The following is a 72,089-nucleotide window of genomic DNA, read 5'->3' as shown; positions in this document are numbered from 1 at the left end:
ATTTATGTTTAATATTTTTGAGACCTATGTATATGTTGTCATCAACTACCAAAAAGGGGGAGATTGAAAGTGCATGCTATGCCCCTAATCGTCTTTTGGTGTTAATGACAACACATACATAGGAAACTAATCCTATTTGTTGAGTGTATCTCACGACGGCAAGTACTTTAGTAGATTGATATTTATGTGCCAAAGGTTGCCTGAAAAGATTGGTGATTTATATTTCGAGAAGACTCGGGATTAAGAAGAGATGATGTAGAGTAGTCTTTTGAGTTTACTGATATTGAGTATAGGGATCCCGCACTATTAAGAGGGGATCACAGGCTTTGCGATAAACTTGCTCATACCACATCTCTACAATCATACCAAACACCACATATTATCCACTCTGTCTTCAATTCAATACATGTCCAATTACCTCGGACATCCGGCTCCCTCCGGACGTCCGGCTGGCTTTCGGAAATCCGCGGCCAGGCACCAGTAGTTTGTAAGACTTATATCTCGGAAATCCGGCTCCCTCCGGACGTCCGAGGGCCGGACGTCCGGCCAAGCTCCGGAAATCCGGAAGTCTACACCAGTAGAATGTGTGCCCTATATCTCGGAAATCCGGCTCCCTCCAGACGTCCGAGCGCGGGATGTCCGACCCCCCATCGGAAATCCGGAAGCCACCACCAGTAGAAATTGTGTTGTATAACACGGACTTCCGGGCCACTCCGGACGTCCGTATGCTGATGAATTCAAATATGTTCAGGCACATCTACAGGCCTCGGACGACCGACCCCTGTCGGACGTCCGACCGCTGATGAATTCAGAAGAGTTCCAGTCGTGCCTACAGGTCTCGGACGACCGACCCCTGTCGAACGTCCGGCCCCTCACGAACGTCCGGACTTCCGACAAGTGTCGGACGTCCGGACCCTGTGTGACTTATTGCACCTCCAACGGCTGGATTTCACTCCACACTATAAATACTCTTCTCCCACCTCGTGAAAGGGTGTTCAACACAGCTAAGATACATCCAAGAACACCTTTCCTCTCACTCACTCTTGTCTACACCAAATCCTAGATCCCAAGAGCATTTGTGAGTCCTTTTGAGTGTTGTTCCAATCAAAAGATAGATCGTCTCCCTCTCCTCCTTCCCACCAAAGTGATTTGTGATTTGAGCAAGTTTTGAGCAATTCCCGTGATCTTGTTACTCTTGGAGGTTGGAGACTCCTAGGCGGTAGGAGTCTTCGGAGAGGCATCAAACCATTGTGATATCCCCCGGAAAGTTTGTGAAGGTTTGGAGGCCACCTCAAGGCTTACCACTAGTGGTTGAGAAACGCCTTCGTGGAGTTATCTCAAAGGGAGAATAGGGTGAGCCTTCGTGGCGTTGGTGTGCCTTCGTGGTAACACCCGCCCCTCTAATGGTGACGTAGCTTCCCTCCAAGGAAGTGAACATCGGGATACATCCTTGTCTCTCTCGGAGTTTCGGTTATTCCTAACCCTAACTCTCTACTTGTGTTAATCCTCATTACATACTTGTATTTGATTATTGTTTACCGCTTGCCTTGCTTCACTCCTAATAGCTTACTCTTTGTCATAGCAATTATTAGGCTTACACTCATATTCCGCACTTTAGCCTAAAATTGCTAAGTAATTATTAAAATTTGGATTTGTACCTATTCACCCCCCTCTAGGTCCATCTCGATCCTTTTCACAGCCCTATAAACCGGAAAGAAGGGAGTATGCATTATGGATGTGATATCATACACTAGTATTGCCATTCCCTCGTCGGAGCTGGGCAAACCATGTTATAGTAGGCAGTTGAGAAGTCGTCGTGCTAAGAACCCATAGGACCACCACACTAGAGCAACAACCATCGTCGATGAAGAGAAACGTAGATCGAAAGCATCCAACCTGTAGACACATTGATAGTGTCCATGCTCAGCCCTGTAGGGCAGGCTGAGGACCCCTAAGTTTGTTTCATCCTGGGCCATGTTGGGTGCCTGTTACGCACTATATAGAGACTCTGAAATATTTGATATACAAATTAAAGATACCAGAGTCATAGATGAGCTTGGATCTGTGACCCTAGAAACCCTGGTAAGTTAAATAAGGATGGGCACAGGCTTGTCAAAAGACAACATAACAATCTTTGGTATTCGCTTATACTTTGTACGCACTCAATCACAATGTACATGAGATGGACTAGGGTATTATCTCCACCATGGAGTAAATTGCAAAAAACCACCACATGATATGGAGTAGGGTATTATCTCTGTTTGTAATGGTATTTTTTAAAAACCACCAACATTGTGCTGACAGTTTACAAAAAACCTTGATCGCTAGATTAAAACCATTTAATTGAATACCTGACAAGTGGGTCCCGATGACAGGTCCACGTGGTGGATGAGAAACGACGGAACTGGTCAACCCCGTCTCCTCGCAACTTTTCTCCATCCGCTCTCGCACCCCTGCACACACATGGGCCCCGCGGCTCCGGACAGGCAGGCCGCCGACTGACGAGCCTCCGAGCACCTTCGGCTTCTGCGCCACACTACACCATGCACGGTTTCCTGCAATGGCTCCCGACCATAAACCAAACATGGATGGAGGATATGCCTAGGATGTTGGGTCCTATGTCGGCCTCTCAATGGCGAAGCGGCTGTCGTCGGATTGCACGGGGGTGTCAGGAGCAGACCACGGCGGATGGTGCCGAACTGCAAGGGGTCGCCGAGAGAAGACCATAACGGGGAGTCGCCGCTTGCTACTGGACAACTATGCAGGGGGCAGGGGAGCATAGACTGCTTGATTTCGTCGGCCATGGCGGCGGTCATGCTCATAGCTCGTGGGGATGGCGCTACGGCGTGAAATAGAGCAGAGAAGATGGGGGTCTAGGGGAGTTCAATTCGATGCAACATGGGAGCTCAATGGTCTCGGGGCAGACTTGGAGGTGGCGAATCGGGGGCGACAAGCGGCATGTGAAATCGGCAGTGAAAGGCTTGATTCCACCGTCTCTGGGCGTCCATGCTCGAACCTGTCGACGAGGGATACCAGCGTGAAAAGGCGGAGCTCAGGGACATAGTCTCGCAACGATTCGTCGACGGTGGCTAATTTGGTACGATCGGCGGCGAGGTAATGCTTTCAGGCGGCTCAGAGGAGACCCGTGGCAGCGCGCTTGACGCGTCTTAAAATAGGTGGCAAGGTACCAAGGAAGATGGAGGACAAATAAGGGAGGGGCGGCGGCGGCTTGGCTTGCCGGCGGTGACCTCCGGTCCGGCGTGGGCTCCTTCCTCGTTGCGGCGGCGATGCCTATGCACACTGCATGCACGGTGGATCGAGAGGTGGACACATATATGTGTTTTTTAGTACTAGCAAAAGAGCCCGTGCGTTGCAACGGAAGAGAAAATAACACACGCTCTGAACGTAATATATTTTCACATGACATCACATTTGTGTTGCCGACGATGACCTTAGTGCTCATACAACGAAAACGCGTTTGAATGTACAATCACTCGGAATAAGATAAGAAATATGTTGTTTCTCCCCATGAGGTTTTCCAAAGGTGTGCATGTGTGGTTAACGATGGTTTTCTTTCCTCTCAATTTGGTTTTAATTTAATGGATGTTTATTGCAATTCGGATCGTAGCCGGAAAGAGAGAGAAAAAAGGATTGTGCACTATAGATTAAGTTTGCACAAAAAATATATTTAAGAAGTATTCAACAGCTAAAAATAACATCCTATTTAGATTCTACATATTTTTTTAATCAAATTTCATATATAACATGTTAAAATCGGAGTTACGGTTTAAAAGATATGAATATTTTTGTTTTAGATAAAATGTGGATTGTTTAATTAAAAAGTCAGGGTTTTTTTCGTTAAACAAAAAAAACGTTTCGACTGATTTAAAAACGGAGGGCAGGTTAATTACCTGAAACATCACGGGGTTTTCTGAGAAAAGCAAAAAACGATTCGTTTTCTGACTTAAATCCGGACTGCGGGTTGATTACCTGAAACATCAGGAGGTTTTCTGAAACATTCAAAAAAAACGTTTCATTTTTCTGACTTAAAACAGGACTGCGGGTTGACCTCAGCAAACATCAGGGGCTTTTCTGCAAAATAGTCACGACGGACGACAGAAGCCTTAGACGCTTTATTATTAGGGAGAGATAGAGAAGAAATATCACACTGCCATTTGGGTCCAACGACTATTTTGACGGTCAGACAAACGCCGTTGGTTTTGGTTGCCACATCATCACTAATGGTGGGACCTATATGTCAGTTTTAGAATTAGCAAGTGCTTATTTGAGCGATCAGAGTTTTTTTGAAAACGGTCAGTACAATGTTAATGGTCTTTTGAAAATAAAATGAACGGTGACGGGTTTTTTTTGTTTTCGCATCCCCAGTTGTGGTTTTTTTTGGCAATTTACTCTCCACCGTGAGAGCACGAATTTAATAAAAACATTGCTTCTTGTTACCATCCAGAGCCCAATAACCTAGCTAGTATACGCATCAAGGGATCTACCGGATTTAGCTCCGCCACACATGAACGCATAATAGAGCATCATCTAGCTTGAAGAGCGCATGCATGGCGCCAAGCACGTCGTTATAGGCGATTCGTGAAACGCTTGGCAAACTGTCCAAAGTAAGCTCTATGATGTCCATCTTACACGATGCCAAGGTTGCAGGACACCATTGCCTCTGCCTTCTTCAGCACTAGAGGCTGTCGGGCATGCCCGCTCGCGTGAATACATGCACTGGTGTGCCAAAGGGATATACCACCCCTGTTGTGGATGGCCACACCAGCTAGAGTCTCCAGTGTGCCGTGGGAGGGATGAGCGAGCGGCGGGGGTGATCTTGGAGATGGCAGGAGTGTAGGGTTACTTGGGTCGTGCAAGACCTTAGAAGTAGGGTTAGCCTCGCTCATGCTTTCTTCCTTTCTGTTCTTCGTCAGGTGTCTGACAGGTTAGATAAGTTTAGAGTCCGTAAGTTTTCTTTTCATAATATAGGGCCGAGTCGTGCTGCGTTCACGGCGGGCCACCAACAGCTCGATCGTGGCCGTGATCCGCTCGACATGGGATGGCGCGTCGAGGGCGGGGCGTAGCGTAGGAATCGGTCGAGCTGTTGGAGTAGAAGGAGGAAATAACAGAAGGAATACAGAAAAGCCGTCAGGGCAGTTAGACGGCGCAAAACAATCATCTCCCTCGCGTGATCTGGACGACGACGGTGTGTGTGTGTTCCCCTTCGATCGCGAGCTGAGAGAGTTGCCCAGTGGCAACGACAAGTGGCATCAGAGCCGTTGTGAGATCCTGCGGACATGGCCGGCGGGAAGACGTCGACGGACGAGGCGACTGGCTCAGGCGCGAAGTCGCCTGCACGCTCTCGGTCACCACTGAGGAGGCGTGGGCGGAGCCGCACGGTGCGCGGTCGCGAACTTGCGGCGCCCGTCGTGAGAAGGTGATTCGTGAGTCGGGATCGGCCAGCTGGCCGATGCTCACGAAGACGAACTACAACGACTGGTCACTTCTCATGAAGGTGAAGCTGGAAGCGCGCGGCTACTGGGACGTCGTCGAGCGAGGTGACGTCGACTACCACGAGGACAGGATGGCGCTCGAGGCCATCCTTGGGGCAGTGCCGCCAGAGATGCTGAGCACGCTGGCCGTAAAACCCTCGGCAAAGGCGGCATGGGATGCAACGACGAGACCGTGGACGACTTCGCGATACGACTCGGGTCCATGGTCACCAATCTGAATATTCTCGGCGACAAGGTCACGGAGGAGAAGGCGGTCAGGAAGTTTCTTCGCGTCGTTCCTCCAAGGTATTCGCAGATGGCCCTGTCCATCGAGACACTAGTTGATCTCGACTCCCTGAGCATTGAGGACCTAAGCGGTCGCCTAAAAGCCGCCGAGGAGCGGTTCGATCAAGGCGGCTCAGGGCATGCCGGAGGCAGTCTGATGCTCACAGAGGAGCAGTGGAACGCACGCGCCAAGCAGCAAGAGCACGGTGATACTCATCTGAGGGCGCAGGGCGTGGCGGTGGCCGCGGAGGCGGTCGAGGCCATGTCCGCGGCAGAGGCCGAGGCGGAAGAGGCAGGGATGGCACGTCGGGCGACGGCAGAGGTCACGTCGGGGGCGGATACCGCATAAAGGGAAACTGTCACAACTGTGGAATCCAGGGGCATATGGCTCGGGATTTCCGCAGGCCGAAGCAAGAATACAAGGAGGAAGCAAACCTCAACCAGGCACAGGAAGATCAGCCTGCACTCCTCATGGCTCTGAGCTGCGGGCTGTCACAAGTCGACGAGCAACCAACCCTCGAGCGTGTCTTCCTCAACGAGAAGAATGTGATCCCTATGGAGACTCCGCGGGAGGCCTGGTACCTGGACACAGGCGCGAGCAACCACATGACTAGCGATCGCTCGGCCTTTGCCACCCTAGATGAGACCGTGACTCGGACTGTCAGGTTCGGTGACGGATCTAGTGTCGATATCCGCGGGCGAGGCACGGTGTTGTTCAACTGCAGAAACAAGACGCACGGGGCACTGACAGAGGTGTACTTCATTCCCCGCCTGCGAAGTAACATCGTCAGTATTGGGCATCCCGACGAAGCTGGGTGCAAGACAGTGGTTGCACGCGGAGAGTTGTGCGTCCACGACCATGAAGGGCTACTACTGGTGCGCGTAAGGCGCACCGCGAGCAGGCTGTACATGCTACAGCTCGACATCACTGGACCAGTGTGTCTTCTGGCCAAGGCGAACGACATGGCCTGGCGCTGGCACGCGCGATACGGGCACCTACACTTCAGGGCGCTCCATGATCTCACTAGCAAGGGCATGGTCACTGGTGTGCCACCGATCGCGCGCGTGGATCAGCTCTGTGATGGGTGCGCGCTCGCCAAGATGCATCGCACACCGTTCCCACAGGTGTCGTCGTATCAAGCGGAGCGTGCACTTGAGCTCTTCCACGGTGATCTCTGCGGGCCAGTGAGACCGGCTACCCTGAGCGGAAACAGCTACTTCCTCCTCATCGTCGATGACTACAGCCGGTACATGTGGATAGAGGTCCTCCGAACGAAGGATGAAGCGTTCAAATTTTTCAAGAAGGTCAAGACACTTGCAGAGAGCGAGCGCGGCACAAAGCTGCTTGCATTCAGAATAGACAAAGGTGGAGAATTCAACTCCATCACCTTCAAGACCTACTGCGAAGAGAGCGGTGTCAAGAGATACACAATGACACCGTACTCTCCACAGCAGAACGGTGTAGTGGAGCGCAGGAACCAGACGGTAGTTGAAACCGCACGCAGCCTTCTGAAAAGCATGAAGGTCCCTCGTGAGTTCTGGGGAGAAGCTGTCAAAACTGCAGTGCACATCCTGAACAGAGCGCCCACACGCGCTCTGGACGGCATCACCCCATATGAGGCATGGCATGGAAGACGCCCAAACGTTTCCTACCTGCGCACTTTTGGTTGCACTAGGACCAGGCATCACCAAGTTGTCAGATCGAGCAACACCCATAGTATTCGTGGGCTATGAAGATGGCAGCAAGGCATACCGAGTCTACGACCCGGCGGCACGCAAACTCCACATTACCCGTGATGTGATATTCGACGAAGATCGTCCCTGGAATTGGGAAGAGACACAAGACCCAGCAGTCCCCATTGGAGCTCCGACTTCCTTCACCATCGAGTACACCAACAACAACGCCAAGCACGTCGACGGCGATGACGACGCTCTGGATGTGCCTCCAGCGACGCCACCAGCGCCATCAACCCCCCGCAAGCCATGCACACCGGAGCCCCCTTCGGCGCCGTTGGTGACGCCTCCCACTAGAGAGTCACACGACTTGGAGGGAGTGGCACTCCGGTACCGCGTGATGAAGGAGGTGATGGATCATACAGAGCCGGTCGAAATCGAGTACAGTGGGCTATGCCTGCTGGCCAGCGAAGAACCAAGCAACGTCGGCGAGGCACTAGCAGAGGGGTGTTGGAGAAGGGCGATGGAGGAGGAGATGCAGGCCATTCGCAGGAATGACACCTGGGAACTGACAGAGCTTCCTGACGGACACCGAGCAATTGGGCTGAAGTGGGTGTTCAAGATGAAGAAAGATCCCCAAGGTAACGTGATAAAACACAAAGCTCGACTGGTTGCCAAGGGATACGCACAGAGAGAAGGGATCGATTTTGAGGAGGTATTTGCACCAGTAGCACGGATGGAGAGAGTGTGCATCCTCATCGCTCTCGCCGCACACCATGGATGGCAAGTACATCACATGGATGTGAAATCAGCATTTCTCAACGGAGAGCTAGAAGAGGAGGTATACGTGCGGCAACCGGAAGGATTCATCGATGACAACAATGCTCATGCTGTCCTGAAGCTGCGCAAGGCACTATATGGACTCCGTCATGCTCCGCGAGCATGGAATATAAAGCTTGACAACGAGCTTGTAGCGCTTGGGTTCGAGAGAAGCCCGCTGGAGCACTCTGTGTACAAGCGGGGTAGTGGCGATACCCTCCTTGTGGGGGTGTACGTGGATGACCTTGTCATCACAGGAGCCAACACTAACGAGATTGCAGAGTTCAAGGCAGAAATGCAGCGCACGTTCAGCATGAGCGACCTTGGACTCCTGAGCTATTATCTCGGGATTGAGGTTGAACAGAAGGACAACTCCATTTCCCTATGCCAGAGCAGCTATGCCCGCAAGATCGTTGAACAGATGGGAATGACAGGCTGCAAGCCATGCTCTACTCCCATGGAAAATCGACTGAAACTGTCGAAGAGCGACGGGAGCCCGGCGGTGGATGCTACTCACTATAGAAGTGTGGTGGGAAGTTTGAGGTACCTAGCAAACACTCGAGCAGACATAGCCTATGCAGTAGGCATCGTCAACCGCTATATGGAGGCACCCACGGCACAGCATATGGCCGCGATACGGCATCCGCTCCGTTACATCAGTGGCACCATGTCACATGGCTGCAACTACCAGCGAGGAGGAGGACACGAAGTAGAGCTCGTGGGATACAGTGACAGTGACCATGGGGGGGACATAGACGATCGAAAGAGCACCAGCGGATCAGTTTTCTTCGTCGGCAGAAACCTAATCACCTGGGTGTCGCAGAAGCAGAAGATAATCGCCATGTCCTCTTGTGAAGCCGAGTATGTGGCGGGAGCAGGAGCAGCGATGCAGGCAGTGTGGCTGACCAGGTTGATCGCGGATATCCAGGGCACCAAGCCAAGAACCGTGAAGCTGCTAATGGACAACAAGTCGGTGATCGCGTTGAGCAAGAACCCAATGCATCACGATCGCAGCAAGCACATTGACCTGAGATACCATTTCATACGAGACTGTGTTGAGACAGGGAAGGTGGATATCGATTACGTGGGCACTGAAGATCAGCTCGCAGATGCCCTTACCAAGTCCCTGGGCAGGGTCCAGTTCATCGAGATGAAGAAGAGGATCGGCATCGAGGAGGTGCGGCCTGGACGACGCAAGTAAGGGGGTGATCTGTAGGGTTACTTGGGTCGTGCAAGACCTTAGAAGTAGGGTTAGCCTAGCTCATGCTTTCTTCATTTCTGTTGTTCATCAGGTGTCCGACAGGTTAGATAAGTTCAGAGTCTGTAAGTTTTTCTTTCCATAATGTAGGGCCGAGTCGTGCTGCGTTCGCGGCGGGCCACCAACAGCTCGATCGTGGCCGTGATCCGCTCGACGTGGGATGGCGCGTCGAGGGTGGGGCGTGGCGTAGGAATCGGTCGAGCTGTTGGAGTAGAAGGAGGAAATAACATAAGGAATACATAAAAGCCGTCAGGGCAGTTAGACGGTGCAAAACAATCCTCTCCCTTGCATGATCTCGACGACGACGGTGTGTGTGTGTGTTCCCCTTCGATCGCGAGCTGAGAGAGTTGCCCAGTGGCAACGACAAGGAGCATCGGTTGGGCCGACACGAACAGGCCCTCGAGCCTATGGAGATCTTCGGTCTGTCGACAAAATAGAGGAGCGCTCATGATTGACAGTTCCTCACCGACGTCGTTCTTGTTCTTAGGCTCGCTTTGTCCTGATAAGAACGAGAGAAGCTAGTGGGCGGTGTGACTGATATTTTTTTAGACAAACTCCGAATTTTTTATTGCACGGTCACAATGTTTACAAGGATGAACAAAAGAGCATTAGGGACCTAACCAAACATGACAGACATCATCTAGCTAGAGATAAAGATTGTTTCACGAGTTTGTCAGCTTCGACATTCGAGCTTCTAAATTCATGATTAATAATACAACTAATAAAGGTAGCCTTTTGGTGTATGATTTCATGTGTGATTGATGCATAAGTAGCTGCATTCTTCTATTGTATGTCTTCGACTACCATCTTGCAGCCCGAAGCGACATGTATCTTCCTCTCATAAAGATAATCGTAGTTTCCGTCGGGTACACATGGGCTTGAGCGGGCCGACGGATCTGGTGTGCGGCGATATGTAAGCACGGTGGTCCTGGGCGTCGGCTGCTTAGGCACCATGGTGGTGTCGTGGCCGGTCACGCAGCGACGGCCTGGATCCGTCTCATCCAGTCTTCGCCAAAGATGGCGGCGGCCCATGCACGAGATGCGTGATGAAGGCTCTTTCAACAGATTTGGGTGAAAACCTGCTCTCGACTAGCTGCCAAAGCCGGCAATGGAGACGTTGTTGTATGTTGTGCCCTTTTTGAAGGCATCGGCGTGGAGAAGTTTCCTGCCATTATTTGCTACCCCGGAGGAAACAATATATCCTTAGATTGAATGAAGGCGGCACTTTTGTGTCGTTTCTCTCATGGAGGCGTCATTCTTGAAGGTGTATATGGGCCCGAGGGACCAGTTGACGACATCTTTGGTGGAGCGGTGCTTCATCTTACACATTGATGGTGACAGATCTCAGCGGCATGGTGATCTGGAGACTCGACGTCCGATGCGCGGAGATGGCTCGTGCAGGAGGAGGATGTTGTGTGACATCGTGGTGATGTTGATGGCAAAGAGGAATGAAAAAGTCGATGCGTCAGTATATCTTTGAAGATGGATCGGTGGAAGACAACGGCGACGACACATGACAGTGCGTAGGACCGGTTTGTGCCCGGATCCAGTATGTGGCTTGGTTGGGGCCTTCAACTTTAGATGTTTGACTTAGATAAAAGGTCTGGGTATTCGGCTTAACATTTCTGCACCTCTTCCTCAAGTGGATAGGACAAGCGATGGATGTTGCCAAGATTTGTTGTACTACTTTGTACTACTTTCGTGAAGTTCTACCTTTCCTGCTGCCGCATCGACGTTGAGCTTCACCACACCATGCCGAGGAGTGATCCGTTAGTTTGGCTTATTCACGGGTGCCTGTCTAGTCATGTTCCTGGGCTTCTGGAGAGAGCTCCTATTGAATGCCCGCGTGCGTTGTATAGTTGAGCTTTCGTTGGAGAGAGCGCAAATGGGCTGGCCCATTCGAAGTTGTCCGAAGTAAAATTTCATCAAAAAATAAATATGGGTGCGTGGACTCGAAGTACAGACCTCACGATACAATTCACAAACGGCGGCCAGTCTACCTGGTAATTATGGCTCTAAAACTCGGCGCCAACTTGACAGTAATAGATACAACGGCATATGCGTCTCAAAAAAAAAAGATACAACGGCATATTCACTTTTGTTTGGAGAAATTTCGACATTTCTAGAAAAATTGTGACAATTTTTTTATAATTTGAATAATGTTTGAAAATGTGAAACAAATTCAAAATTCTAAGAAAACCTTTCAAATATGAATAATTTTTAAAATGTGAACAAAAATAGAAATGCGAACAATTTTTAATATACACTGATTGCTTTAAAAATGCAGTGAACCTTTTTGTAATCTAAGATAAATAAATATTTAAATACACATTGAACAATTTTGGTGATATATGTTGAACAATTTGTAAATACACGTTGAACATTTTGTGATCTATACTGAACGGTTTTTTTTAATTTCACATTGTACATTTTAAAAAAATCAAAAAAAAATCTAGATTTTTACATTTAGCATTTTTGGAATTTTTTGAACATTTTTTAATGTAGGGTGAAAATTTCCTTAACATTTTTTATACAAACAAGAAATGAACTTTGTATCATACACACGAGAAAAGATAGAAAAATAAAAGGGAAAGGAAAAATAAAAAAGAAATGGAAACAGGAACAAGTGAAAAAGAAGAAGAAGAAGAAGCTGAGCAGCCGTGGGCCTGTCCAAATTGAGGCCTTGCCGAGCTTCAGCGAAGGCTTGTTTTTTCGGAGTCTAATTAGCGAGCACGTTGTTGAAAATCTTTTAGCGAGCAGTTCCACGCACCGTTATTTGGTCGCATTTTTAGCCACCACTACGTGTCGAGTTTCGAGCGCTTCTTTTGGAATTTATTTTATTTTTTCACACGTGTTTTTGGCTTTTTACATTTGGTTTTTTCTGATTTTTTTGATGTTCTGGTTTTTCATCAGTCTTTCTTACCATTTTGACGAAAATAGAAAAATGCCAAAAATATATATATTTCATGAAAAGACGCGTTTTGTATTTTTATCCGTAAGATGCATGGTTTTGATTTCACGAGAGACACGATTTTGTCTTCGCGAAAGGCACTGCCGTGCCTTTTGGAAATGAAAAAAAACGTGTTTTCTGTTTTTTTGAGAGTCACATTTTGCTTCTTGGAGAGGCACGGTTTTGTTCTCACGAGAGACACGGTTTTGCGTTCGCGAGCCGTGCCTTTCGGAAAGGAAAAAAACGTGTTTTCTGTTTTTTTTCTGTGAGAAGCATGATTTTGTTTTCGTGAGAGGCATGATTTTGCGTTTGTGAGAGGCACGCCGTGCCTCTCGGAAAGGAGTTCTTTTTCGTGAGAGGTACGATTTTTCCTTTGTGAGAGGCACGCCCGTGCCTTTTGGAAAGGAGTTTTTTTTGTGAGAGGCACGATTTTGCTTTCGTGAGAGACACGATTTTGTCTTAGTAAGAGGCACGGTCGTGCCTCTATGAAAGAAAAAACGTGGAACAACTTGTTTTCTGTTGTGTTTTTTTCTATAGGGAGAGGGACAGTTTTTTGGTTTGGTTTTTTCATGGAAAAAAGGGTTCGTCAAAATCTAACAACATGAGATCTAGTTTTAAAGATCTCGACGCAAAAATCCAACGATAAACATGGTTCGAGATTTGGACGCGCGGTTTAGAAAATAAAACGTTTTAAAAATACGAATCTATGAAAAAAGGGAAAACTCTCAGATTGTGACAAATGACACGCATGCAGTACGTCACTTGTCGCAACCTGAGGAGGTGAGAGTATCTTTGAAAGGAGTAGTCTTTAATTAGTGATTTTGTTGTTCTTTTGATGCTTTCGGCAGTTAACAGGATTTATCGTTTCTGAATGGCTTTCAACTCGCTCAAATAACTTTGCACAAAACCCTCCATCATGAAGGAAGCAACAATTTGAGAAATGCTCCTTCATGAACCTTTCAAGGTTTACTCTCACGCGTTGTTACTTGACGCGTTCTCAACTTAGTCATATGTTGCGTTTTGGATGGTCGTTTCAGTCTTTTTTTACACGTGTATTCGGCTTTTTAGATGGTTTGTTTTTAGGGTTTTTTGGGTTTTCGGTTTTCCACCAGTCTACCTTAGCTTTTGGACAATTAAAAAAACTGCATGAAAAAACATGTTTTTTCCTTTTTCGAGAGACACGGTTTTACTTCCATTGAGAGTCACTCTCGTGCCTCTGGGAAACAAATAAAAATGGATTTTTTTTTCTTTCTTGAAAGGCATGAATTTTATTTTGTGATAGGACTCTCGAAAACCCAAAAAAATATTTTTCCCTTCCTTGAGATGCACGATTTTGGTTCGGCGAGAGTCATGGATTTGCTTCCGCAAAATCCACGGCCGTGTCTCTCAAAAAAAAATCCTTTTTGCGTGAGGCACGGTCGTGCCTTGTGCCTCTCGTAAACAGAAAAAACGTGTTTTTTTCTGAGAGGCGCGATTTTTGTGTTTGATTTTTTAGTGAAAAAATCATCAAAATCGATCAATACAGTATCTAGTTTTGAGTATCTCGACGCAAGGAATCCAAAGATAAAAAGGGTTCAAATTTTGAATGTAGGGTTTAAGAAATAAAAATAATGAATAAACGAATCTATTAGAAAAGAAAAAAGTTCCTAAGTTACGATAAATAACACACATACGATGAGTCGTTTATTACAACCTCAGGAGGTGGAAGTAACATTTGAAAAGAATAATTTTGAATGACATGAGCCCAATGAAAGGAAAGATGTGAGCCCATGCTTATAGAAGTCTTTCCACATGCATAGCTCACCAAAGTGTCTTTGAACCGCCAAGCCCATGGGGAGAACTCGGAGAACATGGCTAGTCATTCTTGCACAAGGAGTTATCCGGAGGATTGGAGATGGGGCAAGAAGGGGCATTTGGATCCACAACTGGATTCCGCGAGACAATTTCAAAAGACCGATCACCTCTCTCGTGCCTAACCCATCGGTTTTCGTTGCTCAACTAGTAGACACTACAAATGCTTCCTAGAACGAAAACCTGGTTAGACAAGTGTTCACACATTTTGATGCACAGGAGATTCTCAAGATTCCATTGTGGACTCGATTCGTATCAGATTTCTGGGCTTGGCATGCTGATAGCAAGGGAAATTTCTCTGTTCGATCGTCATACCGGATGATCATGCGCACAAAGCTCAGTAGAGAGGGCTGGATTGATGAGCAAGCGGGTACGTCGGTGATTGAGTCTGAAAATAATCAGTGGACTTCTATTTGGCACATCAAAGTTTCCTCAAAACTTCGGGTTTTTGTTTGGAGATTGGCAAGATAATCTATCTCATGTGGTGTTCTTCTGCAGCACCGCAAAATGGCAACTATGTATGCTTCTGCTCTGTGTGATGCCGAGGATACTTGGCGACATGCACTATTAACCTGCCATATGGCAGGCAATGTTTCGGTGCTTGCACCGGAACATATAATGAAGATAATGAGCAATCATATGGAGGAAAGCGTCAAGGATCGGATTTTTGCTCTACATGAAATATTAGTAGAATCTGATTTTGTACGTCTTGTCGTAACCCTACGGGCAATCTGGGGAGCTAGGAAGAAAGCTATTCATGAGCATATTTTTCAGTCATCGACAGGGGTACACAGCTTCATCAACTCGTATCTTGGGGAGCTAACCGAGATCAACCAAACATGTTCCTGTTAGGACCAACATTCCGTCACAACAAGTTAAACAATGGATCCCTCCACCACGTAGCTTTGCTAAGCTCAATGCGGATGGAGCTTCCTCTAGATATGGCTTTGGGTGTGTTGGTGTCATCTCGAGGGATCAAGGTGGGATTTTCCTCGGAGCTTCGGCGTCTGTTTTCAGCTTTATTTTAGATCCTCCTGTCCTTGAAGCTTTGGCTATCCGAAAAGCTCTAGCGCTAGCAAAGAATTTATACATACAAAACATCCAGGTTGCCTCAGATTGTGAAGTAGTAGTGAATGATATCGTGAATCGTACTTCGGCAACCCACGGTGCAATAGTTCAAGAGATTTTAGACATTTCAGTTCTTTTTAACTCTTGTAAGTTCGTTTATGAACGTAGGAGCTTTAATTTTAAAGCTCACAATTTAAGGAAGCATGCACTTAACCTGCGAGGTGGCCGCCATGTTTCGTTAGACCGTCGGGGAAACATGCAATCCGTTCCTGTAAATATTGTGATGAATTAATAAAGCTTCCCTGATTTTCTCAGGAAAAAAAAGGTAGGAAACAATTAACCTCGACAGTGCCTCCGTGCTTCCCGCCAAAAAAAAAGAGAGAAAGACAATGCCCCCCGCTCGCTTTACGCAGACGGACCCGTGCCCGTGTGCAGCTCTCCGTCAGGTGAACAGTTTCACGGCAGTATACGTGCTTGCTGTCATGGGCGGCGCTGCGCTACTGCCCAAGACAAGAAAAAGCGGGAGGCCGCGTGCTTCAGCCTTCAGAGCACAGTGGATCACGAGGCCTGATCTGATCTGAGGCGAACCGTACGTGCTCACGCGCCCCCCTCCCTCCCTCTCTACAGTCTATATATGGGTGTTTCTTTCCAGGGACTTTTTAATGTAAGGACTAAAAAAAGTCCCTAAAAGTCCCATGAAAAAGAAACAGGAGGGACTTTTAGGGACTAAAAGTGGTCATTTGGGACTAGTTCAAGAAGTCCCTCCAGGAGGGACTTTTAGGGACTTTTTCCCACCGTACCCCGCGCCGCATCCGCTCGCTCCTCCCATCCGCTCGCTCCTCCCCTTCTCTTCCCCGCCGCCGCCGCCGCCGCCCGTTCTCTTCCCCGCCGCCGCCGCCGCTTCTCCCCTTCCCAGCCGCCGCCGCCGCCCGTTCTCTTCCCCGCCGCCGCTGCCGCTTCTCTTCCCCGCCGCCGCCGCCTCTCTTCCCCGCCGCCGCCGCCGCTTCTCCCCTTCCCAGCCGCTGCCGCCGCCCGTTCTCTTCCCCGCCGCCGCCGCCCGTGCCCTTCCCAGCCGCCGCCGCCCGTTCTCTTCCCCGCCGCCGCCGCCGCTGCTTCTCCCCTTCCCAGCCGCCGCCGCCGCCGCCCGTTCCCTTCCCAGCCGCCGCCGCCCCTTCTCTTCCCCGCCGCCGCCGCCGCCCGTTCTCTTCCCCGCCGCCGCTGCCGCTTCTCTTCCCCGCCGTCGCCGCCGCTTCTCCCCTTCCCAGCCGCTGCCGCCGCCCGTTCTCTTCCCCGCCGCCGCCGCTTCTCCCCTTCCCAGCCGCCGCCGCCCGTTCTCTTCCCCGCCGCCGCCGCCGCTTCTCCCCTTCCCAGCCGCCGCCGCCCGTGCCCTTCCCAGCCGCCGCCGCCGCCGCCTGTGCAGCCGCCGCCGCCATGGCCACCGATGAAGACGACGAGGCGCAGTGGATCTCCCAGTTCCCGTCGCAGTTTCCGTCAGGGGTAATATGGTCTTTTTGCAAGTCATTTAATGACCCTAGTCCATGTTTAGCCCCTGGAAAGAAACGGATAGGGACTAGAGACTTTTAGTTGGGACTAAAAAAAGTCCTAAGACTTTTTAAAGAAACAGCGCCTATATACTCGTATAGCCTAGCCTGTCAGCGACAGACCCGCAGTATCCCGGAATCTAGATCAAGCTCAGCTCAACCCTGCTCCCAGTAATAATAAACCACGAACACACTGACTGGCTCATCATCAAGTCATCGTCGTCCATTGTAACGTAGCGTGACGCAGCGCGGACCGGTGGTGTGGAATCCACGACACACGATACGATGCCACCACCCACGTCCCCTTCCCTGGCCGTCCGGTGCCAGCCATGTCCGAGCCCGGAAAAAAAGGCCCGCGTAGTGGTTGGCGATCGACCCACGCGTTGCCCGCGCCCAAAGGGCACGCACCCAGCCAACTGCCACGACACGGAAAGCTTCTTGTCCGGCGCGCCGCTGCCGCTCTTCCTCCCGCTGTCGCTGCTCGCAGTAAATGCATCACATCTGATCGTTTATACTACTAGTACTACTACTGGGGCGGTGATCATTTGAAACGGGTCAAGATCGACATTCGTCATCAGTCCTCACCCTGGCGTGTGAACGCCGCCCTTCTCGTCCGTCCACACCTGCAGCACGGTGCCCGCCTCGTTCACGACCGGCACAATGCACCAACGCTGCGCAGGGTCCAAGTCCGCCTGCCCGCATCGGATAGGAAATTTACACTACAATACAGTACTGAACAGTGAGCCATATCTACGCACGCAAACGGATTGCGATCGGCCGCCCAATGTCGACGCGACCCGCACGCCCGCGGACGGACGGACGGACGGTTTTGCCCCGCCCGATCGAATTGCAAGTGTCCCTGTCGTCCGTGGCTAGCTATCGCCGTCGACCGGATCGTCATCGAATGGCACGGCAGTAGTAGCGATCACGCCGCGGTTCAATTTAGAATGGTTCCACGCGTTTGATCGTTTTGGAATGACGCTGTGCGCCTGTGCCTAGTTGTACTACCAACCAATCAGGTTGAAGGTTTAATTTTGTGCCCACTGGTTACCTGACCTCGCAGACGTGAAGCTAGCAGACTCCTTGCTAATTCATCCGTGCCAGCCAAATTCTGCGCTCTTGTCGTGCACCAGCCGTCATGCTGCTATTTTATTCGTGCACTTGTGTCTAGGATAGACGCATCTCAACGATGCAGAATTAGTCGATGACGACGCTGGTTAGTTAACTCGGGGAATCTACTACGGTATGGAGTTGAACATTTCAAAAGGTAGGAGGTTACATAGGTCGACAAACTCAACGGACATTCTTTAATTTGCTTTAGTGTTGAATATGTATTTTGCACATGTATATTTATATAGACCGGTCCACTTTTTAAATTTGTATAGTTGAGGTTGAGGTTCACATGGTACTTTATATATATATATATATATATATATATATATATATATATAACCCCGAGTTAACTAACCAGGGTCAATATATGCAACTTGCACTCAATCAATGACATCGAAAGTTGCATTATCAAAACACTTTTCTACTTGGTATCACACCTCTCAATCCTAACCTAACCCTCAGCAAGCGCGCTCCCCTCTACAAGCGTCGCCGCCGCGACCGATCGCCACCACACCCCACCGCCGCGGCGTCTCCCGGACCGACGCCGCTGTCGCCCCATGTCTTGTGCCTCTCCCGCTTCCGCTCCCTCTCCCACCCTACGCCGTTGCCGGTGCCGCTGTGATCTGCCGCACGCCAATCCCACCAACCACCTTCCTCCCTATCGCGCCCCACCGTCATCGTCGCCATGCAGTCTTCGGGATCCGTGTCCACCAACAGCAGCAACCCGTTCGCTGGTCCTGCGCCCTCCGCCGATGACATCCGTGATCTCAACATCGAACGCCGTGTTCCCATCCGCCTCGACTCCTCCACCTCATCATACTACACGTGGAAGACCTACTTCAACCTTGTCTTTCGTGAGTACTACCTCACCGAACACATCGACGGCTCCACTGACACCGACTACATGAAGGGCGATCCGGAGTGGTCCGCCGTCGAGGCCACTCTCATCCGGTGGTTCTACCAAACCGTCTCGAAGGACATCTTTCACACGGTTGTTGCTGATGGCGACGACGCTTGCATCGTGTGGACCAAGATCAACGCGCTCTTCACCGACAACAAACTTCAATGCCTTGTCTTCTTGCAGCAAGAGTTCTTCGTGTGCCATTAGGATGACTCCTCCATCGAGGACTACCGCATGCGGCTCGAGATGCTCGCCGACGAGCTTCGAGACATCGGCGCCAAAATCTTCGACGAGCTCATGCTGAGCACCCTCACTGTCGGCCTCAATGAGGACTTCGGCAACGCTCCCTCTAACCTCATTTTGTTGACATAACCCACCTTTAAGGTCCTCGTCGCGTACTTGAAACTTGAGGAGCGCCGGATGAAGAAGGTAAAGCAGCGGATGCAACATACCACTCTCATCGCCGGCACCACCGGCGGTGGCCCCGCTCCTTCGGCACCGGCGTCGGCGCACCCGCAGCCTCCGCCGTCACCCGGGTTCTTCCCACTCCCTCCCGCGCCTCCACAACCACAGCAACGGCAGGGCGGGGGCCGGCGCAACCGACGCGGTGGTGGCGGCCGTCGTGAACATCACCCGCAGCAGCAAGGGAACGGGGGAGCGCCGCGCTTCCTGCGGCCCTCTCCGTCGTGGACTACGGGTCCGAACCCTTGGACGGGTGTGGTGCATGCCTATCACATGCGCGTCCCAACGGCCCTCCTCCCGTGGGTCACCACGTATTCTTTGGCGCTGCCACCCAGCAGGATGGAGTCGGCTACACCACCCCATTCGCCCCGTCGTTCGCTGGCGGATATGGGCCACCCGCCCCAGCGCAACCCTATGGGGCCCTCCCGCCGCCGCGGGTACCGCCGCCATGGGACCCCTCCCTCCTTGCCGCCTTGCACTCGGTCCCGTCGCCGAGTAACTATGGCGATGGAGGTGACTCGTACATGGACTCGGGTGCTACTGCGCACATGACACCTCATCCCAGTAACCTCATCTCCTCCACTCATGTCAACACTCCCACTCGTATCACCGTAGGCAATGGTTCATCCTTCCCACTCATGTCGGTTACACTAATTTTTCCTCCAACTCCACACCCATCAACATGTCTAATGTTCTTGTTTCTCCTGAATTAGTGTCTAATCTCGTTTTTCGTTCGTTGTTTTGCTCGTGAAAAATCCACTTACCGTTGAATTTGACGCCATTGGTTTCTCTATGAAGGACGACCGTACCCGGATGGTACTCCACCGATGTGACAATCCGGAGGACCTCTGCCCCATGCATGCCGGCGCCTCCACCACCACTCCCGTCGCTCTCGCCGCCGGCGTCGACCTATGGCATGCTCGCTTGGGCCACCCCAACCCTGCCGTCCTCCGTCAGATTCTTAGGGGTTTTTCTTTTTCATGTAATAAGCTTGACGATCACTCTTGCGAGGCTTGCCGTCTCAGCAAGCATGTTCATATTCCCTTTAACAAGTCAACAATTATATCTACCTTTCCGTTTCAGTTACTCCATAGTGGTGTTTGGACATCTCCTGTTGCAAGTCATACATGCTACCTATACTATTTGGTGATTTTGGATGATTACTCTCATTATGTCTGGACTTTTCCTCTTCGTCGCAAGTCCGATGCTCTCGCCACACTCACATCCTTTCATTCCTATGTCACCACGCAGTTCGATCGACCCATCCTTACACTCCAATCCGATAACATCAAAGAGTTTAATCATGCTGCTGTTCGCGCTCTCCTAGCTTCTCACGGCACCCTCTTCTGCCTAACCTCCCCCTACACCTCACAACAGAACGACCGCGTCGAGCGCATCCTCCGCACTCTTAATGATTGCGTTCGTACGTTACTATTTCACTCTAACGTACCTCCACGTTCTAGCCCGATACCCTTGCCACCACCACCTTACTCATTAACATTCGTCCGTGTCACACTCGGTGGAACTACACCCTCACCATCTCCTCTTCAGTGCGTCTGCGTCTGCTACCTCTTGAGCTTGCATTGGTTTTCCCTTGAAGAGGAAAGGGTAATGCAGCATAGTAGCAGTAAGTATTTCCCTCAGTTTGTGAACCAAGGTATCAATCCAGTAGGAGTATCAAGGCAAGTCACCAATGTACCTGTGCAAAAACAAACAAACTTGCACCAAACGCTATAAAGGGGTTGTCAATCCCTTCACGGTTAATTGCAAGGTGAGATCTGAAGGTGGAAAGTTCAACAAAGTAAAAGTGTAGAGCTGTAAATATGATGTGAAGTAGACCCGGGGGCCATAGTGTTCACTAGAGGCTTCTCTCATGATAGCAAGTATTACGGTGGGTGAACGAATTACTGTCGAGCAATTGATAGAACCGCGCAAAGTCATGATGATATCTAAGGCAATGATCATACATATAGGCATCACGTCCGAGACGAGTAGACCGATACTGTCTGCATCTACTACTATTACTCCACACATCGACCGCTATCCAGCATGCGCCTAGTGTATTGAGTTCATAAGGAACAGAGTAACGCCTTAAGCAAGATGACATGATGTAGAGGGATAAATTCATGCAATAGATATAAATCTCATCGTTTTATCCTTGATAGCAACAACACGATGTGTGCCTCGCTACCCCTTCTGTCACTGGGTGAGGACACCGCACGGTATGAACCCAAAACCAAGCACTTGTCCCATTGCAAGAATTATAGATCAAGTTGGCCAAACGAAACCCACAACTCGAAGAGAATTACAAGGATACGAAATCATGCATATAAGAGATCAGAGGAAACTCAAATAATAATCATAGATAATCTGATCATAAATCCATAATTCATCGGATCTCGACAAACACACCGCAAAAGAAGATTACATCGGATAGATCTCCATGAAGATCATGGAGAACTTTGTATTGAAGATCCAAGAGAGAGAATAAGCCATCTAGCTACTAGCTATGGACCCGAAGGTCTGTGGTGAACTACTCACGCATCATCGGAGAGACAATGGTGTTGATGAAGAAGCCCTCCGTGTCCGAATCCCCCCTCCGGCAGGGCACCAGAAAGTGCCCCAGATGGGATCTTGCGGAGACAGAAGCTTGCGGCGGCGAAAAAGTATTTTCGTGGCTCTCTCTGGCAGTTTCGGATTTTTAGGGAATTTATAGGCGGAAGAAGTAGGGCAAAGGAGCCACGGGGGGGGGGGGGCACAAGCCTGGTAGGCGCCCCCAGGCCGCGACTAGGGGGCTTGTGGCCTCCCCCGGAGTCCTTTGCCTTGGTTCCCAAGTTCCCTGTGTATCTTCTGTTACGGAAAAAATCTTTCCGGAGGTTTTATTCCGTTTGGACTCCGTTTAATATTCTTCTCTCAAAAGGGTCAAAAACACGGAAAAAACAGGAACTCGCACTTGGCACTGAGTTAATAGGTTAGTCCCAAAAAAGATATAAAATAGCATAATCATGCATACAAAACATCCAAAGTTGACAAGATAATAGCATGGAACCATAAAAAATTATAGATACGTTGAAGACGTATCAAGCATCCCCAAGCTTAACTCCTGCTCGACCTCGAGTAGGGAAGTGATAAAGACTGAATTTTTGATGTGGAATGCTACCTAACATATTTGTCCTTTGTAACTTCTTTCTTCTGACATGAATGTTCAGATCCGTAAGATTCAAAACAATAGTTTGCTATTGACATGAAAACAATAATATTTCAAGCAAACTAGCAAGGTAATCATGAACTTTTGAAATAACAAGGCCAAAGAAAGTTATCCCTACAAAATCATATAGTCTCGCTATGCTCCATCATCCCCACACAGCGAATTTAAATTATGCACAACCCCGGTATTGGCCAAGTAATTGTTTTCACACTCTTACTTTCTCAAACTTTTTCAACTCTCAAGCAATACATGAGTGTGAGCCATGGATATAGCACTATAGGTGGAATAGAGTGTGGTGGAGGTTGTGAGGAAAAAAGGGGGAGATGGTCACATCGACTCGGCGTATCAACGGGCTATGGAGATGCCCATCGATAGATATCAATGTGAATGAGTAGAGATTACCGTGCAATGGATGCACGAGAGCTATAAGTGTGTGAAAGCTCAAAAGAAGAACTAGTGGGTGTGCACCCAACTTGCTTTCTCACGAAGACCTAAGGCAATTTTGAGGAAGCCCATCATTGGAATATACAAGCCCAGTTATATAATGAAGATTCCCACTAGTATATGGAAGTGTCAAAACAAGAGACTCTCACTCATGAAGAACATGGTGCTATTGTGAAGCACAAGTGTGGAAAAAGATAGTAGCATTGTCCCTTCTCTCTTTTTCTCTCTTTTTTTCTTATTTTTGTTTGGGCTCTTTGGCCTCTTTTCATTTTTATTTTTTTTGGTGGGCATCTTTGGCATTTTTTATTTCCTCACATGGGATAATGCTCTAATAGTGATGATCATCACACTTTTATTTACTCACAACTCAATACTTAGAGCAATGATGACTCTATAGGAAATGCCTCCAGGGGTGTACCGGGATGTGCAACGATCTAGCTTAGCGTATGACGTTGAAACATCTCGCTAGCTATCTTACGATCGTGCAATGGCAATATGAAAGTGATGGCACAAGTCATGAGATGGAACGGTGGGAGTTGCATGGCAATATATCTCGAAATGGCTATGAAAAGGCCATAATAGGTAGGTATGGTGGCTGTTTTGTGGAAGGTAAATGGTGGGTTTGTGCACCGGCAAAAGTTGCGCGGCACTAGAGAGGCTAGGAATGGTGGAAGGTGAAAGTGCATCTATACCATGGACTCACATTAGTCATGAAGAAATCATATACTTATTGTGAAAGTTTTATTAGTAATCGAAACAAAGTGCTAAACACATACTCCTAGGGGAAGGGTTGGTAGGTGTTAACCATCGCGCGATCTTGACCGCAACACAAAGGATGACAATCAATAAATCAATTATGCTCCGACTTCCTAACATAGCGGTTCACCATACGTCCATGCTACGGGAATCACTAACCTCAACACAAGTATTTCTAGATTCAGAGCACCCTACTAACATAACCCTAATATTACCAAATCCATATCTCAAAACTAATTGAGAGGAATCAAACTTCTCTTTACTAATCAATGCACATGAATATGGAAGTTTTATTATATCCTGTTTGGATGCCTATCATCTTTAGGACTCTTTCATGGCACACGCCAACTACCAAGTTACTCAGAGAGAGCACTCTCAAAAAGATATAAGTGAAGATCGAGAGTTTTTATTTCTCCAAAATATGACACCGCCGTGCTCTAAAAATATCTAAGTGAAGCACTAGAGCAAAGTTATCTAGCTCAAAAGATATAAGTGAAGGACATGCGAGCTAAATTGCCTAACTCAAAAGATATAAGTGAAGCTCAATGAGTATTCTAGCAAAATCACGATGAGTGCATGTCTCTCTCAAAAGGTGTGCAGAAAGGATGATTGTGACACAACAAAAAGAAAAGACTCCTATAATACATGACGCTCCAAGCAAAACACATATCATGTGGTGAATAAAAATATAGCTCCAAGTAACGTTGCTGATGGATTGAAGACAAAAGAGGGGATGCCTTCCCGGGGCATCCCCAAGCTTAGGCTTTTGGTGTCCTTGAATTTGTCTTGGGATGCCTTGGGCATCCCCAAGCTTGAGCTCTTTCCACTCTTTATCCCATTTTCCATGAGAACATCACCCAAAACTTGAAAACTTCACAACACAAAACTTAAACAGAAACTCGTGATATCATTAGCATAAGAGAACAAACCACCACCTCTTTAGGTACTGTAGAAAACTTGATTTCTATTTATATTAGTGTTATATTACCGTATTCTCACTTTTCCATAGCTAGCACCCCCCGATACTATCCATAGTTTCATCAAAATAAGCAATCAACACAACAAAAACATAATTTGTCAAAAACAGCCCAGTCTGTAGCAATCTGTACACTTCGTATACTTCTGGTCTCTCAAAAATCCTGAAAACTTACGACAATTAGGGCAATTGGCATATCAACCAGCAGCAAAAAGAATCAACTCAAAATATCTTTCTGGATAGGAATGAAATATAATTTCGTGAGTGCAAAGTTTCTGTCTTTTTCAGCAAGATCAAACAACCATCACCAAAACTAGTCATAAAGGTTTTACTTGGCACAAACACAAAGAGAAACACAAAAAACACAATCATAACAGAATTATGATGGTGTGGACACAACAAAACAGAAAGCAAAAAGCAAATATAAATTAATTGGGTTGCCTCCCAACAAGCGCTATTGTTTAACGCCCTTAGCTAGGCACAAGGCGATAGAATCAAGTATCGTCGTCTTTGGTGCTCAAACCATAAGTAGCCCTCGTCATGGATTCATAAGGCAATCTTATTTTCTTTCTAGGAAAGTGTTCCATGCCCTTCTTTAATGGAAATTGAAATCTAATATTCCCTTCCTTCATATCGATGATAGCACCAATAGTCCTAAGGAAAGGTCTACCAAGAATGATGGGACATGTCGGATTGCAATCAATATCAAGCACAATGAAATCCACGGGTACATAGTTCCTATTTTCAATAATAAGAACAGCATTGATCCTTCCCATAGGTTTCTTAACAGTAGAATCCGCAAGATGCAAATTAAGAGAGCACTCATCAATCTCATTGGAGCCTAGAACATCACATAAAGACTTTGGAATGGCGGAAACACTAGCATCCAAATCACACAAAGCATTGCATTCATAGTTTTTAATCTTGACTTTGATAGTAGGTTCCCACTCATCATGAAGTTTCCTAGGAATAGAAACTTCCAACTCAAGTTTCTCTTCAAGAGATTTCATCATAGCACCAACGATATGATCGGTAAAGGCTTTATTTTGGCTATAGGCATGTGGAGAGTTTAGCATGGATTGCATCAAGGAAATACATTCAATCAAAGAGCAACTATCATAATTGAATTCCTTGAAATCCAAAGTAGTAATTTCATTACTACTCAAAGTTTTGATATCCTCTACTCCACTTTCAGTGCTTTTAGCATCAAGACAAATAGGCTCCGAATCATTGGGGCGTTTTTCAACCAAAGTGGATTCATATCCAGCCCCATCATCATTAGGTTTGACATTAGAAAACAAGGATTCAATGGGAGTCACACCAAGCACTTTAAGATCTTTGTGATTCTCATCACGAGAACATGCCTTTTTAAGCCATTCATGTCTAGCACGAATTTGGGCAGTTCTTTCTTTCCTCTCATTCATGGAAACACGCATAGCTTTCAAAGTTTCATCCATATTAATCTTGGGAGGAGCGCATCTCAATTTCAAAGCATCAATATCAAGAGACATTCAATCAACGGTCCTAGCCCAGTCATCAATTTTGAGCAGTTTTTCTTCTACGGACGCATTGAAAATCTTTTGCGAGTTGACAAACTCTTTAATATTACTCTCAAGATCAGAGGGTAATTTATTGTAATTTCCATGAGCATTGTTGTAGGAATTGGCAAAGTTATTAGAGGGATTACTAGGAAAAGGCCTAGGAATAAAGTTACCTCTATAAGCATTGTTGTTGCCAAAATTATTCCTACCAACAAAATTAACATCCAAGCTCTCATTGCTATTCTCAATCAAGGAAGACAGAGGCATATCATTTGGATCTAGAGTAGCACCTTTACTAGCAAACAATTTCATTAACTCATCCATCTTAGCACTCAAAGAGTTAATTTCTTCTATAACATGCACTTTTTTACTAGTAGGTGACCTTTCAGTGTGCCATTGAGAATAGTTTTTCATGATATTGTCTAGGAGTTTTGTGGCTTCTCCTAATGTGATTTCCATGAAAGTTCCACCGGAGGCGGAATCCAGGACATTTCTAGAAGCAAAATTCAAACTAGCATAGAAGATTTGTATAATCATTCAAAGACTCAAGCCATGAGCGGGACAATTTCTAATCATCAATTTCATTCTCACTACAGGAATTAGCTTCTTTGCCGTCTGCCATCACAGACGGCAAAGAGTATATCACGGACGGCAAAGACAATATCACAAACGACAAAGAATCTCACGGTCGGCAAAATTTATGCGTCAGCCTACGACGGCATTGCAGCTTCTTTGCCGTCTGTCTCACCGAAGCGGACGGCAAAGTGGTTGATACGATAGCCGATAGGCATTTCCTCCATTAGGGGCTAACGGAGGCTTTGTCGTCTGCCTCGCCTCTTCTTTGCCGTCTGCCTCCCCCCTCTTCTTTGTCGTCTGCCTCCCCCTCCTCCTCCCCCTCCTCTGTGTCGTTTGCCTCCCCCTCTTCTTTGCCGTCAGCCTCCACCTCCTCTCCCCTCCTCTGTGCCCTCTTCTTTGCCGTCGGCCCCCCTCGAAGCAGAAGGCAACGATACTATATGGCCAGCTGCTACTGCCCAGGTTGCACAGCTGGGTGCCATGTGGCACCTTTGCCGTCGGTCAGCTGATGGCAAAGGCCTTTGCCATCAGCTGGCAGACGGCAAAGAGCCTATATTGTCACATATTTGTTTATTTTTTCTATTTCACAACACATATACATATAATTCATAGCACATATATGATAAATAGGTCACAACACATATATGATATACATATAAAGCTCATCAATGCCATTTGTTCATCAACGTACATCCCATATATCAAAAGAACCAACACATACAAAGTTTCATCCATATATACATACATATAGTTGCACATATATTGTTCATCCATATATACATATACATATAGTTCCACATTGTTCATCAACTCAAATAAAAACGGAAACTAAAGCACTCCAATGCCAGCTTCCATGCATGTAGTACATCCAATCTGCAAAATGGGAATAAGAAAGTCAGAAGAAGAAGAACAACAACATATATATGACAAATAAGCTAAATTGAATAAGAAAGAGAAGAAGCAAGAAGAGAACAAGGAGAAGAAAAACAAGAAGGATGAAGAGGAGGAGGAGGAGGAGGAGGGAAAGGAGAAGGAGAAGGAGGAGGAGAAGAAGAAAAAAGAAGAAGAGAAGAATAAGGAGAAGAAGAAGGAGGAGAGAAGAAGAAGGAGAAGAAGGAGGGCTCCTTCTCCTTCTTCTCCTCCTTCTCCTTCTTCTTCTCTTCTCCTCCTCCTCCTTCTTCTTCTTCTCCTTCTCCTTCTCCTTCTCTTCTTTTTCTCTTCTTATTCTCTTCTTCTTCTTCCTTCTTTTCATTTCTCCTCTTCTCCTCTTCTTGGAGCTAAATTAGCTAACTATGTCTTTTTGGAGCTAAATGGGCTAATTATGTCATTATAGAGGAAAACAAGCTAAGTATATAATATGAATGAGCTAACCAAGGTTCTTATGCCATTTTGAGGTTATTATGGCATTTTGGAGCTAAATGGACTAATTATGTCATTGTTGGGGAAATTAAGGCAAGGAGAATATGAAAGAGGAGAAGAAAGAGGAGGAGGAGGGTAAGAAGAAGAAATAAATAAGAAGGAGGAGAAGGACTAGAAGGTCCTTGGCCTTCTCCTCCTTCTCCTCCTCCTCCTCCTCCTCCTCCTTCTCCTTCTTCTCCTCCTCCTTCTTCTCCTTCTCCTTCTCTTCTCTTTCTCTTCTTTTTTTTGTTCTTCCTTTTCATTTCTCCTCTTCTCCTCTTCTTGGAGCTAAATTAGCTAACTATGTCTTTGTGGAGCTAAATGGGCTAATTATCCAATTTTAGAGGAAAAGAAGCTAAGTATATAATATTAATGAGCTAACCAAGGTTCTTATGCCATTTTGAGCTTATTATGGTATTTTGGAGCTAAATGGGCTAATTATGTCATTGTTGGGGAAATTAAGGCAAGGAGAATATGAAAGAGGAGAAGAAATAGGAGGAGGAGGAGAAGAAGAAGAAATAAAGAAGAAGGAGGAGAAGGAGGAGGAGGAGGAGGAGAAGGACTAGAAGGTCCTTGGCCTTCTCCTCCTCCTCCTCCTCCTCCTCCTCCTTCTTCTTCTCTTCTTCTTCTTCTTCTTCTTCTTTCTTCTCATTTTTCCTATTTATTCTCCTCTTCTTGGAGCTAAATTAGCTAACTATGTCTTTTTGGAGCTAAATGAGCTAATTATCCCATTTTAGAGGAAAACAAGCTAAGTATATAATATTAATGAGCTAACCAAGGTTCTTATGCCATTTTGAGCTTATTATGGCATTTTGGAGCTAAATGGGCCAATTATGTCATTGTTGGGGAAATTAAGGCAAGGAGAATATGAAAGAGGAGAAGAAAGAGGAGGAGGAGGAGATGAAGAAGAAATAAAGAAGAAGGAGGAGAAGGCCTTCTCCTCCTTCTCCTCCTCCTCCTCCTCCTTCTTATCTTCTTCTTCTTCTTCTTCTTTCTTTTCATTTTTCCTATTTATTCTCCTCTTCTCCTCTTCTTGGAGCTAAATTAGCTAATTATGTCTTTTTTGAGCTAAATGGGCTAATTATCCCATTTTAGAGGAAAACAAGCTAAGTATATAATATTAATGAGCTAACCAAGGTTCTTATGCCATTTTGAGTTTATTATGGCATTTTGGAGCTAAATGGGATAATTATGTCATTGTTGGGGAAATTAAGGCAAGGAGAATATGAAAGAGGAGAATAAAGAGGAGGAGGAGGAGAAGAAGAAGAAATAAATAAGAAGGAGGAGAAGGAGAAGGACTAGAAGGTCCTTGGCCTTCTCCTCCTTCTCCTCCTCCTCCTCCTCCTCCTTCTCCTTCTTCTCTTCTTCTTCTTCTTCTTTCTTTTCATTTTTCCTATTTCTTCTCCTGTTCTCCTCTTCTTGGAGCTAAATTAGCTAACTATGTCTTTTTGGAGCTAAATGGGATAATTATGTCATTGTTGGGGAAATTAAGGCAAGGAGAATATGAAAGAGGAGAAGAGAAACTTACCGTAGTGGTCATCAAGGAGGAGAAACACCTTTAGAAGGGTCATGCGATGCCGCTCGGGAGTTATTCTGGTGAATAGATATTTTGTAATGTCTCAGTTAGCATGATGACACTCAATTATTAATACTAGTTTATAATGAAACTCATCGTGCCAATCGAAGAGAAGACGGGCATCGGCGGAGGGACTTGACCGCTCTTCTCGCACAGACCCTGAAGAGTGGGTCGTATTAGTTAGTAATGAAACAGACATTACACACATGATTTGGCTAATGTGAAAAAAAACTTACCACAAAAAGCTCGTACAGGACCCGTTGACCCGCCTCATTCCGGACCTCTCCTCCTCCATCAATCGTGTCGTGGTCTGGTCCCTCTCATCAAGAGCAACCTGACTTGCCAATCTGTCTTTCTCAAGAGCAGCCTGAAGAGCAGCCTGGCTTGCTAATCTCTCTTTCTCAAGAGCAGCCTGGTTTGCCAATCTCTCTTTATGAAGAGCAGCCTGAAACACCATTCCTCGTTACCACAGTAATGATCTATGGTGACACACATAATGAAATGGATGAAAGTGTTCTTAGTTCGTACAACTAACCTCGATGGCAAGATCGACTGGCCGTGGATGACGCGTTATCTCAGGATAGCTGCTCGACTGGCGTGCCTTGATCTCCGGGAGAGTGAGTGGACAACGTATTATCCCATCTCCAATGGCTATTGAGCCATGGGGCCTCCCGCCACCAGATATCATCACCAGCTCTGGATCCAAAGGTTCCTGGCTAGGGTTAAAGTCATCCCCTTTCGTAGCCTTCCCCGCGTCCCTATATGCCACGAGCTTGTGGTGGGATGATATGTTGGTGAAGTTATTGGGATCATTCAGGTTAGACTCAGAGAATGCCTTCGCCTTCTTGTACGAGGTAGTATGGGCCATGCCATAAAGGTTGTACAAGTGTGGCATCTCCGTCTTATTGTGATGCGCCTAAAAGAGAGGAACAAAATATTAGCATGAAGAATGAATTGCATGAATCATGAAGCAAATCACATACCCAGTTTCGTCCGAACTGAAGTAAGTTGGCGCTGCCTTGATGGTGTGGCACACCAACCATTTGGCTACGCCGATCCTTCGCATTCTCGTGGACGGCTCGCCAGCTGCCTGTGCACCACTCATCAACCAACGCCTCCCAACAATTCATGTTATCCGGACACCATCTCGGGGGCCCATGTAAGTTATTAGAAAGAATTTTGAGCGCTACGCCTATGAATGAAATCAAGAAAACTACGTAGAAGGACTTAAGAATAGGTAATTACCTTCATGTATTGCTCCTTCTTCAGAAACTTTCCGCGGCAATCCTTCTTCTGCTTCTTAATACCACGCGTGGCGTAGTAGTCTCGAATAGCCTGCGGCCGAGCCTCGTGGCGTAAGTTCTGTAGTAACCGCCTACACTCGGCCTCGAGAACCCTGGCCGCCTCCTCCTCATATCCATCCTCACACCTATAGAAGGTCTGCAATCAAACGTGAAAATACCGATTAGTACAATAATTAGCTATATTGTTAATTTTAGATTGTGTAAAAGGATAATTTACCCAAAAGCTCTTGATCACCATCTCGGCTCTCGTGTGGCACAAGACACCATCTATAATCTCCTCCGGCGGGGCTTGCGCAGCCGTTAGTGCTCCCAGGAAAATCCTAGTGTAGGAACCTGACCCTCACCAGGCAACGTGACAAACCCCGGGAAATTTGTCCGACAAAGCACACCAAGGACGGAGTTCGGCCTGCGGACTCCAAGAGGGTGTACCCATCCCCTGCAGTATGATAAGGTCAACACATTAGATATTTGAACAAACTTGAAGGCAAAAGCTAAAAAAAGAGTAAATGTACTTACCTATCTCCTTCAGGTTTAATCACCGGCCTCTGCTCGCGGGTAGCCGGCACGACCGGGAGACGTGTACTACCACGCTTGTACACGGTGGCCCCGTCCACCTGCACATCGCCCTCACTATCCGTAAGCTCATCCCCGCCATCCCCGCCCCCTGAGCCACCCGGACCCTCGGTCCAATCCGGCAACTCGGTCCGATCCGGCCAGGTCTCCCATCCGGACCTCTCCACGTCGGGTGAAGCCTCCGGAACCGTAGCCTCGTGGGCCGAATGCACCTCGACCCGAGGCTGATCCTGGACCGGAGTCTCATGGGACGAATGCCCGTCAACACCAGGCTCTTGGACCGGAGTCCCCGTGGCCTCCTCCACAAATGGGTCGACCATAGTAGTCCTATGCTCGGGTGAATGAGCTCGTGGTGGTGGCGAGGACGGCTCAACGGTCCTCCTGGATCTTCCGCGGCCACCACCTCTCCTTGTACCCTTCCCCTTCTTCCTTACCCGGCCAACACCTCTCCCAGTGGGCAATGCCGCCGACGAAGAAGAACCCACGGGTGGTGTCGACAGACTGTCTGCCAAGGCTCTATGGAGACATAGGGGTGGAAGGGAAGTACCACCCCTCGTGCGGGGCAGCTGGGAAGAACCCGTCGAGCGCTCTGGACCAGCGCCCACCATCTTTCAACACCTGGTGACCTGCCATGATAAAGATTAAAAGAAATTAGTACAACATAAAAAAATTGAATAACTGACATGAATAATAATATGTACATGAATAATAAAGATTAATATATATAATTTAAGTTTTGAATCTTACAAACTAATAATCATCATCAATAAATGCATCATCATCATCACTATCACGCATGTCTTCATGAATGACGTGCTCGTCGGGTTCAACGGCGTGAAGTTGTGAAAGGCCTTTCTTTAATCGTTGAAGCATTGACAGGTCATCCGCATCAGTAACCTCTACGAGTTCCAGGTCTTCTGGTTTCGGCTCAGGGGTGGAGTCGGATTCATTGTCGCTGTCTACTTCCATGTTCTTGGGTGAAGCACGGCGGTTCTTGAAACGTTTCTTGGAAAGACGTGTTTCTTGGAAGAATTCTCCATCATATGTGTCTGGTTAATGTGAGGTTCATAATCATGTTCATTTGGGAGAGGTGGTCTGACATGTGGCGGCACTTCATAAACAACACACCAACCTTCCAGATTCTTATCCGTTTGGCATGCCCACGGTAGATAGAAAACTTGGGTCGCCTGTTGAGCCGTAATATAGACATCGGGAACATCTAAATGGGTGTTTGGATTGATTTCGACTAGTCCTATATGTTCATGAGTCCTTCTAGTCTCCTTCGGCTGGAACCAATAACATTTGAAGACTACGACGTTCGATGGGTTTTCACCATAGAATTGAAGTTCATAAATTGCTTCAACTCTTCCATAATACTCGACAACACCTTCGCCGATAGCAGAGACACCAAAATTTGTAGATTTCCGATCGGGCATAGATAGCTCTTTGCCAAAGGTACGAAAGAGATACACGTTTATGTTGTATTTCTCAAATAAACGGACCTTATAGTCAAAACGATTAGCGACTTGTCTCAATTCGGCGTCCATAGACTCTGAATTAGCCTACAAGTTTAATACGAAACGATTGTTGCATTAGCCGCAAGTTAGACCAAGAAATGAAATGGTCCATTATTGATAATTACCGTTTGTTTGAACCAAGAGATGAAACCGGGATAGCCGCATCCTGTCTTTGACAGAAGCTCATACTCTTCGACAGAATCATTTTCGATCACCGCTCCATCCGAGAATTTGGCGACGTAACGGTTGTTTGAAATATCCGGGAATAAGAGCAGTTCAAATGAATTAGAAGTTACGGGAAAATGTGTCGAGAACTCACTCGATGTACGGCCACACTTCTATTAGGTTGTTGAAGATATACAACGAAATGTTCCGCCATTCTTCGACATCCAACGTTATTGGTTTCGAAGCACCGGCTGGTGCGAGCTTCCCTTTGAATAGGCTGAGGTTGGACCCACCTTTTTTAGGGTCTGCATCATTGTGCCGATGCTTCGGATTATGCAAATGATGATTTTTGGCTTCGTAGTGTGTTGTCACAGAGTTTGCCACCTCCTCAGTAATGAATGCCTTAGCCATCGATGCTTCAATTCTACGCTTATTTTTACATTTAGCTCGAAGGGTCTTCTGCATCCTCTTAGTTGCATAGCACCAACGATCTTGTGCGGGCCCACCCAATCTTGCCTCGGTCGGTAGATGTAAAATCAAATGTTGCATTAGATTAAAGAAGCCCGGTGGAAAGATCTTCTCTAACTTGCACAACAACTCTGGTGCAAACTCCTCCATGTCTTCTACCATGCCAGGCGACAATTCTTTCGCACAAAGAACACGAAAGAAATAGCTCAGCTCCGCCAGTACTAGCATTCATCGTCGGGAATAAAGCCACGTAACATCACCGACATTACCCGCTCTAGCCATATGTGCCAATCATGACTCTTGGGACCAAAGATTTTTAATTTTTCAAGACTCGCTCCCCTCTTTAGATTCCCTGCATACCCATCGGGGAACATCAAGTGCATTTTGACCCACAAGATAATTTCCCTCATAGTTGGCCTTCCAAGATTGAACCAGGCCTTTGGCTTCGACCACTTCTGCTTTCCTTTGCCTTCTCGCATGTTTTGTAACGGTCTATGACATAGTGTCTCTTGATCGACTCTAGCCTTAGTATTATCCTTTGTCTTCCCATCTATGTCGAACGATGTACCAAAAATAGCCTCTCCGATATTCTTTTCAGTGTGCATCATGTCGATATTGTGTAGAAGAAGGAGGTCTTTGAAGTAAGGCAGATCCCAGAAGCATGGCTTGTGAGTCCAGGCATGTTTTGAATTATACCCCTTGAAATACCCTGGACACTCTGGATCAAGCTCGAGGGCGTTTAACTGATCCAGGATCTGTTGGCCTATCAACGTAGGTGGTGCCAAGTTTTTGACAACTTTACCTTTGGTAAAGTTCTTCTTATCTTTTCTGAACTGATGGTCAGGATCCAGGAACTGTCTATGCAAGTCAAAGCAAGAATACTTCCGACCCTCCTGCAACCAATGAAACTGAAGAGCTGCCTTGCATTGGGGGCACGGGAACCTTCCATGCACACACCATCCAGAGAATAGCGCATACGCTGGCAAGTCATGCATAGAGTACATGTACCACACATGCATTTTGAAGTTCTCTTTTCTAGCGGCATCGTATGTCTTGACCCCATTATCCCAAGCTTCTTCAATTCATCCTTAAGCGGTTGCAGGTACACATTCATATTCTTCCCCGGATAATTGGGCCCTGGAATTATCAACGTCAAAAATATGTTCTTTCTTTGCATAATCTGCCCAGGGGGGGGATTGAGTGGAATGAAAAATATAGGTCAACAACTGTATTGGGTTGCCGTCATGCCGAAGGGATTAAAACCATCCGTTGCGGCGCAGACTCGAGGATTCCTTGGATCTGCCGCTTTATCTTGATGCAATCCATTGAAATGTTTCCATGCTTCCCCATCCGATGTGTGTACCACCATCTTATTCCCATCCGCATCTAGTTCGGTTCTTTTGCCCAATTTGTGCCATGTCATCTGTCTGACTATCTCTTCGACCATGAAAAGACGTTGAAGTCTTGGTACGATTGACATATACCGAAGAACACTAACTGCGATTTTGGTCTGCCTCTTCTCACCCATACCGTTGTCTACCACAAGATACCTGCAAGACTCGCAATTGGGATAATAGTACAAGTGTGCATACTCCTTCCTAAATAAGACACATCCTTTCTCACATGCATCTATCTTCTCATAGGGCATCTTAAGTACACGAAGTATTTTGTCCGTCTGGTACAGGTTTGCAGGCATGACATGGCCTTTGGGTAGGAAGCGTCCAAATAGTGTCATCATCGCGTCGTAGCATTCTCTTCCCAAGTTGAACTGAGCCTTCAGAGCCATTACTTGTGCAATTGCATCCAGCTGACAGAGCTCAGCGTGCTCATGGAGAGGACGTTTTGAAGACTCCAACATTTCATAAAAGGCCTTTGCAGATTCCTCCATCTCATCTTCTGAATCCCGAGCATCATCAAAGTCTTGCACCATGTCTTCGATCCCGGTACCATGCTCGTCCGTGCGACGACGGACCACCTCAGCTCTTGTGCGCTGTATAGACTCACCATGAAATGTCCACACCGTATAATTAGTCTTAAAACCCCTCCTCTGCAGGTGTTTAATCATTACAGCCTGTGTCGTCTTTTTATAGTTGTCGCATCCAGGACAAGGGCAATAGTTTCTTTCCTAGCCATTTGTGAATGCGTCTTTCACAAATTCCTTTGTTTTTACAAACCATTCTTTTTTCATCTCTTTCTGACTAGGGTGAACGGTATACATCCACGCACGATCACTCATCTTGCCTAGCTACTAAAGACAGAAGAAATATATTTATATATAATTTAGCATTTATATTCATCGGTTAATCAGGTTCGCCAATTTTATTACGTCGAGGCAACCTACACACTAATAGGTAAAGATAGGTCATAATCCCACCCGAGTATGTGTAGATTGGGTTCGTTCTCCCATGCTCTGCTCCGGATCCAACGCAAAATTTCGGCAGCACCTCCCCGCTGTTCTCCTGATACACGTCTCCGCAATAAACAGAGAGGACATGCATCCGGAGAACAAGAGGGAGGCACTGACGAAATTCCGCATCGGATCCAGAGCACAGCATACGGGAAAACGAACCCAATCTACACATACTCGGGCTGTCCATGGATAATGTTGGACAATTCGAAAGGATGGCGGTTATAAATATGCAAAGACATGCATATTTATAGATGTCGCCCTTTCGAACGGGAGACGCATACTGGTCACACATACTGATCAACTAATTTAATTACCTAAATCAAGAAAGTTTCATCCGAAAACCGAGCCACAGTAAATGAAGGGGCGGGGAGGAGATGAAATTTGTACTGACCCACGAATGCAGGGGCGGAGCTCGTACAACGCACGGGGAGGTCTTCGCACAACAGACCTCACAGCGACAAGACAACTATCACATGTAAATCCACCCGATCAACACAAATATTCTAATTATGTTATTTTAGAGGAAAACAAGTTAAGAATATAATATTCATGAGCTAATCAAGGTTTTTATGCCATTTTGTAGCTAAATGGGCTAATTATCTCATTGTTGGGGAAAATAAGGTAAGGAGAATAAGATAGAGGAGAAGAAAGAGGAGGAGGAGAAGAAGAAGAAGAAATCAAGAAGAAGGAGAAGGAGGAGGAGGAGAAGGTATTCTTCTTCTGTTCTTGTCTTCTTCTTCTCTTCTTCTTTTCTTCTTCTTTTCTTCTTCTTTTCTTCTTCTCCTTCTTATTTTTGTCTTCTCCTCTTCTTCTTCTTCTTCTTCTTCTTCTCCTCCTCCTCCTCCTCCTCTCCTCCTCTTCTCCTCCTCCTCTTCTTCTTCTTCCTATTCTTTCTATTAAGCTAACTAACTAACTAACCTAACTTACCAAGCTAACTAAACCTATCGCTAAACCTAGATAGCACTAAACAGCAAAAACAGAATCTACCACTAAGTAACTAAAAAAGAATCTAGCTACCACTAAATACCAAACAATAAAAAATCAACTTCTTCTTCTTTTTTCTCTTCTTCTCCTTCTTTATTTTTTCTTATTCTCTTCCTCTCTTCTTCTTCTCTTCTTCTTTACTTCTTCTCCTTCTTATTTTTTCCTTCTCTTCTTCTTCTTCTTCTTCATCATCATCATCATCATCTTCTTCTTCTTCTTCTTCTTCTTCTTCTTCTTCTTCTTCTTCTTCTTCTTCTTCTTCTTCTTCTTCTTCTTCTTCTTCTTCTTCTTCTTCTTCTTCTTATTCTCCTTCTTATTTTTTTCTTCTCCTCTTCTTCTTCTTCTTCTTCTTCTTCTTCTTCTTCTTCTTCTTCTTCTTCTTCTTCTTCTCCTTCTTCTTCTTCTTCTTTTTCTTCTCCTCCTCCTCCTCCTCCTCTTCTTCTTCTCCTCTTCTCGTTCTCCACCTCCTCCTCTTCTCCTCTTCTCCTCCTCCACCTAACTAACCAAGCTAACTAACTAACCTAACTAAAACTACTAACCTAAGTAAATCTACCACTAAAACTACTAACAATAACAACTACTAAAACTACCAAAAAATAATGCGGGTGCGGGGGGGCGGCTCTGGAGGGGCCGGGGTGTTGGGGGTGGCGGCACGACGGTGGTGGGGCAACGGTAGCGGGTGCGAGGTGGGGCAGCAGCGAGACGATGGTGGTGGCGCGATGGTGGTGGCGGGGGCGGCAGGGGCGGCGGTGGGGGCGACACGGGCGGCGGCGGGGACGACAGGGGCGGCGGCGCGACGGGGGCGGCGGCGCGACGGTGGTGGCGGCGGCCGGTGTGCGTAGGGGATTGGGAGAGAGAGAGGGGCGCGCGGGGTGAGCCGTTACACAGAGAGAGAGGGGCGGGGTGGGGGGGAAGGAGCCGTTAACGGAGTTAGCGCTTTGTCGTCTGCCGGCGGATGACAAAGAGTCTAGACTCTTTGTCGTCTCCCTCCGGACTCTTTGCCGTCCGCTAGCAGACGACAAATAAGGGACTCCAGTTTGACCTAACCACCCCGCGGTCAGGTGGGCCCATCTACATCTTTGCCGCCTGTTGTTCGACTCTTTGCCGTGTGCTAGCTGACGGCAAAGATGTGACTGATGGCAAAAACACTCTATGCCATCACGAGTGCTCTGCCATCTGCTTTGTTGAAGCTGATGGCAAAGACACTCTTTGCCATCAGCTAGCAGACGACAAAGACTAGGCTGATGGCAAAAAACTATTTTCCAGTAGTGTCTCTCCCAAGATTGTGCAACCTTTTCATGATCTAGTTGCTTAAAATTCATGATATCATTACGGAGAGAGATAATGTTAGCCGATGGAAAATACTTGGATATATAAGCATCTTTACACTTGTTCCAAGAATCAATGCTATTTTTGAGTAAAGATGAAAACAAAGTTTTTGCTCGATCTCGTAATGAGAACGGAAATAGCTTAAATTTAATCACATCATTATCCACATCTTTCTTCTTTTGCATATCGCATAACTCAATGAAGGTATTAAGATGGGATGCGACATCTTCAATAGGAAGGCCAGAGAATTGCTCTTTCATAACAAGATTCGGCAAAGCAGCATTGATTTCGTATGATTCCGCACTAGTGGTGGGATCAATAGGAGTACTAATAAAATTATTATTATTAGTATTCGAGAAGTCACACAACTTGGTGTTTTCAGTCATGGTGACTTCAGCAAGCACACAAGCGAACAGAAAGCAAGCGAAAGAACAGGGCGAACAAAAAAGGAAAATATTTTTGTAAATTTTTATTTTTCAGAAGTGGGGGAGAGGAAAACGAGAGGCAAAAGGCAAAAAAAAGTAAATGCAAGAGCTGAGTTTGCGAAGGTTACTTGGATAAGCTTCACTTAGAATAGTCCCGATGCTAGAAATTGACACGTTGAAGGGAGACTATTCTTGACTTCATACTCCCCGGCAACGGCGCCAGAAATTCTTCTTGCTACCTCTTGAGCTTGCGTTGGTTTTTCCCTTGAAGAGGAAAGGGTGATGCAGCACAGTAGTAGTAAGTATTTCCCTCAGTTTGAGAACCAAGGTATCAATCCAGTAGGAGTATCAAGGCAAGTCACCAATGTACCTGCGCAAAAACAAACAAACTTGCACCCAACGCTATAAAGGGGTTGTCAATCCCTTCACAGTTAATCTCAAGGTGAGATATGAAGGTGGAAAGTGCAACAAAGTAAAAGCGTAGAGCTGAAAATATGATGTGAAGTAGACTCGGGGGCCATAGTGTTCACTAGAGGCTTCTCTCATGATAGCAAGTATTATGGTGGGTGAACGAATTACTGTCGAGCAATTGATAGAACCGCGCAAAGTCATGATGATATCTAAGGCAATGATCATACATATAGGCATCATGTCTGAGACAAGTAGACCGATACTGTCTGCATCTACTACTATTACTCCACACGTCGACCGCTATTCAGCATGCATCTAGTGTATTGAGTTCATAAAGAACAGAGTAACGCCTTAAGCAAGATGACATGATGTAGAGGGATAAATTCATGCAATAGATATAAACCCCATATTTTTACCCTTGATGGCAACAACATGATGCGTGCCTCGCTACCCCTTCTATCACTGGGTGAGGACACCGCACGGTATGAACCCAAAACCAAGCACTTCTCCCATTGCAAGAATTATAGATCAAGTTGGCCAAACGAAACCCACAACTCAAAGAGAATTACAAGGATACGAAATCATGCATATAAGAGATGAGAGGAAACTCAAATAATAAACATAGATAATCTGATCATAAATCCACAATTCATCGGGTCTCGACAAACACACCGCAAAAGAAGATTACATCGGATAGATCTTCATGAAGATCATGGAGAACTTTGTATTGAAGATCCAAGAGAGAGAAGAAGCCATCTAGCTACTAGCTATGGACCCGAAGGTCTGTGGTGAACTACTCACGCATCATCGGAGAGGCAATGGTGTTGATGAAGAAGCCCTCCGTGTCTGAATCCCCCCTCCGGCAGGGCACCAGAACGTGCCCCAGATGGGATCTTGCGGAGACAGATGCTTGCGGCGGCGGAAAAGTATTTCCGTGGCTCCCTTTGGCAGTTTTGGATTTTTAGGGAATTTATAGGCAGAAGAAGTAGGGCAAAGGAGCCACGGGGGGGGGGCACAAGCCTGGTAGGCGCTCCCGAGGCCGCGGTTAAGGGGCTTGTGGCCTCCCCCGAAGTCCTTCGCCTTGGTTCCCAAGTTCCCTGCGTATCTTTTGTTACGGAAAAAATCTTTCCAAAGGTTTTATTCCGTTTGGACTCCGTTTAATATTCTTCTGTGAAAAGGGTCAAAAACACGGAAAAAACAGGAACTGGCACTTGGCACTGAGTTAATAGGTTAGTCCCCAAAAAGATATAAAATAGCATAATCATGCATACAGAACATCCAAAGTTGACAAGATAATAGCATGGAACCATAAAAAATTATAGATACGTTGGAGACGTATCAGCGTCCTACGACGGCCTTTGCATCTTCGGGTGTCTTTGATATCCTAGCACCGCGTCCACTACACCTCACAAACTCGCTCGACGATCCCATCCGTGCATTTTTCTTGGCTACCCCTCCAACACCAAAGGTTACCGGTGCTATGATCCTGTTACTCACTGCGTGTACACTTTAAGGCACGCGTGTTTTGTCGAGATGGTGTTTCCCTTCTTTCAGGTACCTCCGTTGGCGGCCCCCTCGGAGGCGCCCGGCGCGCCTTCCCGCTGGCTCTGCTGTGGCTCCCCGCCGTTTCCATAGCCCGGCGCCTCCTACTGTCGCCCGCTACTCCCCGACCTGCGACCCCCTCCTCTCAAGTCAAGTTCGCCCCAGCTTCCACCGCGACTGCACCCTCCACCAGCGATGCTACATCTCCCGCTAGCTCTGCTGCCAGCCACACGGCAACGGGCTCGACTTCATCATGGCCCGTCGCCACATTCGTCCCGGCAACGGCTCCGCCTTGTGGCGTGGTGGGCCGCGCTCGGTTGGCATGCTATGGCCGAGCACCCGCTATCCATCAGATGTGTACGCATGCATGGCCTCGACATCAACACCATCACCCATACCCTCCTTTGCCCGTGAGGCCCTTCGGGACCCTCATTGGCTCATGACGATGCATGAGGAGTTCGACGCTTTGCAGCGCAATCACACATGACATCTTGTCCCGCAACCCCCTAATGCCAACATCATCACTGGCAAATGGGTGTTTCGCCGCAAAACCCGCCCTGATGGTTCCCTCGAGCACTACAAAGCTCGATGGGTAGTTCGTGGATTCCTGCAACATGTCGACGTGGACTTCACCGCACATTCGCCCCGGTTGCCAAACCGGGCACGGTCCGCACGGTGCTCCAGTTGGCGCTCTCTCGAGCTTGACCGGTTCATCAGTTGGACGTCTCCAACGCCTTTGTGCATGGCCATCTTTCCGAGTAGGTGCTCTTTCAACAGCCTACTAGTTTCGTCAATGTTGATCATCCTGACCACATGTGTCTGCTTTCTCGCTCCCTTTACGGGTTGAAGCACGCGCCCCGGGCTTGGTACCAGCGGATTGCTTCTTTTCTGCAGTCACTCGGATTCTGGTCCACCCGCTCCGATGCTTCTCTCTTCGTGTATCATGAGGGAGCTGCCACTGCATACCTGTTGCTATATGTCGATGACATCATCCTCACGGCATCCACTCCTAAGCTCCTCCAGCGGGTCACCGCTCGCCTTCGTGATGAGTTTGCTCTCAAGGACTTGGGGCCTCTGCATTACTTCCTCGGCATTGAGGTGGTTCGCCGGCCGAATGGTTTCTTCTTGCATGAGCAGCGGTATGCTCCTGAGCTTCTTGATCGCACCGGCATGCTTAACTGCAGGACAACACCCACGCTATCGACACGAAGGCCAAGGTCTCTGCCACGGAGGGTTCTCTCGTGTCCAATGCGCCGTTCTACCGCTTCATTGTCGGTGCTCTACAGTACTTGACCTTGACGCGCCCGGATTTGCAGTACGCCGTTCAGCAGGTCTGCCTTCACATGCACTCTCCTCGTGACTCTCACTGGACCTGGGTGAAGTGTATCCTTCATTACATACGCGGCTCCATGTCCTTGGGACTCACCCTGACGGCCTCTGCCTCCACCGATCTCGTCACGTACTCGGATGCGGACTAGGCGGGATGCCCTGATACATGGCGTTCCACGTCTGGTTACTATGTCTATCTTGGGCCTTCGCTGATCTCTTGGTCTTCCAAACGACAGCCCACGGTCTCCCTCTCGAGCGCCGAGGCCGAGTATCGGGCAGTGGCTAATGTCGTTGCTGAGTGCTCCTGGCTTCGACAGCTACTTCACAAGCTCCTTTGTGATGTTCACAAGGCCACGCTTGTCTACTTCGACAACGTCAGCATTGTCTACCTCTCCGCCAACCCAATACATCACCGTCGTACGAAACATATTGAGCTCGACATTCACTTCGTTCAAGAACAGGTGGCTCTTGGACGCATTCGAGTTCTTCATGTTCCGACGTCGCAGTAGTTTGCTGATGTGGTGACCAAGGGATTGCCTACTTCCGTGTTTGAGAAGTTCAGGTCCAGTCTCTACGTCTCCAACGATGTTTTGACTGTGGGGGCGTGGAATATGTATTTTGCGCATGTATATCTATATAGACCGGCCCACGTCCTAACCTTGTATAGTTGAGGGTGATGCCCACATTGTATCAAATTAATGATATTAAGAATTGCATTCCCAAAACCAATTTCTACATTCAGCTTTGTCCGTCCTTAACTGTACCTAATGTAGCCAGGTTAGTTCTTTTTTGATAAGGAGCTAGGTTAGTTCTTAGTCCTATTGATTGTGTTTTCCTGAAAGTTGTTGTAATTACGGGCTCCGGTTGTTACTGACCGGCTGTACCACTCGATCGTCTGTACGTACCTCCCCTCCTGAGCAGTACTGTCAGTACTACTGCTCTCATGGCCATGATTAGTTTACTTTATTTTGCTACGAGGCATAACCATGCATGATTAGATTAGTGACCGCAGTGAATCAACGATGCATGATTCCAGCACGATCGATGTGTAGCTGCTAAGATAAATCTCAGCAGCTTCTTAACCCTGATACTCACAATTACTTCTTCCACTGGCAACACAACGTACTACTGCACTTACTAGCCATAACCATATCCAGATCGACGATCGGAAAGCTAAACTCAAAAGCTTTTCTCCTCTCGGTCACAGATGATGCTCCTTACCCCCTCTGTTCCGAAATATAGAGCACTTTAATGAGCTCCTGCTCCGCCACCACCACTCAACCGATTCGGGGGATCATCAATGCCGCAGCCACGCCATTGCCATGCCTTGATGATGAGGCAAATGGAGCGGAGAGCAGAAAGAAGGAAGCGTACGATCCAAGAACGAACTCATGAATCAGGGCGGTCGACAGCTCGAAAAAACGCTGCCATGATGCTGTCTCTCGCCTGCACTTTCCTTCACGGCTCATCTGAAATAGGGTACGTAATTCGGTGAACTTAAGTAAAAAGGAAAGGAAAAAACATTGCAAAGTTAGAGCAACTCCAAGGCATGTGATCTAAATGGATGATGCTTTTGTCCGTCTTTTGTCCGTTTCTGTCGGCGTCTACTTGACGTCCGTTTAATTTAAAATTTAAATTGACAGTGCATTTAACCCAGCGATTCACATTTAACGGCATGACAGCCTGTCCATTCTTTTTCGAAAAATATGCACACGTTTTAAAAAATAGCATAATTTCATAACAAAAAAGCCTAGCTTTTAAATAAATGAGTACAGTTTTATCGACCGAATAAAAATTAATTTTCCTCAAATATATATATGAAAAAGATACATCTATTGGTTGTCAACATGAGTCCACATATGTTCAACAAAATTATTTTGCAGTTGCATGTGAGTTTTTCAATCACGCATTTCATAATGAAATTGAACGAACTGTTCAAACGTTGCCCCTTCTACATGCTCGGACACAACATTTTGACCGTGAAACTAAAACCCTTGATCGTAGATACATTCCGGACGCTCATCTTCTACGATCATATTGTACATAATCACACAAGTTGTCATCACCTTCCACAACTTCTTGGTGCTCCAAGTCCTAGCATGGTACCAAACGATGCCCCATCGATATTGCAACCAAAGCCACGCTCGACGTCCTTCCTAGCACTCTCTTGCTTTTGGTCAAATCTTTTTCTCTTCTCTCCGATAGGGTCGAAGATTGTCTTCACAATAGTGGTCCATTGAGGATAGAAAACCGTCACTCAGGTAGTATCATTTGTTGTAGTTGTGACCGTTGATGGTAACATTCATCTGCGGGTTGTTGCCTTCCGCAAGTCTTGCAAACACCGACGAGCGCTGAAGCTGTAAGGTAGTTCTTCCACTCTGAGTGCATGCAGTCTATGCTGCCAAGCATCTCCGGGAAGCCTCTGTTGGCATTCATTGTCAACAAGCGGGTTGTATCTTGAGGAGTCGGCTCTTTCAAGTATCGAAGACCAAACACAACAAACTCAGCCATGCAAAACCTGTACATGGACTCTAGACATGTAGACTTGCTCAAAAAGTACTCATTAATGAGATTATAGGGCACTCCGTATGCTAGCATCCGAATGGCTCCAGTGCACTTGTGATAAGATGGGAAGCCTATCTTTTCAAGGGCGTCCTCTTTGCACTCGAAATAGTTACCGTATCCGACAACCCCCTCTCTAATAAGGTCAAAAATATGCCTAGTGATACGGAAACGTCGCCAAATTTCTAATGTTTAAACAACGGATTGGTTGTATGAAAGTAGTCCTTTCAAAGAAGAAAATGACCGCTCTTTCGGTTACGATTCAACGTCGGAAAATTGTCCTGGGATCGAACCACAGAACAACGGCCGCTCGCTATTAAGGTGGTGATGGACCAACACGGCAGCCAAGATCTCCTCCTCCTCATCGGATGAGGGATCGTTGGAGTAGCAAAGAAAATTATGGAAAAATAACTTGTCGACGGAGTCCATTTTGTACCTTGGCAAAATGCCGAACAGCTTGCAGGTGACGTCGAAGGAGCTGGCCGACGAAGAGATGCGCGCCTCCCTTGGACCAGGTGGCTGGCCTGGAGAAGTCTCGACGACGCGACGATGGTGGGCGGCGAGGTGGTGACGTTTGGGGAAGGTGTGCCGACATCGACAAATGGGTGGCGGCAACGATGTGACGGAGGCGGGCAAGGATTTATTGTCGATATGGGTGGAAGAGGACGATCAATGTACCAACGATTAACGGGCCAACGGAGGAGTATACGGGCGCCGTGTGCGTCCGTCTCGTGTCCGCACATATGCAAATAAGGTCTAAAAATGAACCAAAAATGAATCGGTTCATAGATTAAAAAAAAAGGGACGCGCGTTCATTTAAATTGACGCTTTGAATCGTTTTTTTTTTTCCGCAGTGATCTAAACGGACGCGGGCGGACTGTTAACATTGTTTTGCCAATCGACGTGCGGAGTCGCCGCGGACAAATAACAAAAAAGATGAAGGTGGCATATGCGGTGTCAGTCGCCGCCCCCACCGGCAAAGTCAAACGCCTTTGTACGCTTCCCACGGCGCACTATCTATCCATCTATGTATACAAATATATAAACAATAAACAAGCGCGGCAGGGGCAGTACCGGAAAACCCGTTAAAGAATTGGCTCGCTTTACCGATCTCCAAGCCAGGGAGCCAACCAGGGAGAGGTTGCTTTAGGAACTGACCTCGCTTGACTGGGTCCCCGCGCGGCGCCTCCTCCCATCATTTCATTCCTCCCTCCGTCCGTCCAACTTATTTTTGCTCCTCTCGATTCCTCTGCCGCGCTGAGCCGGGCGGTGCGTCGCTGTTCGTTCGAGGCCTGGGCTGGACGGCGCGGGGGCGGTGGCGGGGAGGAGGAGGAGGAGAGAGATAGAATGCTCCCCCGGTGCCGGTAGCCCGCCTTCTCTCTCTCGGCGTCGGCGTCGGCGTCGGCGCGGCGGGGGCGGGCAGGTGGTCGGCGGACGAAGCGGAGGCCCGGACTGGACTGGATGCAGGTATGTGCTGCTGGGTTGCCTTCTCCTCTCTTCTCCTCCGGTGACGAGCTGTTGGGTTGTTTTGTACAATTCGGCTCAGGGTGTGTGGTGCGGTGTCAACCGCCAGGCCTCGCGCAGGTTTTTCAGGACGATTTCCAGTCCCTCTGCTGTGCTTGTTCATGTCCGCCTTGTGCTGGGATGGTAAGCCTCGTCCGAGGGAAAATAACCATGGGTTTTTAGCTCTGTATAAACCGCACCTGCGCGGTTTTGTGTGGATTCGGCGTGGCGGAGTGAGCGGGGGAACGAAGCCGAGGCCGTTCCAGATGCTCAAATGAGCAAATTCAACTGTCGTTCAGTTCTTCTCCCCCTTTCGGGGTGTTTTCCATCTTCTTTCAAGGAGTACCCCAAGAATCCAGCGGGTTTCCCATTTCCAACCGCTTCACAGTACAAGTCTTTAATTTGGCTGTTTGTTTTTTATTCGTAGACTGAATTTCAACACTTCTTATTCGTTCATACCACTAGAAGAGATGCCGCTTCTTGAAACCATTTGTGAACAATCGGGAGTTGGGGGAAAGTGGCCAGTCCCGTATCGTATCCTCCCATGGTTGTAGAATCAATTCCTTGTCAACTTCAGATTGTGTTCAGTCTGTCGGTTAATTCTTTATTGTTTGCTGGTGTGAACCCTCAACTGTCATTTTCCACGAGAACAACTCCTCCTCTTTGGAGTTGGATGGATGCATTTGCTCGAGTGCCTGACGTGTACTTTCTTTCAGAGAAGCGGGGGACAAGCCCGGAAGGCGGCACTGGCCGAGTCCATAGCGGCAATCTCCGAGGTCATGTCGACAATGGCCTCCGCCGATGTCGGCCAAGAGAAGTTCATGGACGTAGGAAGCCGTTTTCAGCGCGTGACCCCGGCGACAATGGAGCTGCAGAGGGTGCAGAATTCCCCGACCAACGTGATGCACATAGCCGAATATCTGGCTGCCAATGTCGACCTCGCCAAGGACCTCGTCGCCAGGTGCAGCGCCGTCGCGCAGCAGCTCATGGACGAAGACCTCCAGAGCATAACCGAGGACCTTGATAATGTGATAAAGAACATCGGCCATGAGCTCAGCAGGATACCTGCTTCAGCATTTGGGAGCAACAGGTGTGCGGATGCAGCAGCCGGCACGCACCTTCAGGTTACTGGGAACGGGCAGCATCATAGTGATCAGCGTTCCTGCGATGGCTATTCTGAGGGTGATATGACGATAGTTGTTGCAAATGATAGGCCCAAGAGAAGAGCACTGCACGACGGTGACATGCCAAGGTTGGTGGACTTCCTGCAGGGAATGTACCATGAGTCTCATGAGTTTGGTGGGCAGTCGTTCAGTTCACTCCCTGAAGTCGCAGAGTATGTTGAGCCGCTGTATGATTCTTTCTTCTGCCCACTGACAAATAAGGTCATGGTTGATCCAGTGACTACCGAAAGCGGAGTAACATATGACAGGAGAACCATTGAGGAGTACTTTGACAATTTAACGGATGATTCTGAACATGTGATCTGCCCGGTAACAAAAATAGCAATGCAGAGCAAGACTCTGAGGACTAATGTTCCACTCAAGAGCACAATCGCGGAATGGATTATGAGGAATGAAGCAACACGGATTAGAATCGCGCGTACTGCTCTCTCACTGGCAACCACGGAAGCTATGATACTCGAGGCCATACATGAGCTGAAGCTGCTTGCCAGGACGAGGAGAAAGAACAGGGAGCAGATGCACAAGATTGGCATAACCAAGTTCCTTGCACGTCTCTTAGAGCATAAGGATGCACTGATACGCTGCGACTCACTGGAGCTCCTCTGCCTGTTGGTCGAAGATGAGGCAGGAAAGGTAAGGAAGTCTGAAATGTTTTCAGCTTTCGTGACATCCTAGCCTGGCCATGTCAAAATTAGTTTTCAAAATCACCATGTGAAACTTAATGAAATGCTGAAATTATTCGTAGAGTCCAGTTTCAATTCGTATTTGTCATGCATCTTAGATTAACAACTCAAATGTTGCTTCGTGGCATGCAGGAAATCATAGCAAAAACTAGAGCTGTCTCAAGGACAATAAAGCTGCTTTCTAGTAGTAGTTCGGATGAAAGACATGCAGCTATCTGTTTCTTGCTAGAGCTTTCAAAATCAGAGTTACTATTAGAAAACATTGGGTCAACTGCTGGAAGCATATTAATTCTGATCACGATGAAATTCAACAACTCCGATGATCCGATTACTTCAGAGAAGGCCGGAGAGGTCCTCCAGAACCTGGAGAAATGCCCAAAGAATATCAAGTACATGGCTGAAAGTGGATACTTGGACCCTCTCCAAAGGCATCTCGTTGAAGGTAATATATTTTACCTATGCAGAAACATACTTGACCTCCTCCATTTTTTTACTCTTCCACATGAAACATAGAAAAGAGCAATTTTGTCTTGTCAAAATCCAATTTAATATTATGGATAGGTAAGCGAGAACATTTCCCTTGCCGCAATAAGAATAGTTTTATCCAAACAGTTTCTAAAATAGGACCGCTATAGTAGGAGTTACTGCCTATCTTTCAACAATCTAACAGTACGTCAGTACAAATTTGTTTTGCAACAAGTGAGCTAAATCCCGAGCTCAAAGTAGAACTCGTACACTGGTGACTGAATTGGGGGGTTCCCTAAAACATCTCATACTATTCATTGTACTTGCAAGTTCGCAACCTTTTGTGTCAAACATCATTAGCTAACATAAATATGCACGAAACAGGGTCGGAAGATGTGCAGATGGAGATGGTTGGTTACCTCGGCGAGCTAGTCCAGAAGCAGGAGATGACCATCAACATTGCCGGAAGCGCGTCCGAGATACTTATCAAGATGGTGCACAACGGCAATGCTAGTATCTGCAAGGCGGCGCTTGATGTCCTGGTCCAAATATCTTCTCACCAGCCCAACGGCAAGACCCTTGTGGACGCAGGGGCTGTTCCAGTCATGGTTGAGGCACTTTTCATCCGAAAGATCGATGATGAGCCCATGGGATCCAAGACCGAGGCTGCAGCAGTACTTGCGAACATCGTCAAATCTGGCATGAACCCGGAGGCCATTGTTGTCAACAAGGAAGGTCATGTTATCACCTCCAAGTACTCGGTTTACAACTTTGTACACATGCTCAGGTGCTCCATGCCCGACGATCTCAACCTCAACATTTTGCGTGTGCTGCTCTCGCTCACTGCGCTCCCCAGGCCGCTCGCCACGGTGGTGTCCGTCATGAAGGAGCAAGACAGCAGCCAGACCGTGATCGAGTTCATGGGTTCACCCAGCGAGCCGCTTGGCATTGCCGCGACAAAGCTGCTCACTGCGTTGTCGCCACAGATGGGGCACACCATTGCCGAGAAGCTTTGCAAGGTGCCTGGGCAGCTGGGCAGGCTGATCAGGAGCATCAGCCAGTTGGGGCGGATCACGGAGCGGCATGCCGTGTCTGCGACGCTCCTGTCAAAGCTGCCCTATCAGCATCTGACACTCAACCTCGCGCTGTTGCACCAGAACGCAGTGCCGACCATGCTGGCCAAGATAGAGGAGATGCAGCGTGGCGGGATGCGGGCGAGCCGCCATGCTAAGCCATACATGGAGGGCCTCGTGGGCTCGCTCGTCCGGCTGACAACGACTCTGCACGATCAGGATGTGCTCCAGGCGGCCATGGACCATAATTTCACCTCGGTGCTCACCGATCTGCTCGTCCGATCGTCGGGCAGTGATGAGGTGCAGCGGCTCGCGGCGGTTGGCCTGGAGAATCTCAGCCAGCAGTCAGCAAACCGGTCGAAGCCGCCGTCCGAGGAGCAGCAGCCCAAGAAGAACATCCTCCGGCGCCTGCGCACCGGCCGGGTGCACGACAACCGGAAGCCGCATGCGCACGGCCGCCTCTGCCCCGTGCACCGCGGCGTGTGCTCTCCGGCCGCCACGTTCTGCCTGGTGGAGGCCGGCACGGTCGAGTGCCTCCTCGGCGTCCTGGAGAGCAACGAGAACAGCCACGTGGTCGAGGCTGCGCTGGGCGCGCTCTGCACGCTCATGGACGACGGCGTGGACGTGGTTGGCGGCGTGGCCGTGCTCACCGAGCACGACGCGCCGCGGCACGTGCTGCGGCTGGTGCGGCAGCACCGCAACGACGAGCAGGGCAGCGGCGCTGTGCTGCGGCGGTGCTTCTGGGCCCTGGAGAGCTTCCTCGAGAACGGCGGCGACCGGTGCGTCAGGGAGGTGACCTCCGACCGCGCGCTGCCGAGCGCGCTGGTGGGCGCCTTCCACAAGGGCGACACCGCCACCAAGCAGGTCGCCGAGAGCGTGCTCCGGAGCCTGCACCGGATGCCAGACTACTCGGCCACCTACGTCTCCGTCGAGCTGTAGCAAACATCCCTTTTGCCGTCTTCTTGGCTTCATACCGTCCATCAGCTGGTGCATTGTCTGGTGTAACTAGATTTTACACAGAGAAAGATGAGGTAAAATGGAATTCTGCAGATGCAATGTAACTAAAAGGGTCATAGTGGGTACGATAATATGTATAGTTTTTCGTTCCTGTTTGTTTTCTTAGGTGTAATTAAGGTTAGGCTTTGATGATATCGTTAACACAAGATTGTCTTGGTTGGTTTGGTTTTTTTCTCCGGAAAGATGTGCTTCAAAATTGTGTGTATCCAGAGCAAAATCATATGCATCCAGCACGGGTGGGGTACCCAGTTGAGATTCAGCTTGAGAAAGATGCAGTTTAAGATGTTGTGCTCACTTCAAACTGGCTTGAGAAATCAGAACTATGCAGTTCAACACGCTTGATTTATAGTTCTAATCGATTGACTACGCTCATGATCTTTCCTTGAGCAAATTCATCAAAACGAGATTCACAGTTTCCTGGATGCTCTCAGATGTGGCGAACACAATGCAAATAGCACAGATACCTACGGTTTGTTTTAGAAATCTGGAAGAAGAAACGTTTATGTTGTTTCTTCCACACATTATCACGCGCTGAGAATACACCATTTCTCAGGCCTCGTTTATTCTCAACAAATAGAAAACCAGTACACAGTTCTATATGGTTGCATTCGGAAGTAGAACAAAGAATATTTTTTCAGTCTCACAATACTAGCAACTAACAAACTGAACGCTGTTATATTATACTGCAGAGTGTGAATCTTGCAGAGAGCATTTTACAATATTACTGGGTCTGAACTAGACGGTACCCAGAGACGGCCACCTTCTGGCAAAATGGAACTCGCCATCATGACACAAAGATTGCCGAATCACCAATAGTTAAATTTTCAGAGGAGAATGTAATGCTTGAAATCTCCACGTGGACGTCCCGATTGCAGGATCTCCAGCTTCCTCCAATAGCAGATGGTACATCTGAGGAAAGGGCCTCTATAGGATATCAAGTGCTGATTCCAGTATTGGGAGATCAACAGTTAAGCAATTTGGACGGCTATACTTCGGTGCTCAAATGCGAGCTGGTAGAAGAGTGTCAACAAGCTCACATGTTGTTCTGTTGAAATCTCATGGCCCGTTATGATCTCTTGCTTCGGTTGCGGAATCTATTGCTCAAGGTTTACCATTTGATTCTTGGTCGTTAAAAAGGGTAAAAGGCATCCCAATGACGTTGTGGAACTCTCCATCGAAATTATTGGGAACCTGTGCAATGCTCAAGTCATAAGAGGATGAATCTGATCCAAATGAACTAAGGGAATATGGAAGGGACTGTCGAGTTTTTAAGATCTTCTGTGCCAGTTTTTAGTAACAATATTAATGACCATGTAATTCTTGAGTTACCACATAATACAAAACTGTGTTAGGCCTTATGGAAATCTTAGCAGGTACTCTCTTTTCTCTTTCCAACAAAAGTTGTAAACTATCACACAATGCAACACTGTGGTAGGTCTTGTAGAAATGTAACATATACTGCATGTTCCTATTAACGTCCATTAATCAAGCATTTGCTTGAAGGGCTCCAAATGAGAAAAGGAACAGTAAGTGATGAGACAAACCTGATGTGTGGCTTCTTTGAATGTACATCCTACCGGAGCATTTGTTACCCTTCCAAATGCATCAGCGGGATTTACAATGCTGTGCAACGCAGCTTGAGAATGTTTTGGTGGATGCAAAAATTGATGACCAATGTCTGGTAAGAAGCCGAAGGTAGACGATGCAGTTCCTTGAGACTGAAATAACTGTATGTATGAAGCATATATCAGAATAAGGAAAATAAAAAACAATAATGAACCATATACATCTGGCAAGGGGTTACATACATCCTTAGATAGAATGCGTTCTATGTTGAAGTCTAGTGCTGGATTGACAGCTGAAAGTTTCATCGACAAAAACTGCCCAATATGCACATACAGCGTCAATAAGTTCAGGAGAGAGCAAAAGCTGCAAGCAACATTACAAGTTTAGCAGACATCATACCTCGACTTGCCGCTGTAGTGATTGAACATAATTGATTATCTCATCCAGCATAACAGCTTTACCAATGACCTGGTTTACAATTTTATTTGTGAAAATAGTGAACGGCAATACAGCTAAGAAGTGTTGACTTCCTAATTTAGCATGCTAAATAAGTTTTCCCATGGCAATAATGTGGAGATAGTTAAGAAGTGCTTACTTTACTACAACCAGGAACAAGGTCCTGAAGAAATTTCATCCTTTCACTAATCTTTTCCCTTCGAACCTGTATTACAAACAATAACACTGAAGCTAAATGGCTAGTAATACCACTTGATAAAGGAAGTTCAGGGAGGATAACTCGGGACTTACCCTTTCTGCAAGACTATGGCTGTTTGTAGCCTGGCCACTTCGAGCTCTTATATGAATGTAGTCTTCCTTCGGTGCATCAGATTTATCCTCAGTTTGCTTCCCGTTGGACTTTCTGGACGTCACAATAGGCCTCTTCGGTTCATCTTTGTCGCCATCATCTTTCTCCTGCTTTGCAGCCAGAGTTGCCAATTGCTGGCTTCCTTCTTGTACATTCTTCACCCCACGATCCTTCATGAGAAAATCGCATTCTAAGTTCCATCCGAATCGACACAAATTCAGCTCTATAACAGGGAGGATTAAACAAGTACCTGGCTTGGTCTTTTCCTCTTCTTGGGACAAGACACACTAGGCCCTTCATCCTGACCAGCACCACCACTGCACTCCGGCTTGCTTAACTCCTTGCTGGAGGCATCAACGCCATGTGAACTCTCGGTGTCTCCTTGCTGCCTATCACCGGTTAATAATGCATCCTTGCAACCTTCGTCCACATTCATCTCCCTAGACGTCTCAATATCGTTCTGGAAACTACCCATAGGAGGGTTCCTAGAAAAAGGGTGATCCATCATGGCTCCAAGACTGTTTGCACTTAAGCCAGGAAACCCCGTTCCGCAATCCATGAACCCCGACGGGGCGCCGGGATATGCGGGCGTCGCTGCTGACAGCATACCCAAAAACGAGGAGAACTGGTGTCCATTCAGCATAGCGTTCGTGTTGGCCTCCCCCAACCCGAAGTTCTGGCCAGGTGGGTTCCATAAGCCAGGAGGGAACGGGTTCCCCATGGCGGCCAGCGCGCTAGTGGAAGAATCCATCTGAGCTTCTGGCGAGAGCGAGAACCCGGGTCCGTGGAAGCTCGGCTGCTGGTCGTGCCCGCTGGGCTGGTTCTTCTCCTCCAACTCAGCGGCGTTCTTCTCATTCGTCTCCATTTCGCCTCTATCGCTGCCCGAAGCCCGAAATCTGCGACGCCAACGATAGCTAGTATGAGATGCGGCGCGCTGCTTGAGACCTCAAACCCTCGACGCCACGAATCCACCAGCCGCACATAAAAAAGGGAATCCGGCGAGCCGAATAAATCCAATCTCGCATAATAATTACGAATAAACAAATGCAGTACAGTGAAAGCAACGAGAGCGCGAGGTCTGGATCTAGATTGTGCGCCAAAAAATCTCTAGAGGTCAATGGGGTACAGGTGATAGCTGGACGGCGAAATGCGCATACCTCAGAGGCCAATGGCCGAAGCGGCGGGCGGGGTGGAGGCGGCAGGGACGCCGCGAGGCGGAGCGGGGACGGCGATGGCGGTGGCCCGCGCGGAGGGGGTCGGGGGCGGGCGTGCGGCGTGCGGCGTGCGGCGTCGGCGTCGAGCGGCGGCTGTAGGGCACGGAGACACTTGACTGGAGTGGTACTACTTCAGAGGCGCATCGGGTGGGAATGGGATGGGGATTGGGGTCGGGGTTGGGGTTGGGGTTGGTGCTCGGGAGGGGAGACGAAGAGGAAAGGAACGTACGGGACGGGACGGGACGGGACGTTTGGAGAGAGGAGGTGGATCTTGACTGTGGATGGAGAACACGTATACTGGACTACTGTACTACTTTATTTGATTGATTGAACTATAAAGAAATCTTGATCTTTTGCAAATAAATACGAGTAGACAGCACGGAGAGCGCAGAGATCTCACGCTCTCGGCCCCACAAGGCCACAACAGTGTTGCTCCCGTGATCAAAGCTATCATGAACAAAAGACGATTTTCTAAGGGTGTGTTTGGTTGGAGGGATAGGCTAGGGTGGTTGTGGGTATCCCCAACCAGGTGGCTGGGGATAGCCTTTTTTTTTGTTTGGTTGGAGGGTAGGGCTATCCTTTTTTTTGTTTGGCTAGGGTGGTTGGGAGGATGGATAACCAGGTGGCTGAGGAGCTCCCGCGGCGGCCGCGCCCGCGCCGGCCAGCTCCCGCGACGGTCGCGCCCGCGCTGGCGCCGCCACCGCCCGCGCCGGCCGCGCCCGCGCCGCCACCGCCCGCGCCGCCACCGCCCGCGGCCGCCCGCGCCGCCACCTCCCGCGCCGGCCGCGCCCGCGACGGCCTCCTCCCGCGCCGGCCGCGCCCGCGACGGCCGCCTCCCGCGCCGGCCGGCCACCTCCCGCGCCGGTTGCGCCCGCGCCGGCCGCCTCCCGCGCCGGCCGCCTCCTGCGTCGGCCGCCTCCCGCGCCGGCCGCCCTCCCGCGCCGGCCTCCTCCCGCCCTCCCGCGCCGGCTGCCCCAGGGTGGTTGCCACCGCCCGCCCGTTTTTGGCGGTTGGCCACATCCCTTTTTTCGGGGAATATTCCCAGCATCTGGTTGACTCTGTCCCTCTTCGCCCCAGATCCAAACGCATGGCAACCACAGAAAAAAGTGGTTATCCCTGTCCCTGGGAGGATATCCCTCCAACCAAACACACCCTAAGTCTCGGAACAAGCTGGGAAATTGTGATGTTTATTTTGACGTAAAAGTACAAGAGCAGCTTCAATCGGTCGACCTAATTGGACAATGATTTTGTTTTTTTCAATTGGATCGACCGTCCGTTCCGTGTCCTTCTGTTTTTTAGTCAACCGCGCGTCCAATGCGGGCAACATATTTTATGTCTGCACATTAAATAAAACAGGTCAGCATGCCAACGCCCAAGAATTCATGTCGGCATCATGTCAACGGCTGGTATACATTGCCACCCTACATTAAATCATCACGCAGTTCATGCTGACACACATGCCAGCACGCCATATTTGACCACGCCATATCGATCCGTGGTCATGTCAGCACACTTGTCGACATACAAAAAAGGTTTCGTGATCTCCGTCGCAAATCACAGCTGGTCGAACTTGAACATTTCGGCCTGCATCTTCTCGAACCATAGCCTCTTCCTCGGCGACACGGTGTTCAGATCAACCTTGATGATCTTCGCGCCCGTCTTCATGCTTGCCAGGGCCACTTCTTTCGCCTTGGTCCTCGCATTCGTGGCCTCGATCTCGAGCATTTTGGCTTGCTTCGCCTCCTCCAACTCAAGCATCTTGGCTTGCCTCTCCGCGTCCATCTCGAACATCCTCCTTTGGATTTCCATGAAGACGTGCATTTGCTCATCCTTTTCTTGGCGACGCTTCTCCACCCTCAAGTCCTTCTTGCTTATCATGCCCTCCACCTTTTCAAGCAAGGCGATCGACGCCGCATCCCGCTTGTCCTTCTTCTTCGAGTTGGTCTTCCCCCGCGGCCGGGCCTTCTCGCCGTCACCATGGTCCTGCACAACTTCTTTCCCCTCACGCGCCAAGAGGGCGGCATATTGCGCCTTGAACTTCTCCTCCCCGAGAAGCCGTCATGGTCGAACGGGACGTAGTCTAGGCCGACCTGATCTTGCATGAAGGCGTCATGTGGATCATTAGTGGCTTGCGTGAACGACGCTCGACCGTCCTGGCTTTGGGTCTCATCAGGATCGTACGCACCAGCCGTCGGTGCACCTCCGAAGATCATGTTCTCGAGGAAACAATTGGTTGTGTCATCATCGACGGTCGCCGGCATTCCGCCGAACAGATTGCGAACGCCGATGAGCATGTCGGCTGGCATCTCGCGCTCGCGTTTCTTCATGCCTCCGGACGATGATCCGCCTGCCACCGGCGCAACGTTGAGGTCGATGGTCACCGACGTAGGCATGGAAGGGGCCACGATGCTCACCTCCGGCGAGCATTCCTCGGAGAAGCGGCTACCTTGCGGGTAGACATGGAAGCCGGGAATCGGCTGCGTGTGATGAGGAGTTGATGGATATACTTCTCGCCCCTCGTTGGTTACCCCAAGTGGAAGGTGGAGATGTAGTCAACAATAGATTTCCCTTACACGGGGACTGTAAGGTTTATCGAACCAGGAGGACTCTGAGGATCAACAAGTAGGTGTCCGCTGCTCTGGCGCTAGCAGAATACATGGACTTGCACACACAACAAATAACTTTGCTCCCAACGAGTACAGAGAGGTTGTCAATCTCTCCGGCCTTGTAGTTTGCAAAGGATCAAAACACAAGCAGGGATAGTGATAGTGATTGCAACGGAAACGTAAATAAAAAGCAGTAAATGATGGAGGTGTAAGCAATGGTGGTAATATGGACCCGAGTCACATGATGTTCACTAGTGATGTCTCTCTCGCAAAAGACGATAAACAACTATGCATGGGTAAACAAATTACATCTGGGCAATTGACAGAATTATAAACGCACCGCAATGCTAATTATGCTACTTGAAAGTTAGAGGCTCAATAGTAATGGACAGTACGCCAAGACAAGTAGACCATTTATTCATCAACATCTACTTACTAATCATCCACCTTGAGATATCTATCCATAACATCTCGCTGGTATTAAGTTGCGAGCCCCACCCAAAGTGTAAACTCAAAGTAACAGACAACTTCATTAACGGACTTTGCGTAAGGTAAACAATACTTGCAACCGCGGTCACAAGCACCGTTGTTTTCTCCCTGGTGGCAACATCACATCCCCTAGTCTCATGTTTCTGTCAATCAAGCTACACATCAGGGGGCATGAACCCACAATCATGCATAACGCTCCCTCTTGGAGTTACAGTCTACTACTCGGCCAAAGCAATAAATAGCAACGGAGAACATGCATGAATCACTAAAGAACATAATATAAAAGGATAATCAAATATATAACTCATCACAACCTGAACATAATCTCATAATCCATCGGATCCCAACAAACCGAGCATAGCAATAGCAGGAAAATTACATAGATGCCTTGACCATGTAGGGCAGCTCAAAAGGGCAAATCATTGAAGCACAACATTGGAGAGAAGACATCACATAGCTATTGGTCATGGACTCATGGTCCAAAGAGGACTACTCACGGCACTTCCGGGAAGCATCCATGGTGATGGAGAAGCTGTTGGGGAACGTCGCATGGGAAACAAAAAATTTCCTACGCGCACGAAGACCTATCATGGTGATGTCCATCTACGAGAGGGGATGAGTGATCTACGTACCCTTGTAGATCGTACAGCAGAAGCGTTAGAGAACGCGGTTGATGTAGTGGAACGTCCTCACGTCCCTCGATCCGCCCCGCGAACAATCCCGCGATCAGTCCCACGATCTAGTACCGAACGGACGGCACCTCCGCGTTCAGCACACGTACAGCTCGACGATGATCTCGGCCTTCTTGATCCAGCAAGAGAGACAGAGAGGTAGAAGAGTTCTCCGGCAGCGTGACGGCGCTCCGGAGGTTGGTGATGACCTTGTCTTAGCAGGGCTCCGCTCGAGCTCCGCAGAAACGCGATCTAGAGGAAAAACCGTGGAGGTATGTGGTCGGGCAGCCGTGAGAAAGTCGTCTCAAATCAGCCCTAATTGCTCCATATATATAGGAGGAGGGAGGGGGGGCCTTGCCTTGGGGTCCAAGGACCCCCAAGGAGTCGGCCGAGCCAAGGGGGGGAGGACTCCCCCCCAAACCGAGTTGGACTTGGTTTGGTGGGAGGAGTCCCCCTCCCTTCCCACCTCCTTCCCTTTTTTTTTTCTTTCCTCTTGATTTTTCTTCTCTTGGCGCATTGGGCACTTGTGGGCTGTCCCACCAGCCCACTAAGGGCTGGTGTGGCTCCCCAAATACCTATGGGCTTCCCCGGGGTGGGTTGCCCCCCCGGTGAACTCCCGGAACCCATTCGTCATTCCCGGTACATTCCCGGTAACTCCGAAAACCTTCCGGTAATCAAATGAGGTCATCCTATATATCAATCTTTGTTTCCGGACCATTCCGGAAACCCTCGTGACGTCCGTGATCTCATCCGGGACTCCGAACAACATCCGGTAACCAACCATATAACTCAAATACGCATAAGACAACGTCGAACCTTAAGTGTGCAGACCCTGCGGGTTCGAGAACTATGTAGACATGACCTGAGAGACTCCTCGGTCAATATCCAATAGCGGGACCTGGATGCCCATATTGGATCCTACATATTCTACGAAGATCTTATCGTTTGAACCTCAGTGCCAAGGATTCGTATAATCCCGTATGTCATTCCCTTTGTCCTTTGGTATGTTACTTGCCCGAGATTCGATCGTCAGTATCCGCATACCTATTTCAATCTCGTTTACCGGCAAGTCTCTTTACTCGTTCCGTAATACAAGATCCGGCAACTTACACTAAGTTACATTGCTTGCAAGGCTTGTGTGTGATGTTGCATTACCGAGTGGGCCCCGAGATACCTCTCCGTCACACGGAGTGACAAATCCCAGTCTTGATCCATACTAACTCAACTAACACCTTCGGAGATACCTGTAGAGCATCTTTATAGTCACCCAGTTACATTGCGATGTTTGATACACACAAAGCATTCCTCCGGTGTCAGTAAGTTATATGATCTCATGGTCATAGGAATAAATACTTGACACGCAGAAAACAGTAGCAACAAAATGACACGATCAACATGCTACGTCTATTAGTTTGGGTCTAGTCCATCACGTGATTCTCCCAATGACGTGATCCAGTTATCAAGCAACAACACCTTGTTCATAATCAGAAGACACTGACTATCATTGATCAACTGGCTAGCCAACTAGAGGCATGCTAGGGACGGTGTTTTGTCTATGTATCCACACATGTAAATGAGTCTTCATTCAATACAATTATAGCATGGATAATAAACTATTATCTTGATACATCAATTATAATAATAACTATACATTTATTATTGCCTCTAGGGCATAATTCCAACAGAAGCTCCCGGAGGTCAATCCTCCCTCCGATAGGGTGTTGGGAAGAGGTCACCTGACGCTCTCGATCTCGGAAGCGCTGCGGCGGCGGAACGATGGAGAAATTCGCGATTCTGGATATGATGGAAGGGTTTCCGATCGGAGGGGTAAATATAGGCCAAATGAGGGCGCCAGAGGAGGTGGGTCCCACCCAGGCGACCTGTGGGCGCGACCAGGGGCCAGGCCGCGTAGGGAGGCTACCTGGGCAGCCCCTGGCTCCCCTCTGACGCATCTTCGGTGCTTCGGAAGCTTCCGTCAAGCTGATTTTTATATATTTTTCTTGAGATTTTTGGGGCTCTGGAAATTTGGGTAAAAGTCCGTGCAAAAAAAGACATCAGCAGACATGAACTGGCACTGGGTGCACTGAGTTAGTAGGTTAGTCCAAATATGTGTAAAAAGGTATGAAAGTGTAGCAAAACATATAACAATGTCACCCAAAAGATCATGGAACAAACATAAATTATAGATACGTTTGGGACGTATCAACATCCCCAAGCTTAATTCCTGCTCGTCCTCGAGTAGGTAAATGATAACACAAATAATTTCTGTTGTGACATCCTAACACACATATAAGAACTTCAAAGTAAAGCAAGTAAGATATGCAATTCAAGTCAAGACAATAACAAGCAAGAGTCTATATTTAGTATTGAAAATAGCAAAGTAAGAACATAAAGGTGCAAGAGCTCTCGCTATCCGTGACTCGAATGTCTCCAAATGGTGTTTGCGTGCAAGAAGTGGGAGATGGGTTTAGAGTATTAAAAATATATTTTTAATTGATTGAGAACTCAATCTACTAAACTTCACACTTGGTCTCGTTCGAAATCTTATTTTGACTCATCCCCATACCACTAGTCAGGCACGAGTCAAAATGACATCTCCCTTTCGACTTTGAGCACTCATGCAATGGATGAGCGCAGGAAAGATATGTTGGCACTTATGATGGCAAAGAGAATAATGATGGGGAAGGAAGACAAAAAGGTGTGAAAGGCTCACATTAATGAGGACAACCATAGGCGAGAGAAAGCCAAATGATAGATATGATGTGAGGAGTAGGGATTGCCTTGCAACGGATGCACATATGAGCTAAGGTAAGCTCTCCAATGGAACTAGTGGGGGTGCATCCAACTTGCTTGCTCATGAAGACTTAGAGCTCATTTGAGGAGGCTCATCATTGGAATATACAAGCCAAGTTCTATAGTGTAAGGGTCGCCACATAGTTATGCATGAATGATAATCTCTATGTAGTACAAATATAACAATAAAGTACGAGTGTGGATCTTTCAAAAAGGAATAGTAGTGTTGCCCCCTTCTCTCTTTTTATTTCTTTTTATATCTTTTTTGTGGCCTCTTTGTCTCTTTCTATTTATCTCTCATTTGTCCTCTTTGGGATCTTTTCATTTGTCCTCTTTGGGATCTTTTACCTTGTCCTCTTGGGGATCTTTTCCTCACTTAAGGGCAACACTCTATGTTTTACAAGAATAAAAGGAAGATCATCACACTTTATAAGAAGTACTCACAGAAAGATAAATGAAAACTATCATGATGTATGCAAATGTATGCCTTTGCGAGTGTAGCAGGATATGCAATGATACTAGCGCGTCATGTAGCAATAATAAGGGCAAGGCACAACTAGCATGCGGCTCCTCAATCAAGCAAAAGCATGTATGACATGAAGATCAAGTCATGAGATGGTGGATGTTTGATGACCCACAAGTATAGGGGATCTATCGTAGTCCTTTCGATCAGTAAGAGTGTCGAACCCAACGAGGAGCAGAAGGAAATGACAAGTGGTTTTCAGCAAGGTATTCTCTGCAAGCACTGAAATTATCGGTAACAGATAGTTGCGGGATAAGATAATTTGTAACTAGTAACAAGTAACAATAGTAACAATGGTGCAGAAAGATGACCCAATCCCTTTTGTAGCAAGGGACAAGCCTGGACGAACTCTTATATAAGGTAAAGCACTCCCGAGGACACATGGGAATTTCTGTCAAGCTAGTTTTCATCATGTTCATATGATTCGCGTTTGCTACTTTGATAGTTTGATATGTGGGTGGACCGGTGCTTGGGTCCTGTCCTTACTTGGACAAACATCCCACTTATGATTAACCCCTCTCGCAAGCATCCGCAACTACGAAAGAAGAATTAAGACAAAGTCTAACCATAACATTAAACTGGTGGATCCAAATCAGCCCCTTGCGAAGCAACACATAAACTAGGGTTTAAGCTTCTGTCACTCTAGCAACCCATGATCTACTTATTACTTCCCAATGCCTTCCTCTAGGCCAAAATAATGGTGAAGTGTCATGTAGTCGACGTTCACATAACACCACTAGAGGAAAGACAACATACAACGCATCAAAATATCGAACGAATACCAAATTCACATGACTACTTATAACAAGACTTATCCCATGTCCTCAGGAACAAACGCAACTACTCACAAAGCATAATTATGTTCATGATCAGAGAGGTATTTAATAGCATTAAGGATCTGAACATATGATCTTCCAACAAGTAATCCAACTAGCATCAACTACAAGGAGTAATTAACACTACTGACAATCTTACAAGTACCAATCGGAGTTGCGAGACGGAGATTGGGTACAAGAGATGAACTAGGGCTTGGAGATGAGATGGTGCTGATGGAGATGTTGATGGAGATGAGTCCCCTCCGATGAGAGGAGTGTTGGTGATGATGATGGCGACGATTCCTCTGGGAGGGAAGTTTCCCCGGCACGACGGCCCTACCGGAGCTCCATATTGATTCTGCTCAAGTTCCGCCTCGTGGCGGCGGCGTTTCTTCCCGAAAGATCTCCCTTGATTTTTTTTCTGGGACGAAACCCTCTATATAGCAGAAGATGGGAGCCGAAGGGGTAACAGGGGGCCCACGAGCCCCCCATGCGCTCCTAGGGGTGGGGCGCGCCTGGCAGGCTCGTGACCTCCTGGTGGCTCCCCCCCAGTATTTGTTCTGCCCAGTATTTTTTATATATTCCAAAATAATTCCTCGCTGATTTTCACGGCTTTTGGAGTTGTGCAAAATAGGTATCTCAAACTTGCTCCTTTTCCAGCCCATAATTCCAGCTGCCGGCATTCTCCCTCTTCATGCAAACCTTATAAAATCAGAGAAAGGCATAAGTATTGTACCATAATGTGTAATAACAGCCCATAATGCGATAAATATCAATATAAAATCACGATGGAAAATGGACGTATCAACTCCCCCAAGCTTAGACCTTGCTTGTCCTCAAGTGGAAGCCGAGATCAATAAATATGCCCACATGTTTAGAGATAGAGGTGTCGATAAAATAAAATATAGACATGCAGGCATCATGATCATATTTAGAACAACAATATCGTCATATAATCTCTTATGCTAAAGTGACAATTCCTTCACAATGTAAAGTATGGATCAAGAACCTTATTGAGAATTAACAACCAATAGTCTTTAGTCATCGAAGCAATTGTAATTTATTATAACACCAGAAAGAGTCAAATAAGAGCTTGTAGAGCAAATCCACATACTCAATCATCTTTTAGTCTTCTACAATTGCTAAAACTCACGCGATACTCATGAGATCAAAGTTTCAGTTGGACGCAGAGAAAGATAGTGGCTTATAGTTTCGCCTCCCAACTATTTACCTCAAGGGTAATGTCAACAATAATAATTCATGATCACTTACTTCCAAGTTGATATATGAATATAGATCTTTCCCTAGCACATGACGCTTGCCAAGATAATGATGAAATAAGGAATTGGTGTCGATCACCATGACTCTTTTAAAGATAAAAAGTAAAGGTACAAGATAGGCCCTTCGCAGAGGGAAGCAGAGGTTGTCATGCACTTTTGAGGTTTGGATGTGTGATCTCTTAGTGTGAAGGAACGTCACTTTATATTGCCTCCTGTGATAAAGAACTTTATTATGCAGTCTGTCACTTTTATGTCTTCCTCATCACAGATTCGTACAAAGCTTATTTTCCACACACTAATAGATCATACATATTTAGGGAGCAATTTTAATTGCTTGCACCGATGACAACTTACTTGAGGGATCTTATTCAATCCATAGGTAGGTATGGTGGACTCTCATGGCAAAACTGGGTTGAGGGTTTATGGATGCACAAGTAGTATCTCTACTTAGTGCGGAAGTTTTGGCTGATATGAGGTGGAAGCAAGCGTCACATGCTAAGGGATCTCTAGTCATATAACATTGTTCGGAACCAAGCAAACATAATTCATTATGTTGTCTTCCTTGTCCAACATCTACTTCTTAGCATGTAATAGTTTAATGAGTGTTCACAATCATAGACGGTGTCAAAGATGATATATTTGTATGTCAACCTCTCTTTCTTTATTACTTCCTATTAATTGCAACAATGACCAAGGTCTACATTTGTCCACCCACAACAAGTTTCAATCAACATTATTTTTATATGTGAAGCCACCACTTCCCACAGGATCATCACATGATCTTTCATGCTTTTTTTCTATTATTATTCTTTTCTTTAGATCATGGCATGAAGCAAAGCCCTTAACTAAAACACTCTTTGTTCTATAACTCACGAACTCGATTACATTGGGGGTAACACAAAGCAAAACTCAAGCCTAGATCATACTAAGAACTTTATTCTACTAGATAAAGATATTACCACAAAGGATCAAACTAAGATAAAGGTAAAGGCAAAAGATGTGATGGTGATACGATACCAGGGCAACTCCCCCAAGCTTGGCACAAGCCAAGGGGAGTGCCCATACCCGTGTTTAATTGTCTTCCTTCGGGGGTGATGGTGATGAAGCAATCCTGTCTTTTAGTTCCAAGAGGGCCATCAATCTTCGATTTATACTTTGGAGCTCTATGATTCGTTTCTCCAGCAAAATAACTTCACGGGTGAGATAAGTATTGCGAACACGAGTTATTTCACATAACCTCAAGAGTTCGATCAAGGATGGGGATAGCAGGTGGAGGTAGGGTTGGAGGAAATCCTCTTCCTCAATTCTTCCTTGTTGAGCACAGATTGCCCTTCGTCCGACACCGGATTCTCCTCCTTAGTTTTGCCCTTGGTTTGTTCGAGCAACTCTTCCTTAGCCTCCGTGAGTTCCACCCTTTTAAAATCAACATTTACTTCTTCATAGACTTGAGGGAAATCGTTCTCCCCGAGAGATTCCTGAGACGACATCCTTGCCCTAAATCCGCCGCTGAAACAGGCTCGAAATAGAAACAAAGGATATTTGCATGATACGAGGGTCAGACCTTTCGGGAGATTATATAATGAATTTTTACCGACCATAAGGAGTATTCCACAAGAAAATGGAGTCCGGGAGACACACGAGGTGCTCACGAGCCCCCCCAGGCGTGCCTGGTAGGCTTGTCACCTCCTCGTGCGCTTTCTGGACTACTTCAATTTTTTCTATTTTTCTAAATATTCCAAAATGGAGAAAAAATGCTATTGGAAAAGTTTTGGAGTCGGTTTACTTACCGTATCCCATGCCTCTTCGTTTTTGGAGTCTGAAACAAGCTGGTAAATATCCCTTATGTACTCCTCCGGAGTTATGGTATTAATAATATTGCTTTCAACATTTATGGGAGTACCTGAGATATAATGCTTGATTCTTTGCCCATTTACAACTCTCGAAAAATTACCTTCCGCGTTGTTGATTTTTATGGCACCGGAACGATATACTTCCTCAACGATGTAAAGTCCTTCCCATTTAGAGAAAAGTTTGCCTGCAAAAATCTTAAACGAGAATTGTATAGCAAGACATAATCACCTACATTGACTCACGTTTTTGTATCCTTTTATCATGCCACCTCTTAACTTTTTCTTTAAACAACTTGGCATTTTCATATGCCTGAGTTCTCCATTCATCAAGTGAGCTAATATCAAATAACCTCTTCTCACCAGCAAGTTTGAAATCAAAGTTGAGCTCTTTGATTGCCCAATAAGCCTTATGCTCTAGCTCAAGAGGTAAATGACATGCTTTACCGTAAACCATTTTATACGGAGACATGCCCATGGGATTCTTATAAGTAGTTCTATAAGCCCACAATGCATCATCAAGTTACTTAGACCAATTCTTTCTAGACCTATTAACAGTCTCTTGCAAAATTAATTTAATTTCTCTATTACTTAACTCTACTTGACCACTAGACTAAGGATGATAAGGAGATGCAATTCTATGGTTGACATCATACTTAGCAAGCATTTTACGGAAAGCACCATGAATAAAATGTGAACCACCATCAGTCATTAAATATCTAGGGAATCCAAATCTAGGAAAAATGACTTCTTTAAGCATCTTAATAGAGGTGTTATGATCAGCACTACTAATTGGAATAGCTTCTACCCACTTAGTAACGTAATCAACAACAACTAGAATATGAGTATACCCGTTGGACTTTGGAAAAGGTCCCATATAATCAAAACCCCAAACATCAAACGGTTCAATAACAAGTGAATAATTCATAGGCATTTCCTGACGTTTACTGATATTACCTATTCTTTGACATTCATCACAAGACAAGACAAACTTACGAGCATCCTTGAAGAGAGTAGGCCAATAAAAACCGGATTGCAATACCTTGTGTGCAGTTCTATCTCCCGCATGGTGTTCTCCATAAGCCTCGGAGTGACACTTCTGTAGGATCTGTCCCTGTTCATGCTCAGGTACACAACATCTAATAACACCATCTACTCCTTTATAAAGGTGAGGATCATCCCAAAAGTAATGTGTCAAATCATAAAAGAACTTTTTTCTTTTGTTGGTATGTGAAACTAGGTGGTATATATTTAGCAACAATATAATTAGCATAATCAGCATACCATGGTGTACTACGTGAAGCATTGATGGCATTCAATTGTTCATTAGGAAAGCTATCATCAATAGGTTGTGGGTCATCAAGAACATTCTCTAACCTAGACAAGTTATCTGCTACAGGGTTCTCAGCACCCTTCCTATCAACAATATGCAAATCAAATTCTTGTAGCAAGAGAACCCATCTAATAAGTCTAGGTTTAGCATCTTTCTTTTCCATGAGATATTTAATAGAAGCATGATCAGTGTGAATAGTAACTTTGGAATAAACAATATAAGATCTGAACTTATCACATGCAAACACAACTGCTAAAAATTCTTTTTCAGTAGTAGCATAGTTTCTTTGTGCACTATCTAGAGTTTTACTAGCATAATGAATAACATTTAATTTATTATCAACTCTTTGTCCTAGAACAGCACCAACATCATAATCACTAGCATCACACATAATTTCAAAAGGTAGGTTCCAATCAAGTGGCTGAACAATAGGTGCAGTTATCAAGGCCTTCTTAAGTATTTCAAATGCTTCTTCACAATCATCATAAAAAAACAAATGGAATATTGATAAGCCACAAGTATAGGGGATCGCAACAGTTTTCGAGGGTAGAGTATTCAACCCAAATTTGTTGATTCGACACAAGGGGAAGCCAAAGAATATTCTCGAGTATTAGCAGTTGACTTGTCAATTCAACCACACCTGAAAGACTTAGTATGTGCAGCAAAGTATTAGTAGCAAAGTAGTGTGATAGCAATAGTAGCAACGGTAACAGTAGCAGCAACGACAACAGTAGCGGTAACAGTAGCAGCAGTGACAGCAGTAGCGACACAGTAACAGTAGCAGTAGTGATAGCAGTAGCGACAAAGTAACGTAGCAAGGACCAGTAGGAAAAACTCGTAGGCATTGGATCGGTGATGGATAATTATGTCGGATGGTATTCATCATGCAATAGTTATAACACAGAGAGATATGTAACTAGCTCCAGTTCGTCAATGTAATGTAGACATGTATTCCGTATGTAGACATACGTGCTTAGGGAAAAGAACTTGCATGACATCTATTGTCCATCCCTCCCGTGGCAGCGGGGTTCTAATGGAAACTACGGGGTATTAAGGTTCTCCTTTTAATAGAGAACCGGCACAACGCATTAGCACTTAGTGAATACATGAACTCCTCATACTATTGTCATCTCCGGGAGTGGTTCCGGCTATTGTCACTCCGGGGTTGCCGGGTCATAACACATAGTAGGTGACTACAACTTGCAAGATAGGATCAAGAACACACATATATTTACGAGAACATAATAGGTTCAGATCTGAAATCATGGCACTCGAGCCCTAGTGACAAGCATTAAGCATGACAAAGTAGTAGCAACATCAATCTCAGAACATAGTGGATACTAGGGATCAATCCCCGTCAAAACTAACTTGATTACATGATAGATCTCATCCAACCCATCACCGTCCAGCAAGCCTACGATGAGATTACTCACGAAGGGTGAAGAGCATCATGGAATTGGCGATGAAGGAAGGTTGGTGATCACGATGGCGACGATCTCCCCTCTACGGAGCCCAGAACGGACTCCAGATCTTCCCTCCAGAGGAAGAACAGGTGGTGGTGGCGCCTATCGTAAAAAGGAAATGAACTCTTCTCCTTTATTTTTTTCCGGACGAAAGGGACTAAATAGAGCTGGAATTGGAGGCGGTGGAGCTCTGAGGGCCCCACAAGCTTGCTAGGCACGACCGGGGGGGGGGGGGGGCGCCTGGTGGGCTTGTGGGCTCCACGCTCCACTTCTTCGGTTGATTCTTGCACGAATATTTTTTATATATTCCACAAAAAACCCTCGTAAATTTCCAGGTCATTCCGAGAACTTTTATTTCTGCGCAAAAACAACACCATGGCAATTCTGCGGAAAACAGCGTCAGTCCGGGTTAGTTCCATTCAAATCATGCAAATTAGAGTCCAAAACAAGGGCAAAAGAGTTTGGAAAAGTAGATACGACGGAGACGTATCAAATCCCCCAAGATTAAAGCCTTGCTTGTCCTCAAGCAATTCAGTTGACAAACTGAAAGAGACAAAAGAAAAACTTTTATGAACTCTGTTTGATCTTGTTGTTGCAATTATGTCTAACTCATATTCAGATTTTCAGCAAGATCACAAGCTAACTACATAAGCAATGACATTTAGATCTCATGGAAAACTCATATCAATAGCATAATCAACTAGCGAGCAATAATAATAAGTTTCAAACATCAACACTTCAATCAAAACAATCATGAAGCTGTATGAATAGATGGTATCTCGCTAGCTCTTTCTGAGACCGCAAAACATAAATGCAGAGCACCTTCAAAGACCAAGGGCTGACTGAACATTGTAATTCATGGCAAAGAAGATCCAGTCACAGTCATACTCAATATCAATTAAAAGCAAAGCATAAAAATGACAGAGGTGCTCTCAAATTGGTGCTTTTATAAGAAGAGGATGACTCAACAGAAACATAAATAGACAGGTGTGACAGCCCGATGCCGACGTTCCAGAAGATTCTCCTTTATTTTCGTTTCCATCAGGTGATTAGTTTTATTTGTTGCATTTTCATTTAGTTTGCATCGTCACATCATGCATGGCGTCTTGCATCGTCTGTCGCGTGTGGTGTTTTGAGTGTGTGTGCTTCGAGTGCTTGATGTCAGCTGTGCTAATGCAAAAGACCTTCCAATGGCGCCAGAAATAGGTGTGTCGACGGCACCAGGAATCCTTCAGCTACGGCTACGCCTTAAGGGACTTCCTAGGCAAATATTCAAAGGATTTCCCCCGTGGCCTTGGAACCTTGCGTTGGTGTTCCCTCGAAGCGGAAAGGGTGATGTAGCGCAGCGATGGTAAGTATTTCCCTCAGTTTGAGAACCAAGGTATCGATCCAGTGGAGGAGTATCACAAGAGCCTGCACAAACACAAAGAACCTGCTCCCAATGCTATGAAGGGGTTGTCAATCCCTTATAGATTGTTCGACAAGTGAGAACTGAAAGCAACAAAGTAACAAAGCAAAGTAAAAGTGGAGGTGTAAACGATAGATGTGAATAGACCTGGGGGCCGTAGTGTTTACTAGTGGCTTCTCTCATGAAAGCAAGTAGACGGTGGGTGAACAAATTACTGTCGAGCAATTGATAGAACCACGCAAAGTCGTGACGATATCTATGGCAATGATTATATCTATAGGCATCACGTCCAAAACAAGTAGACCGATACTGTCTGCATCTACTACTATTACTCCACACGTCTACCGCTATCCATCATGCATCTAGTGTATTAAGTCCAAAAGAACATAGTAACGCCTTAAGCAAGATGACATGATGCAGACGACAATCTCATATCAACGACAGAGCCATCTTGTTACCCTTGAGGGCAACTACTTAATGTGTGCCTTGCTGCCCCTACTGTCACTAGGAAAGGTCACCACATGGTAGAACCCAAAACCAAGCACTTCTCCCATTGCAAGAATCATAGATCTAGTTGGCCAAACAAAACACAAGACTCAGAGAGACTTACAAGGATATCAAATCATGCATATAGGAAATCAGCAAAGACTCAAATATATATCAAAGATAATCTGATCACAAATCCACAATTCATCGGATCTCGACAAACACACCGCCAAAGAAGATTACATCGGATAGATCTCCATGAAGATCATGGAGAACTTTGTATTGAAGATCCAAGAGAGAGAAGAAGCCATCTAGCTAGTAACTACGGACCCGTAGGTCTGAAGTGAACTACTCACGAGTCATTGGAGGGGCGATGATGATGATGAAGAAGTCCTCCAACTCCAAAGTCCCCTCCGGTAGGGCGCCGGGAAGGGTCTCCAGATGAGATCTCACGGAAAAGGAAGCTTGCGGCGGCGGAAAAGTATTTTCGAGGCTCCCCCGATTTTTTGCTATATTTTAGGGAATATATAGGCCAAAGATCTAGGTCAGGGGGGCGCTCAGGGAGGCCACAAGCCCTGCCACCGCCGCCTCCCCCTGGTGGCGGAGTGGGGGCTTGTGGGCTCCCTGGAGCCCTCCTGGCTTGGCCCACAGGCCCCGTGATCTTCTTCCGTTCGGGAAAAAATTATTTCGGGGATTTTATTCCATTTGGACTCCGTTCCAAAATCAGATCTGAAAAGAGCCATAAACACAGAAAAAACAAGAACTGGCACTTGGCACTGAATTAATAAGTTAGTTAGTCCCCAAAAAGATATAAAAGGTGCATAAAACATCCAAAGATGACAAGATAACAACATGAAACCATCAAAAATCATAGATACATTTGAGACGTATCAAGCATCCCCAAGCTTAACTCCTGCTCGTCCTCGAGTAGGGAAGTGATGAAGAATGATTTTTTGATGCTTTCATGCTACCTAGCATAGATGTCCTTTGTAACTCCTCTTATGTGACGTGAATGTTCAGATCCATTAGATTCAAAATAATAGTTTGCTATTGACGTGGAAACAATAATAATTCAAGCAAACTAGCAAGGTAATCATGAACTTTCAAAATAACAAGGCCAAAAGAAAGTTTCCCTACAAAAGCATATAGTCTGGCTATGCTCTATAATCATTAAACAACGAATTTAAATCATGCACAACCCCGGTATTGGCCAAGTAATTGTTTCACACCTTTACTTTCTCAAACCTTTTCAACTCTCACGCAATACATGAGCGTGAGCCATGGTTTTAGCACTAGAAGTGGTGTGGAATGTGGTGGAGGTTGCAAGACAAAAAAGGAGAAGATAGTCACATTAACTAGGCATATCAATGAGCTGTGGAGATGCTCATCATAGATAGCAATGTGAATGAGTAGGGATTGCCATACAAATGATGCACTAGAGCTACGAGTATGTGAAAGCTCTTAAAGAAAACTAGTGGGTGTGCATCCAACTTGTTTGCTCACGAAGACCTGAGGCAATTTTGAGGAAGCCTATCATTGGAATATACAAGCCAAGTTATATAATGAAGATTTCCCACTAGCTATATGGTGGTGACAAAACGAGAGACTCTCAATCATGAAGATCATGGTGCTTAATATGCACAAGTGTGGAAAAAGTGGTAGCATTGTCCCTTCTCTCTTTTTCTCTCATTTTTTTTGGTGGGCTCTTTGGCCTTTATATATATTTTTTATTTTATTTTGGTGGGCTTCTTTGGCCTCTTTTATTTCCTCACATGGGACAATGCTCCATTAATGATGATCATCACACTTTCAACTCAAAACTTAGAGCAACAATGACTCTATATGGAATGCCTTTGGTAGTGTACCGTGGCAATGATCTAGCATGGCATAGACATTAATGGAAACATCATGCTAGCTATCTTACGATCATGCAATGGCAATGTAGATGTGGTGGCACATG

At 46.9% G+C, this 72,089-nt stretch overlaps 2 protein-coding genes across 2 annotated transcripts; one reads left to right on the top strand and one right to left on the bottom strand.

Annotated features, from left to right (window-relative positions):
* The first annotated feature begins 45,967 nt into the window (after window positions 1-45,967).
* On the top strand, window positions 45,968-51,035 carry LOC123412278 (putative U-box domain-containing protein 42). Its single transcript, XM_045105227.1, has 4 exons — window positions 45,968-46,372; window positions 47,125-48,225; window positions 48,408-48,717; window positions 49,125-51,035. Exons 1-4 carry the CDS (start codon window positions 46,367-46,369, stop codon window positions 50,750-50,752), a joined length of 3,045 nt encoding a protein of 1,014 aa, XP_044961162.1. The 5' UTR covers window positions 45,968-46,366; the 3' UTR covers window positions 50,753-51,035.
* A 269-nt stretch (window positions 51,036-51,304) lies between these two features.
* On the bottom strand, window positions 51,305-54,528 carry LOC123412279 (transcription factor bHLH49-like). Its single transcript, XM_045105228.1, has 8 exons — window positions 54,359-54,528; window positions 53,452-54,097; window positions 53,144-53,371; window positions 52,992-53,057; window positions 52,796-52,864; window positions 52,639-52,710; window positions 52,375-52,557; window positions 51,305-52,021 (listed from the first exon to the last, which is right to left on the bottom strand). The coding sequence occupies exons 2-8, from the start codon at window positions 54,064-54,066 to the stop codon at window positions 51,932-51,934; spliced, it is 1,323 nt and encodes a 440-aa protein (XP_044961163.1). The 5' UTR covers window positions 54,067-54,097; window positions 54,359-54,528; the 3' UTR covers window positions 51,305-51,931.
* Window positions 54,529-72,089: the final 17,561 nt, after the last annotated feature.

This window comes from Hordeum vulgare, chromosome 7H (genome assembly GCF_904849725.1).
Source record: "Hordeum vulgare subsp. vulgare chromosome 7H, MorexV3_pseudomolecules_assembly, whole genome shotgun sequence".
NCBI classification, from domain to species: Eukaryota; Viridiplantae; Streptophyta; class Magnoliopsida; order Poales; family Poaceae; genus Hordeum; species Hordeum vulgare.
The sequence above is the reverse complement of the archived record's forward strand: the minus strand, read 5'-3'. Positions and strand labels throughout refer to the sequence as shown.

Excerpts from the sequence above, each read along its gene's own strand:
- LOC123412278 (XM_045105227.1), top strand. Across the intron at positions 48,226-48,407 it reads TCGAAGATGAGGCAGGAAAG|GAAATCATAGCAAAAACTAG; the intron begins GTAAGGAAGTCT and ends CGTGGCATGCAG. Across the intron at positions 48,718-49,124 it reads CCAAAGGCATCTCGTTGAAG|GGTCGGAAGATGTGCAGATG; the intron begins GTAATATATTTT and ends TGCACGAAACAG.
- LOC123412279 (XM_045105228.1), bottom strand. The coding sequence starts at position 54,066 with ATGGAGACGAATGAGAAGAACGCCGCTGAGTTGGAGGAGAAGAACCAG. Across the intron at positions 52,558-52,638 it reads AACGCATTCTATCTAAGGAT|TTATTTCAGTCTCAAGGAAC; the intron begins GTATGTAACCCC and ends TCATACATACAG. Across the intron at positions 52,022-52,374 it reads TCAAAGAAGCCACACATCAG|GTTCCCAATAATTTCGATGG; the intron begins GTTTGTCTCATC and ends AGCATTGCACAG.